General features: G+C 37.6%; 5 protein-coding genes and 1 long non-coding RNA gene across 14 annotated transcripts; 1 reads left to right on the top strand and 5 right to left on the bottom strand.

The window, feature by feature from the left end:
- Positions 1–23,679: 23,679 nt before the first annotated feature.
- On the bottom strand, positions 23,680–24,764 carry mRpL16 (mitochondrial ribosomal protein L16). 2 transcript variants are annotated; one of them, XM_075299940.1, is made up of 3 exons: positions 24,613–24,764; positions 24,492–24,554; positions 23,680–24,434 (listed from the first exon to the last, which is right to left on the bottom strand). In XM_075299940.1, the coding sequence occupies exons 1-3, from the start codon at positions 24,647–24,649 to the stop codon at positions 23,815–23,817; spliced, it is 720 nt and encodes a 239-aa protein (XP_075156055.1). In that variant the 5' UTR covers positions 24,650–24,764; the 3' UTR covers positions 23,680–23,814. The 2 variants fall into 2 exon arrangements, with proteins under 2 accessions (XP_075156055.1, XP_075156054.1); XM_075299939.1 differs by having other exon boundaries at positions 24,607–24,737.
- Positions 24,765–31,442: 6,678 nt separating this feature from the next.
- LOC142232227 (uncharacterized) lies at positions 31,443–32,029 on the bottom strand. Its single transcript, XR_012721064.1, has 2 exons — positions 31,695–32,029; positions 31,443–31,627 (listed from the first exon to the last, which is right to left on the bottom strand). It is a non-coding gene; the product is annotated as an uncharacterized LOC142232227 (long non-coding RNA).
- Positions 32,030–37,825: 5,796 nt separating this feature from the next.
- On the top strand, positions 37,826–46,988 carry LOC142228736 (uncharacterized). Of its 8 annotated transcripts, XR_012720255.1 has the most exons (4): positions 42,186–42,325; positions 42,394–43,524; positions 46,559–46,718; positions 46,776–46,988. XR_012720255.1 is itself a non-coding variant. In XM_075299236.1 (3 exons), the coding sequence occupies exons 1-3, from the start codon at positions 43,772–43,774 to the stop codon at positions 46,886–46,888; spliced, it is 351 nt and encodes a 116-aa protein (XP_075155351.1). In that variant the 5' UTR covers positions 43,708–43,771; the 3' UTR covers positions 46,889–46,988. The 8 variants fall into 8 exon arrangements, 1 of the variants encoding a protein (XP_075155351.1); XR_012720258.1 differs by lacking the exons at positions 42,186–42,325; positions 42,394–43,524 and adding an exon at positions 37,826–37,909; XR_012720254.1 differs by lacking the exons at positions 42,186–42,325; positions 42,394–43,524 and adding an exon at positions 40,200–40,350.
- On the bottom strand, positions 40,972–43,118 carry LOC142228735 (uncharacterized). The gene is made up of 4 exons (XM_075299234.1): positions 43,042–43,118; positions 41,943–42,980; positions 41,702–41,875; positions 40,972–41,649 (listed from the first exon to the last, which is right to left on the bottom strand). The coding sequence occupies exons 1-2, from the start codon at positions 43,106–43,108 to the stop codon at positions 42,181–42,183; spliced, it is 867 nt and encodes a 288-aa protein (XP_075155349.1). The 5' UTR covers positions 43,109–43,118; the 3' UTR covers positions 40,972–41,649; positions 41,702–41,875; positions 41,943–42,180.
- A 244-nt stretch (positions 46,989–47,232) lies between the features above and the next one.
- Positions 47,233–55,348, bottom strand: LOC142228734 (uncharacterized). The gene is made up of 2 exons (XM_075299233.1): positions 55,055–55,348; positions 47,233–48,578 (listed from the first exon to the last, which is right to left on the bottom strand). Exon 2 carries the CDS (start codon positions 48,572–48,574, stop codon positions 47,579–47,581), a length of 996 nt encoding a protein of 331 aa, XP_075155348.1. The 5' UTR covers positions 48,575–48,578; positions 55,055–55,348; the 3' UTR covers positions 47,233–47,578.
- On the bottom strand, positions 48,637–53,880 carry LOC142230908 (uncharacterized). Its single transcript, XM_075301525.1, has one exon. The coding sequence runs from the start codon at positions 53,878–53,880 to the stop codon at positions 48,637–48,639; it is 5,244 nt and encodes a 1,747-aa protein (XP_075157640.1).
- Positions 55,349–72,089: the final 16,741 nt, after the last annotated feature.

Below are 72,089 nucleotides of genomic sequence, written 5' to 3'. Positions count from 1 at the left end.
AAACTCTTCGATTTTGTTAAATAAGCTTTGGGCATTTATATGGCACATGTTTAGCCCATCTCTCTGTCTCGATAAAATACGTACCAGATTACTTACTCCGTCATTGGAACTTGATTCATTATTATGTAATATCATTGAGTACAATGCAAGGCAACGCAACTGATAATTGTGAGATTGAAAATATACGATCAAAATGATGATATTTAATTTTACTAAAAACAAAATTAAAAATAAAAATGAAAAAGAAAACTGAATATTTAATTAGTATTATTTGCGGAGCGAAAAAATGTCTGCAGAAACTGAATATTTTCTACTAGAATGGGTTCATCATTTTTGTTCACTTTAATATGAATTAATCCACGGTACGAAAAAACGGAAGAAATTACGTTACTCTTCTTCAACTTAATTGCTTGCTGCAGTATTTTGCAGTATTTTTTAATGCTGTAAGGTTTTCATTCACATAAATGGGCTTATTTGAATCGAAACCAATATTATGAAGACATAACGGGCCTTTATAGCGCTTTCTAAACTCTGCTACAGATTTAAGAAAGTTGCCCTTTAGGAGTAAGCAATTGTACAAGTATTGTTAAATCGATTGAAGCCTTGTTTTATATTCGATAAATAGCTTTGTAGGGTGGTATTGATATTTGAAGCGCGTTACATATGTCTCCAAATATCTGGTTCAAATCTTCCGATTTTTCATAGGGAATTCCATTTACCCTCATATCACATGCTACTGCTGAGTTTTCTTGCCTACGTAGTTGGGCCTTAAGTATTGCAATATCACTTTTCATATTAGGTATATCGGAGCACCCTGTTTCAAGAGAATCAACTCGAAGAGTAAGATCTTTAATAGTATCATATACTTTAGCCAATTGTTGATGTAGCATATTGGAGAGTTTCTTTTCCATTTCCTTTATACTGTTTCGAATCAATTCATACATCCGCTCTTCGCTTTTCTTTATGTGTGTGTTTGTTCTCTCTTCACTCTCTATGATTATTTTTTCTATTTGTTTGAGAAGAGTGTCAGTGGTAGTGTCAGATTGGCAGCCAGCAACGAGACGAGGTAGCTTAGAGACATTATGTGTTGTTGTCAATTCTTCCCTATCTCTTTTCGTTACAGCCGTTAACTTCTCAACAAGCTCTTCATGTAACTTGTTGTTAGTATACATTATTTCAGACAGTATTTCTTTCTCATTGTACTCACATTTATTATTTGACATTTTATATTGTACTTCTATTGTCTTCTTAAAGAGGAGTTTGTGTTAATTGTTGTTGTAGATATGAGTTTTATTATGTCCAGCACAATACAACCAAATAGAAATTGCTAAACTTTTTATATTTCAAGTTTAAATCAATACAAAATCAGCATTAATATGTCAATGTGAACAGTAATCGAAAATTCTCCAATATTTCAGCAAACAGTAAGCAAAATTGTATGTGTTATTAATGTAAACAATACAAATTTCTCAGAGCAACCAAATACACGTCTTATCACAACAGCAACGCAAACGTTTTTTTTTTTAATAAATTTTTTTATTATTATTGTACTAAACTACATGTTATAATACTGTTATTTTTAAGAATAAAATGAAATATTATGAAATTCTGAACGTAAAAAAAATATTAAACATGTGTTAAGTTGTTTTAAAAAGGGTTGAAATGTAACAGCCGTTAAAAAGTAGGCTAAATCAATTTTGGAATATTTCCATACATTTAAAGGCAACGGAAATATCAAGGATGACAGAAATGTCATATGGGGTGGGCTTGCCTATGAGACTGAACACCAAGTCTCCAATAGGAATCCCAAAATGTCTATTGAATTTTAAATATATTTATCCTTTAGCAAAACAACATAAAAAACATGCCCGTTTCACTCGAACTACAATAGCCCAGATTAGTGATTTGCGACTTCCCATCCCTGAATCAACTGGTTGAGAGAGTCACCATTTCATTCATTGAGAGAGAATGCCAAAAATACATCAGAGCTGTATACGCGTAATTGCTGTTTTACACTGTTTACACACTCCCAGCTCTGATTCAGGGAAACAAACTGGTACTTTAAATATTTTAAATGTACAACCCTAAAAAGCGAAAAGAACCACCCCATCCGGCGAGCTAGGCGGCAGCATAACACCACTACGTAGCAGGTCCGCTTTAATAAGGGGGTTGTCACTAGAGGTGTGCGCGTGAGTGAAATTTCACTCACACTCACGCACATTCACGAAGTCAAGTATTTATTCACGCACGCTCACGCACGATAAGTGTCGTAGCCACTCCCAGTCACGCACATTCACAAAATGAAAATCAGTAATCACGCACGCTCACGCACGAAGTACTTTTACAGATTCACGGTCACGCACGATTCACGACAATTCACGTGACTCACGACAAATTCACGAGACTCATGACATTTTCCCATCGGGAATGACATTTTCCCATCGACTCATGACATTTTCCCAGCGGATAAAATCATCGTAATAAGTACCTACTACGAATTTCAAGTGTGGTGGGATATTAGACCACCATGCAGAGAAATTCAAAGACATCCACTGGGTTGCTAACTTCAGGGCCCAGTGGACGGGTATCGACTGGAGTTATAAATTTGGGCAATGACCAAGAGTTAGGCCCAATTAGTCGACCTGTAGACGGGTCGACAGGTGGCGACAATTTGACAAGTCGGACCTTTTCCAAGGTAACGGCATCAAAAGGAGGTAATCCCTCACGAAAGAGATTCAAAGAACGCAGAAATGCTTTGTTTATCCTAAAGAAATTAGGATCAGTCGACCCAAGCACGTTGTCGGCTAAACAAAGCGATTCCTTAAAATGGGCTCAAGGAATTCTTGAGGCTGGAAAAAGGGAACGATCACCGGATGAGCTGCCATCCTCCAAAAGGGATCAACGATCGTTTGCCTCAGTTGCTAAAGACAGCCTTGTGATGGCTATCATAAATAAAGGAGCATTGGACGGTATGGTTCCAAAGCAAAAATGGGGGGAAATTGAGAATGCTTTGTCTGGCGTCTACTCACAGGTGCTGGAAAAGTTTCCCGGCCCAGATCCTCGACACCAAGAGGCTGGTTGGTATCAAGGACGATTTAAGCTAGTCGCATTTGAGGACCAGAGGTCTATAGAATGTTTTAAAGCTGCTCTGATACTAATTGGTGAAGTTTGGGAAGGAGCTGCTCTAGAGTTAGTCGAGAAGAAAGACATACCGGCTAGATCAAGAGCACATGCGTGGATACCTGCAAACCCTCCTGACCCTGAATCTATTTTAAATAGACTGAAACAATGCAATCCAGATCTTCCAACAGCTGATTGGAAGGTTGGCCGTTTGGATGAAGTGGATGGGCCAAGACGGCATGCAGTGTTTATATTGAACACTCAGTCTTTGCCACATCTAGCAAAGTCCCAGGGCCGTGTATGTTATGGCTTTCATTATATCCAAATGAAGGTGTATAAAAACGATCAGCTAAAGGATTCAGAAATGGACAAGCCTCTGTCTGAATCAGAAGTAAGCGGATCCTCTTGCGAAGTCGAGGGGGATACCAAGACATTTGAAGATATGGATAGATACCGTATGCGTGAGGAGGCTTCTACTGCCTCAGAACTCACCAAAGTTTAACCTATGGTTATTGCGAGAGTCACCGATATCTCTGAAGAGGACATTCTTGATGACTCGGTTGAAACGGCTGATGTGACGGTTGTTGAAAATCTCGATGGTCCTACGGATCCTCCAGATAAATCTTCATCATTGTAAGGCTGCATGTGCTGCCTTAAAAGTTCTCCTGATGAAAGGGGACATAGACATAGTTCTTATTCAAGAACCATATGTTTATAGAAACAAAATATGTGAATTAAGTACTCCGGGGTTCAAACTATTGCAGTATACTGGTAATGATGTAAATCGAGCCTGTATAATTGCTAAAAACGAGCTCAACTTGTTTCTGCTTCCTTCAATGTGCAATACAGACACTGTCGTTGCAAGTTTAGAAATAGCCAAATGCAAATATTGGGTATCTTCGGTCTACATGGGACATGACAGGGAGATGGCCTCCATATGCCGTTAAGACCTTAGTGGAGGAGTCACTGAAAACAAAGACGAAACTCATTATGGGATGCGATGCGAATGCACATCATAGTATATGGGGAAGTAGTGATACTAATGCAAGGGGAGAGTCGCTAATAGAGTTTATTTTGCGTACTAATCTGGTAGTTTGCAACAAGGGAGATGTCCCAACCTTTGTCACTAAAAACAGGCAAGAGGTTTTGGACATCACCTTGGCCTCGCAAGAACTGAATGAAATGATATCTGAGTGGCAGGTTTTAAGTGAACACAGCTTCTCAGATCATCGCTACATCAGTTTCAAATTTGATGTTCATATCACCAAGATCATATTTCCGCCAAATGTTAGGAAAGCTGACTGGAATAGGTATAGGGAATCGTTCAATATGATGATACCGGAAATAACAGAGACAAATATGAGAAATGTGCAAGATATCGAACACGCAGTGGAGCGGATTACTAAGGCCTTCAACATCTCACTGAAAGCTGCATGCCCTAGAGGAAAGCCAAGGGGGAAACGTCGACCACCATGGTGGTCTACGGAAATAAGTAATATGAGGAAATCCTGCAGGAAGCTCTTTAACAAGGCAAAGTCCACCAGAGCCCCTGAGGACTGGGACGCTTACAAGAAGAATCTGAGAGGATACAAGCGAGAACTGAGAAAGGCTCAGCATAACTCTTGGAATGCTTACTGCAGCAGTATTGAGAATACGTTCGAGGCTTCCAGACTACGGAAGGTTCTAGCATCCACCAACTCCGCTCCAGGTTTCATTAAAACATCGGAGGGCAATTGGACAACGTCCAGTGAGGAGACGCTGGAGGTACTATTGGACACACATTTTCCTGGAAATCAGACGGTTGAACCATGTACTGGCGGTGCCACAGTTGCTCAGCGGTCGTTTCCTGTCGAGGACATTGTATCGGAAACTAGAATAAGATGGGCGCTAAATAGCTTTGGACCATTCAAATCCCCTGGACCTGATGGAATTACTCCGGCGGAGTTACAAGCTGTAACTGACAAAATTATCCCCTGGTTGTCGGTGATATATAAAGGATGTATCAACTTATCATATATCCCAGGAAAGTGGAGGGAAACAAAAGTCGTTTTCATACCTAAAGCGGGAAAAGCCTCTCACTCGAGGGCGAAGGATTTCCGACCAATCAGTTTATCCTCATTCCTACTTAAGACTCTGGAGAGGATGATAGATATTTATCTTAGAACTAGCATCGATTCAAGTTTGTTCTCGAAACGACAGCATGCATACTCGAAGGGCAGGTCTACAGAGACCGCACTACATGAACTAGTCAGCTTTATTGAAAGCTCACTATCTGTCAAAGAATACACAATCGTGGCGTTTCTAGACATCGAAGGGGCGTTCAATAATGTCCATCCGAGCTCGATATTAAATGGACTGACAACTCTGAATGTTGATCCATGTATACTCAGGCTGTTAGACGAACTGCTAATGAAGAGACGTATTTCAGCCACACTAGGACAAGCAAACATACAAAAGTATGTGAACAGAGGCACTCCCCAAGGAGGAGTTCTATCACCTCTTCTTTGGAATGTTGCTATAAATAGCCTTCTGGTTACTCTAGAAAAAGAAAGGATAAAAGTGGTGGCATACGCAGATGATGTAGCTCTGGCAGTCAGGGGAAAATTCCCATCCACAATCAGAGATATTATTCAGAGGGCCCTCCGGATGACTGAACAATGGGCGAAAGACAATGATCTTGGGGTAAATCCTGCAAAGACAGAATTAGTCATGTACTGAAAAGATCGCAAAACTCCCACGGTTAGGCCTATTTCCTTATGGGGTATTGAAATTCCCTTTGGTGATTGTGCAAAATACCTTGGCGTTATTTTGGACAGGAAGCTGAACTTTAAGCTTAATATTGAAGAAAGGGCGAGGAAGGCAACTGTAGCTTTGTACTCGTGCAAAAAGGCAATAGGAAAAAAGTGGGGACTAAAACCAAAAATTGTGCATTGGCTATACACGGCAGTGGTTAGACCTATAATGCTATATGGTGTTGTAGTCTGGTGGCCGGCACTTCAGAAACCGACTGGTTTAGATAAAGTTCAGCGTATAGCGTGTTTGTGTATTTCAGGCGCATTCAGCAAGACAGGAACAAATTCCCTTAATGTCATGATGCATCTATTGCCTGTAGACATTTTGGCCAAACAGTCAGCTGCAACAACGGCTGTGCGGTTGCGCGAACTATCGCTGTGGTCGGAAAATGGTTACGGTCACAGTTCTGTCCTCAAAATAATGTCAGATGTGCCTAACGTAGTGGATTACACTTTGGCGAGTCCACTTTTCGACAAAAAGTTTGAGACTCTAATCCCCAACAGTGAGGCGTGGTGCACACATACCCCGGGGAATAAAGAATATATAGATTTCTACACTGATGGCTCCAAATTGGATGGACAAGTGGGTTTCGGAGTATATTCTAATGATCTGGAACTTCAAATAGCGAAAAGATTACCTAATCACTGTAGTGTTTTTCAGGCTGAAATATTAGCAATAAGAGAGGTGGCGAATTGGCTGAGAAGTAATGTTCCAAAAATGTGGGCATTAATATATACTCAGACAGTCAACCTGCAATAAAATCCTTGGACTCTGTGTTCCTCAACTCGAAAACGGCCATCGATTGCCGCAAATCTCTCAATGAGATGGCTGAGCAGTACAATATTCACCTAATATGGGTGCCTGGCCATAGGAACATTCCGGGGAACTGCGAAGCGGATGAGTTGGCAAGGCTAGGGACTACCTTACATATTCCAGGGGAACTAGAATTTGTTGGTATGCCCCTAGCTACCTGCAAGCTCATGCTGCGTGAGAAGGCTGTTATGATGGCAAATGTTCGATGGAAGAATTGCAAGGGTTGTAACGACACCAAGCAAATATGGCCCCATTTCAACTTAAACCGCACACTAGATATGCTAATGTTCTCGAGACGTCAGGTATCACTCCTGATATCTGCTATAACGGGTCGCTGCCTGATAGGAGATTTTGCAAAAACTATTGGCGCGAAGTATAATGACTATTGTATGAGCTGTCATGATGCGGAGGAAAAAGAATCAATTAAACACCTCTTGTGTGAGTGTCCTGCATTTTGTGTAAAGCGCAAGCAACTTTTAGGAGCATATAGCTTCAGATTACTGGCGGATCTGGAAAACGTTAACTTAAGCAGTCTGCTAATATTTTTGGAACAATCTGGTTGGTTCAACAAAGAAAAATAATCAAGAAGGTTCAGCGGTTAAAACTAGAAGTGCCCATATGTAATAGGTACTTTTAGTTAATGTGGTATCACAATGGACTGAATAGTCTAAGTGAGCCTGAATCTTAATCGGGCTGCCACTTTAACCTAACCTAACCTAAGGGTAATAAAATTCATAAATAAAATATAGTTCGACAACTAAATCAATTTCAGTTAACATACGAGTAAGAATTAAATCTTGATTTTTTTTCGTGAGCGTGATTTTGCAGAAATTTTATTCACGCACATTCACGAACCGATTTTATTACTCACGCACACTCACGCACGACATATTTGTTTTAGTCCCATTCACGCACATTCACGAGTGTTGCTACAGATTGTATTCACGACTCACGTGATTCACGCGTGAATCACGCGTGTCACGATGATTTCGTGTTACGCGCACACCTCTAGTTGTCACAAATTGTGGAGCTAACCATAAGCATAGTGAGACCTACAGCATGGGAATCAACAAATGGTCATTATAATCAAAAGTTGAGTATACTAAAAGAATTTTAGTTCAATCATGGGACGCACGTAAGGTAGTTGTTGCAACAAATAAATAGTAATATCAACATTGACCATTTAGATGGTATGACGCTACAAAATTTGCAAAACGGGGAAGAGCGTCACTAAATTTACATACTAATAGAGCGCAATAAATTGAATAAAATTTTTCGCATTAGCAAGTGTAGACTAAAATTTGGCGTAAGGTACATACAAATTTTGTTACTCATAATACCAAAAATGTTTGCTAAAATAGCAGATTTTGTTTGCTGAAAAAGAGACAACAGAAGCATGTAGTTGTTTCAGCAAACATTCGGTAGTTGAAACAGCAAACATTTTTTACAGCTAAAATAGCTAACAAATGCTGCTGGATTAGCAAACGTGTTTGGTAAAAGTTTTTGACAAACATCGCTGCTGAAATATCAAACTGCGTTAGTTGAAATAGCTAACATTTTTACTGCTTAACTACTACAAATGTTTGTTGTCCCAGCAACAAAATTGCTTTTATATATGAATGTATAATAGTAATTTTCCAATCTAAACATTATTATTAACAAAAAGACTATAAAATAAATGGCAAATTTCTTAAATGACAAATACAATACTTACCAAATATAACCTCCGTAATAAAAGAAATTTTGGAAAATATATTCCAAAACAACAAGTTTAAAAGTGATGCTCTGATGGCGTTGGCATTTGACATATCGACGTTGACATTTATCAAAACTGAATTCACCAACAATAGGTCTGTTCGCGTACTTTTCTAGCAATAATTATCCAGTAAAAGCTGACAAGAGAGTAAAAGTGAATTTTACTCTCTTAAGGTGAGTATTAAATTCGAGTTTAGCCGCTAAAATCGTCATTTTTTCACTAAAGTGAAAACTAAATTACAATTATACATATTTGTCGCAGATTTCATTATAACATGATGGGGAATAGCCCAAAGCAAATTTTCACAATTTTTCCATAAAATGGATTATTAAAGAAAAGTAATCGTGAAAAAATGAAGATACCCACCTTTTGCTGAAATTGCTGAAAAGTACCCGAATGCAATCCAGTAACTAGAGAAATGTAATCGTGAAAAATGACTATTTTAGCGGCTAAACCGAACTTAATACCTACCATAAGATGTAAATTACTAAAAAGGGTTGCTTGTTCACAAATGCATAATCAAATTGTTTTTAACATTTGAAGTTTTATAATGCATACCATTTTACTATTTTCCATTTGACTGGAGAGACTTTATAATTTTATTCGTATCAGAAGAAAATTTCAGCAAACTACTGGCTTTTCTGCAGTATGTCTGCTGTTCCAAAATAACAGATTGTTTACTGTTTTAGCAGCATTCTGCTTGCTGAAAAATAACAGACAGCGTTTGCTATTAACTACAGACTTTTTCTATGAGTGTAAGCATGGTACCGATTTAGTAAAAACAGAATATTATAAAAGTCTCCATAAAATTTCCAGGCTTCATACACCAACAAACACAAATATTTTTACAGCAAGCGAGCTTTTTTATTGTATTAAGCACATAAAATTCTAGAACGAGTCAACGGCGGTTCTAAGTCGATCTGTATTTATATATAGAGGCTTAGGGAGGAAATCTCTGGTAAGTATATATTGAATTAATAACCATCTGCCATTGGTGTACAAAAATACTCCTATAAAAATAGACAAACATTATTTCATAGACATTATTTCATATAGTTCAAAAACCTTTGTTGTTAGCACCTAATCTTTTTTATATTTATTTTCATAATTTATTATGATAAATAAATAAAATCTCAATATAATCTGCGCTTTTCATTTACTATTGGAATTTGGTAAGTATATCTAACAATTTGTTAGGGTAATAATAAATAATATCGAGGGCGGTTGCACCAACAAACCAAACAATTAATATGAGATTGCGACAACCAATGCAAAGTTGGTCCAATATACTACCATGCAGTTACAATTGTCAAATGTTAGTTGTGCTGACAGATATCATTGATAGTTGATGTTGTTGTTGTAACAGTTTATTGTGATTTCATCCATTTTTATGTTATACGCTTTGGTACTTCAGCTTGTGGCCAGATCGAGGAACTCTGCGACTAAGGTGGGGTGCGTCCAGAGTGACCAAGAGAAAGGATGAGGCGTGTCGTGTGGTCCTTGGCTGCAAATTGGACATACGCCAGCTACGCTGCTATCAATAACTGATAAATAGAATTTAGGCGGTTGCACTTGCCTGATCTTAACTGGTCTAAAACTACCCTAGTCTGCCGTGGGAGGTCTCTTTCCTCCGGTGCTATGGGCGGTGGACGGACTCCGAGAACAGGATTAACCTTGTAGCTTCTCACCGCTTCAGCTACAGTATCCTCATGAATCCTGTTCAAACCTGCCTGGTACGCTGCTTGATCTAGAGGTTCTCTTTTGTAGCGCTGGATCTCGCGCTCTACATTATGTAGATCAACCCTTACGTTCCTGGGTGGTGGTTGTGCATCCATGAGATGGTGGTTTGGATGATTACTGCGATAACAACCCAGGAGATACTGCTTTGACAAGTTGTGTCTTCGCACGGGGATGATCTTTCTCTCCACATAAAGGTGATCCAGGGGTGTGCTGCGGAGACACCCAGTCGCAGTTCTAAGGGCAGCGTTCTGACAGGTTTGAATGTTATTCCACTGCGTATCACTAGTCTGCGGTGTCCACACTGGCGCAGCATAGTTTACCACTGACCGGCCAATTGCCTTATAGGTAGTTAACAAAGTTTCTTTGTCCGCACCCCAAGTACTGCCGGCAAGTGACTTGAGGACCTTGTTTCTGCCACGGAGCTTATTACCAATTGCAGTGGCATGGGCAGACGACATGAAAAGGCTGTCGAATGTGACCCCAAGAATCTTGGGGTAATTTGTGGTCGGAATTATTTCGCCATCGACACTAATATTCAACTGCCTGCGCACTTCTGCCGTCCATGTAGTGAATAGTGTGGCTGAGGATTTGGTGGGGGATATCCTCAAGTTTCTCGCAGTGAAATAACTGGTAAGATTAGCTATGTAGACATTTAAACGATCGCAGATGTCATCAACATTGGGCCCAGACGCCAAGATTTTACAGTCATCAGCATATGATACAATCTCGACGCCGTCAGGTGGGCGTGGAATCGAGGACAGGTTTAGGTTAAACAGTGCCGGAGATATCACCCCACCCTGGGGAACTCCCTGTTTAACTCTAAGGGTTTTAACTTTTTGTCCCTGGATTCCACGTACGACTGGCGTCCATACATATAATTCAGCACCCAACGTTTCACTACTGCCGGTAGGGACGTATTCTCGATGTCCTCAAATAATGTGACATGGTTGACCGTATCGAATGCTTTCGATAGGTCAAGCGCCACGAGGACCGTCCTATGACGGGACTTAATCCTGGGCTGATTAAGTCCCTTATTGATATGTGTCGAAATGGCATGTAAGGCTGTCGTCGTACTGTGTACCTTACGGAATCCATGTTGATGGTGGGCAGCTGGAAAATTTTACACAAGGCTAGGGTGGAGTAGTGCCTCAAGTGTCTTGGCTACTGGCGAGAGAAGGGATATCGGTCTGTACGATTTACCTTTACTCGAATCTTTGCCTGGTTTCAGTAGTGGAATCACCCTTCCCATCTTCCAGACATCGGGTATAATGAGTGATTCTAAGGACAAATTGAGGAGTCTGGTCAGGTACTCAACTCCCAGTATTCCCAAATGCGTCAACATTAGCATTGAAATTCCGTCGGGGCCCAGCGCCTTAGATGGTTTCGCGCTGTTGATGACACAGGTAACTTCGGCTGCAGTAAATTGTGGTGTGTCGTCGGCTCGGAGACCACGTATGCGACGTGTGGCTCTCCTTTTCGTGATAGAGAGAAAAGGGATGCTCGACAAACTCTCGGGATGTTGGACAAACTGTCGGTTGAAGTATTTGGCGCATCTCTTCGGATCAGTCATAGTCACGTTGCCAAAGGTGACTGAAATCCCATCATCCCTTGTATCGGGGTTCGAGGGGGCTCTAACTGTTGACCACAATTTACCAGTCCCTGTGCCTAAGTTACATTGCTTCAGGTGCTCTAACCAAGTGTTCCGCTTGTGCTCGTCGACTATCTTACTAATCTCTAGATTTAGTTCTCTGATTCTAGGATCAGCAGGGTTAGCACGACGGCGTTCATCATGCTCGCCTGCGAGTCCCGCCGCTTCGGCTGGGAAGTTGGGCCTCACTTGGGCAATTCGACCAGCGGGTACGAAGCGAGCGGCTGTTGCGTTGATGATATCCCGGAACGCCCTCTGGGCAACATAAACATGAGAGGGGACGGGAGCTCACTGAAGCGGCGATCGGTGTATTCTCTGAAGCCTTCCCAGTTGGCTTTCTTTAGATTAATAAACGTCCGGCGTTCAGAGGTTATGAAATCGGAGGGTCGGTTGATGGTGAGAATTATGGGGAGGTGGTCTGATCCCAATGAAATGACGGGTTGCCAGGACACGTCATTTATCAGACCAGGCGACGCTAAAGATAAATCTGGTGAACTGCTGCAATCACCCATAATCCTCGTGGGGGCCTCTTCGTTCACCGTGCAAAATGTGGAGTCATCTATCTGCTCTGCAAAAGCTATGACTCTCAGCTCATTACCTAGGAGAGAATGCCAAAGTTCATGGTGGGCATTAAAGTCTTCTAGAACCAATCGGTTATGCCCGCACAACATCCACTCAATGTTTGGGCTATAACCTGGAGTACAGCTACCAACCGGCGGTATATACACATTGTATAGCTCTATCTCGGCAGACCCAGACTTGACTGCTACCCCCATACATTCCATATGCGGGTCACTAGTGTCTGGCATACTTCTCGTGCGATCCTTTCGAAGCACATTGCATCCATCACAATGGCGTAGGCTGCAGGTGGAATTCAGCTTATAGCGATTTCGATTGGGAAAAAAGGTGCAACATTCTCGAAATTGATAGCAAAATATGAAGGACACTGTGATAGATTTTGGATCCTGTATCTCTCACAATATTAGGAATTAACAATAACTTTGGAATGACGCTATCATTTGGTCGAAAATGCAATGAGGAAAAAAGTAGGGTAAAACCAAGGCAATATATTTTTGCGAATCGAAAACGCCATTAGTTTCCTGGATCGCCGCGACCCTTATCCTTTTCCGATTCATAAAGTCCACGATGATGCACTATCCGGAACTGGAACAACAATATTGGGTGTGAGATGCTGCGGCGGAGTATATTGTTGTACGGGAGATATCGGGGGAGTCGCATAGTCAGACGACCCGCTGCTGCTATCGCTGGCACGGCATCCTGCCACGTAGTCAGTATGACTATACTCCCGCAGCGATGTTAAGCCGGAGCAGTTCCGGAAGTGCACCCACTCCAAGCACCGGTTACACCTGACCGAAACCGAACGGTGGTGGATCTGGTTTCGGCAGACTGAACAATACCATGGTCCGGGGTTCTCCTCTATCCCGGCTCGGACCAATAGCAAACGGAGAAGGCTCCCCGGGATGCACCTTCTCCAACACGGACGAAACAACACGTACACTGATGCGGCAGCCGCTGGCCAATGGATGGGGTCCATCGGGTCGATCCGGTACACAGAAGCCTCCGCCGTTGGATCGAATTGATAGTTGATGGAACCACCCGCTTTCGGTTGAGGCAAAGAATTTGTTTTCTGGGTGCGACTAAAATGCATTTTATATAGAAAATGAAATTACGCGTCGTCATTTTTACGAAGGATGACTTTCTAGGGTTAAGCATGTCTTATTAATAAACCGAAATTGAGAATAGAAATCTTTGAAACATCCGTTTGATTAATCAGAAATGGAGTGAGACCTTATTGAAAATACTGGTTAATACACAACTTTGTTCTTTCTTAATTTAAATTATATAAGTAGACTTTATTTTTATAGTATATTAATTTTTCTTGATATACACGATTTTAAAGTTGAATCCTATTGACAAGGGAAGAGTTCATGTATATAGAAACGATCAAGAGGGGGAGGTTTGTGATGATGTTTCTATTCAAATGAATACTCAGAATCAAGTCATTTATGAGCCCCATTTGGAAGTAGACAATACAAATGAAAATTTAGGTGAAGAAGAAAACCAAGAAATAGCCGAAGTGTCTCCGATTGAAGAACAAGTCTCAGTTGGACTGAGACGCAGCCAAAGAACACCTAAACCTAAAACCAACTTATCAGATTTTTATTTGAATATTTTCGAAGCAGTCACAACGGAAACTTTTATACCAGAAACCAGGGATCCGGAGCGGAGCGGAGCGGAGCAAGCCCTTTTTTTGCCGGAGCGGGAGCGGAGCGGGAGCGGCATTTCTAAAATCCGGAGCGGAGCGGAAGCGGAGCGGTTTCCAAATGAAAAACCGCTCCGCTCCGATTAAAATATTACTTGAATGAAATGTGTAACTTTGAAATTACACTGTGTAGGTAATTTCAAATATAGCTAGTACTTAGCGTAGTGTGAGTAAACGTTTAAAATGTACGATATGCATTTTTGTACGTACGTACATTGGGGAAAACACAACGTGTTTTTTAGTAATTGTTTTCAAAAACGGCAAATGTCAAAATATATCTCTAGTATGTGTTGTAAAAGTAACAACAGTACTTTCGATCAATTTCATCCCGTATTACTACAAAGATGTTTGTAATGAACGTCAAATAAATGCAATTAAATGATCTGTTTTTATATTTAATTTTTAGTTTTCTACACTGAAAAAAATATTGTCGTGAAGTCAAAGATTTCATGTCCTTAGAATAAGAATGCAAATTTTGCTTAACATGGAAGACGCATTTCTCTAAACTTTTGAATGAAGTTGTAATGTCCTTATAATTAAGTGATTTTACTTAAAAGTGTGTATCATAACATGAAAGATAAAATTTTTGAGGTAAGGTCAACGTGACTTTAATAATTAAGAAAAATTATTTTTTTCAGTGTAAGGACATTCATATTTGCTTTACTATTGTACTATATCCTAGCATTCTCTTATTTCTGATATTGGTTCTCGAAAATTTAATTAAAATTATGGATAGTTTCAATTTTGGTTGAAAAATGTGCGCATATACATTTATTTTAATTTTTTTCTCAGATTGACTTGATTTGTATTATTGCATGTTATCTACTTTTTTGAGGACGAACATTTCTTAAAAACGCTGTTCGAAAATGTATTTTTGCAATAAAAGGGAAAAAAGCGAAATTAGGTAACACTAGATCTGAGTAAGAATATTCGTAGGTATACCACGGACTGATTTCGATGGAGGTTGTTGCAAACATAAACATACACACACACATTACAAATATAACAAAACCTCTTCTCTACGTCTGTTGCAAAACAAAAAAAAAACTTTCGGAGAGTAGTTACTTCTACTCTGTGTATAGACTTTCAATTCCAATCAGCGTTGCCGCTTTGGTCCGATCGGACCAAAATTGGTCCAAAAAATTTCTAATTTTTAAATTTGGTCCGATGGTCGGACCAAACAGCATTTGGTCCATTTTCATAAATTTGGTTTCTATCACATATTAAGTAGTAGATGGTGCACCGCAAAGAATATTGTCGAGAGGCCAAATATTTCACATGCGTAAAATATGAATACTAATTTTGCTTAGAATAGAAAACGTATTTCTCTGAAATAAAGTTTTTTCCTTGTCTAAAAGTCTCTAAACTTTTCAATGAAGTCTGTTTGTCCTTACAGCTAAGTGATTCGACATAAAAATGTGTATCCTAACATGAATGAAAATTTCGTTTTAATGAAGTCAAAATGGATTTAATATTTCTGAAAAAATCTTCAAAATTAATAAAATGTTTCAACACATTGTTTTAAAGTCATTATACCCTAAACAACATAGTGGTTAGGGTATAATAAGTTTGATCTGCCAAAAAATGTGCCTACCAGAAATATTGATTTTAGTCCCAATAAAGTATATACCGATCGACTCAGAATCACCTCCTGAGTCGATCTAGCGCTTGGTGTCCGTCCGTCCGTCTGTCCATGTATTTGTTGTTCACAGGATTCCGGTCGCAATTATTAACCGATTTTGATGAAGTTTGGTACAGGGAGTTTTTTTGGGCACAAGGACGAACGCTATTGAATTTGGAATAAATCGGATCAAATTTAGATATAGCTCCCATATATATGTATTGCTCGATTTCGACAAATGGGGTCACGTTGCACTTTTTTACTAACCGATCGTCGTCAAATTTAGCACAAAATAATCTTTTGTATCACCCTTTAAGTCTGAAAATGTCATCGAAATCGGTTCAGATTTAGATATAGGTCCCATATATATGTATCGCCCGATTTTTCTAAATAAAACAAGTAAGGAAAGTCTAAAGTCGGGCGGGGCCGACTATATTATACCCTGCACCACTTTGTAGATCTAAATTTTCGATACCATATCACATCTGTCAAATGTGTTGGGGGCTATATATAAAGGTTTGTCCCAAATATATACATTTAAATATCACTCGATCTGGACAGAATTTGATAGACTTCTACAAAATCTATAGACTCAAAATTTAAGTCGGCTAATGCTCTAGGGTGGAGCACAATGTTAGTAAAAAAAAATATGGGAAACATTTAAATCTGAAGCAATTTTAAGGAAACTTCGCAAACGTTTATTAATGATTTATCGCTCGATATATATGTATTAGAAGTTTAGGAAAATTAGAGTAATTTTTACAACTTTTCGACTAAGCAGTGGCGATTTTACAAGGAAAATGTTGGTATTTTGACCATTTTTGTCGAAATCAGAAAAACATATATATGAGAGCTGTATCTAAATCTGAACCGATTTAAACCAAATTTGGCACGCAGAGCTACAATGCTAATTCTACTCCATGTGCAAAATTTCAACTAAATCGGAGTTAAAAATTGGCCTCTGTGGTCATATGAGTGTAAATCGGGCGAAAGCTATATATGGGAGAAATATCTAAATCTGAACCGATTTCAACCAAATTTGACAGGCATAGCTACAATGCTAATTCTACTCCCTGTGGAAAATTTCAACTAAATCGGAGTTAAAAATTGGCCTTTGTGGTCATATGAGTGTTAATCGGCCGAAAGCTATATGTGGGAGCTATATCTAAATCTGAACCGATTTCAATAAAATTTGGCATACTTGACTACACTACTAATTGTACCCCTAGTGCAAAATTTCAACCTAATTGGGATAAAACTCTAGCTTCTGGGACCGTATTGGTCCATATCGGGCGAAAGATATATATGGGAGCTATATCTAAATCTGAACCGATTTCAATAAAATTTGGCACACTTGACTAATTGTTCTTCTTCTGCAAAATTTTAAGCAAATTAGGGTAAAACTCTGGCTTCTGGGGCCATATAAGTCCATATCGGGCGAAATATATATATGGGAGCTATATCTAAATCTGAACCGATTTCTTCCAAAATCAATAGGGTTCTATTCTGAGCCAAAGCACATACTTGTGTCAAATTTGAAGTCGATTGGACTAAAACTGCGACCTAGACTTTGATTACAAAAATGTGTTCACGGACAGACGGACATCACTATATCGACTCAAGAGCCCACCCTGAGCATTTTTGCCAAAGACACCATGTGTCTATCTCGTCTCCTTCTGGGTGTTGCAAACATATGCACTAACTTATAATACCCTGTTCCACAGTGTGGAGCAGCGTATAATAAAACTCAATTGAACAAATAATACAATATTTGTACTATAATTTTCTCGAAGAGGAGCGGAGCGGAGCGGAGCGAATTTTTTTTCTCGGAGCGGAGCGTGGAGCGGAGCGGTTTTTTTTTCTCCGGAGCGGGAGCGGAGCGGAGCGAAAAAAATGGACCGCTCCGGATCCCTGCCAGAAACATATGCAGATATTGATAAATGTTCTCATAGATCAAAATGGTTAGCTGCTGTAAATGAGGAATTACAGTCTATGAAAAAGAATGATGTCTGGAAACCGGTCAAGTGTCCACTTGATGTTAAACCATTGGAATGTAAATGGTTTAAAGAAAGATGAAAACGGGAAACCAAAACGCTACAAAGCTCGAATTGTTGCAAAGGGGTACCTTCAAAAATTTGGAAAAGACTATGAAGAAATATACTCTCCAGTAGCTAGATTGTCAACAATCAGAAACGTGCTTGCAGTGGGCGTACACAAAGGGTTACATTTTCAACAGCTCGATATTAAAACCGCATTCCTACATGGAAGTCTTAATGAGAATATTTTCATGTATTATCCTGAAGGAATGGAGCAAATTCCGGGTACGATTTTAAAGCTTCAGAGGGCGCTATATGGGTTAAAACAAGCACCCAGATGTTGGAATGAAACAGTCAATAATAATCTAAGAGATTTGGGTTTTGACCCTTCCCAACATGATTACTGTCTATACACTCGTTACAAAGATAATTCAGTATTGTTTATTCTATTATATGTAGATGATCTTTTAATAATTGGAAGCAGTATAAAAGAAATGGAAGAAATCAGATTGAAATTGTCCAAAAACTTTGAAATATCTGAGTATGGAAAGTTACATCATTATCTGGGTACAAAATTTGAATACGACGAAAAGGCTAGAAAACTGAAAATGTCTCAGGAATCAATTATAAATAGCGTTATTGAAAGATTTGGAATGGCAGAGTGTTCCACTATAAAAACGCCTATGGAAAAAGGTCTGCATTGCCATCTCAAGTTAATGATATATGTTCAAAACCTTACCGCGAGTTATTAGGCTCTCTGATGTGTATAATGCTGAGTGTGCGACCAGATTTATGCTACTCTGTTGGATATATGGGAGGGTTTCAACAAAACGCTGGAGAAATACATTGGAAAACTTTAAAAAGAATACTTCAATATGTAAAAACTACGAAAGATATGTCTCTAGTGTACCAGCATAATAAAACTGATGAAATTCTTAATATTATATACTTGAACAATCATTTGAAATATCTACAAAATATCTCAGTGCCACAACAAACTTTACGTCAATTCGACCCGCAGAAAGGCTGGTTTAACTCATCTATTAAAACACTAATTGCGAAACGGGATGAGGCATATAAACGTTGGAAACGATTCAAAACATCTCAACTTAAAGAAGAGTTTCGAGCTTTGAGAGTTGATGTGAATAAAGCTATCAAAACATGTAAAAAATTATACTACAAACAACGATTTGCATCTGCTCTAGACTCGCGCAAGAAATGGAAAACTATTCGAGAGATAGGAATCGGTACAACTAGACAATTACAGATTGATGCAGATCCTAATGAACTAAATGAAAAATTTCTGAACTTGAATCCCCACATCTGTGAATAGACGTGTTTTCCCACGATACTCGAATTTTGAGTATGCTTGTATCCGACCATCTAACGTATTCTCTAGTTGTATTTCAGTAAAATCAGAAGCCGTTGATATAAATTGTTGTCATCCGAAATTAATTAAAATATGTTTACCGTTTCTACTAAACCATATAACTCACATATTCAACACCGTAATAACAACTAGCGAGTTTCCGAACTGCTGGAAACACGCTAAGATTCTACCTATACCAAAGAATGTAGATGGTACAGAATATCGTCCTATATCTATTCTGCCTTATCTTTCTAAAGCATTTGAAAGAATTATTCACAACCAAACATCAGAGTATATTAAAACCCATAATCTACTGCACGACAAACAATCGGGTTTCAGGCCAAAACATAGTTGTATCACAGCATTGATCGACTTTGCGGATGACATTTGTTCATCAATAGATGACGGCCTCGTCACCTGTCTCACGTTATTGGATCACTCCAAAGCATTCGACTGTGTGAGTCATGAAATCCTCTGCATGAAACTAAAGTACTTCTTTAATTTTTCAACATCTGCGGTCTCTCTTATATCATCCTACTTGGGACAACGAACACAAGCTGTGGAAATTGGTGGCTTAACTTCTAGGCCTTTAAATCTCGCTAAGGGTCGATCGATTTTGGGTCCCCTCTTATTTTGCCTTTACATAAATGATCTGCCAAGCTGTCTGACGTTTTCGAAAATACATATTTATGCTGACGACGTGCAAATCTACCTAAGTTGTAAAAAATCTCAACTGACAGATGGAATTAACAAATTAAATTTGGATCTTCTTAATATACATGAATGGGCCACAAAAAACAGTTTACATATAAACCCAAATAAATCTAAATTAATAATAGTCAGCAATCGTACCCAAGTTGTTTCGACTGATCTGTCTATACAAATTGGTAATGATTCTATAGAGAGAGTCTATAAATCTAAGAACTTGGGAATTATTTTTAATTCATCAATAACCTGGAAGGACCATGTTTGTTCAACCGCTGGTAAAATCTTTGGAATGCTACGCACCCTTTATCAAACCCAATCTTTCACACCACTGCACATCCGCATACTGCTGGCAAAAACTTACTTAATTCCTATAGTCCTTTATGGCTGTGAATTGTTTAGTAAAGCCGATGCGTATAGTAAACGTCGACTTGAAACAGCATACAATGCAATCGTTAGATATGTTTACGGTATCAAACGCTTTGATAGTTGTGCTGCGTACACTAAATATCTTTATGGTGTAGAATTTGCGCAACTGTTAAATATCAGAGCGTTAATTTTGCTGCAAAAAATTATCTACACCAAAGAACCAACATATCTTTATGACAAACTACGTTTTGGGAGATCAAACAGAAGAATTTTAATAATTCCAAAACAACACCAGCTCCTGATATCTGAATGGCACTTTTTTTCAACGCCGTTCGCCTGTGGAACTCTTTACCTGCGACTATTCAATTCATTGGCAATGCTACTACATTAAAAAATGCTTTATTCGAACACTTCTCCGCTTATATATATATATATATATATATATATATATATATATATATATATATATATATATATATATATATATATATATATATATATATATATATATATATATATAAGCGGAGAAATGTTCGAATAAAGCATTTTTTAATGTAGTAGCATTGCCAATGAATATATATATATATATATATATATATATATATATATATATATATATATATATATATATATATATATATATATATATATATATATATATTTATACACTATTACAAATTCATTCTCTATTGCTACATTTCTGGCTTTTAAAATTTCCTTCTTATTGTTAGAATTTTGTTGCTTGTTATAAAATTATTATCAATTACAATTCATAAATCAAGTCCCAGATTGCATTTACTATCTTACAACATTAATCACATACTGTAATTTAAAAGATCTTTGTATATCTTGTAGTGTGTGAATGAATAAATAAATAAATAAATAAAAAATAATTATGCAGATGCTGATTGGGCGTCAAATTCAGACGACAGAAAATCTACTAGTGGATTTGTCTTCTTTGTGTTTGGAAATCCGGTCTCTTTGTCAAGTAAGAAACAAGCTACAGTAGCCTTGTCATCACTAGATGACAGGGCTACTGTAGCTTGGGCAGAGTACACCCAAAGAAATTTGTTAGTAGGTACAGCAGAAAAGTCTGCTAAAACAGCAGAAAGTCTGCTGAAAAAGGGACAGCAGTCACTGTTTGCTGAAGTAGCAAACATTTCTGCTATATTTTAAGCTCGATTGCAGTAAAACATGTTTTATTTTGGCTGAAACAAATAAAAATGTCAACTGACATATATTGTTTTAACATAATTAAAACAATATCTATAGTATTTGACCAAAAAACTGAATATTTATCGAATTGAGGCATAACAGCAAACAAAATGTTTGCTGATCGTATTTAGGAGCTTGTAAGTATATTACAGTACAAAAATATACCAAAAACTACTTTTGGTTCTTAAATATGCTTTGAGGAAAAATGTATAACCTAAAAATTTTCTAATTTGTTGTTCATTAGGTCCTGAAGTACAAAAATATAACAGCAGACATCGACTGCTGCTTTTAGCAGACTTTTTTCTATGAGTGTATGTTGCACTAAGCCAAGCTGCATCTGAAGGATTGTGGATTCGTGGAATACTTCAAGATCTAAAGGTTGTTGGAGAAGATTATCCAATTACTATATATGAGTACAACGGTGGGTGTATTGCAATGGCAAAGAATATAGAATGCAAAAGATCTAAGCACATTGATATATGCCACCATTTTTTAAGGGATCATATAATGAAGAAAAATCTTAACATAAAGCCTGTATCAACCAAAGAACAACTTGCTGACATATTTACAAAACCATTGGATGTTAATACCTTTGTTACAATTCGAAATTTATTAAAATTATCCAATTGAGAGGGGTATTGAAAATACTGGTTAATACACAACTTTGTTCTTTCTTAATTTAAATTATATAAGTAGGCTTTATTTTCAATACATATAGTATATTAATTTTTCTTGATATACACAATTTTTATTTCTGTGAAAAACCTTAGAACGAAACAATAATAAATTATTTTCTTCAATACAAAACTGACTTTGAATTACAAGAGACCTAGATAGATCGAATTCGGGGTCACAAAATACGGTCTATAAGAGGTTTCACAGAATTGTGATCATGGTTCAGTGGGCATTTTAACAAGCTAGATTTACACCTGGGAGCTAATCACGGCATTCGATATGGAGAACTTTTGAGCGAAATCTAAATTTTTCGGATCACGATATCGAGTTTTTGTGATCGACAATTTTTCGATTGGTAAATTACAATCGTAAAACATTTTTCACTCGTTTTTTACATTGTTTTCGCTATATAAGAATAGTAAATATATTAATTTTTGTTCGAATTGGTAGTAAATTTACATATAATGAACATATTTTGAATATTTAGGACTAATGCAACACCAATAAACGTTAAACAAAAAGTGGTCATATTCGAGTTCGCGAGCGAGCATCCTAACTTGGCAAAGAACCATATATAAAATGCACGTGCTAGATCGATATCCAAGAGATTATGATCAACCAATTGCCGTACCATTCCGTGACAACATAACGCTTCTGGACCACCTTGTAAGCAGTCTGCTAATGTTTTCGGAACAATCTGGTTGGTTCAACAAAGAAAAATAATCATGAAGGTTCAGCGGTTAAAACTAGAAGTGCCCATATGTAATAGGTACTTTTAGTTAATTTGGTATCACAATGGACTGAATAGTCTAAGTGAGCCTGAATCTTAATCGGGCTGCCACTTTAACCTAACCTAACCTAAGACGGCAGACAATTGCAAAGCGATAGAATGTCACCAAAAATTATTTTCCATTTGAACGCCTCCTTCGTCAGCCGAAATCGTCCATTGAGCCTCCAAAGGTGACTTTCTAACAGTGCACACCATTTCAAACCCATGTACTTACACCAATAACAATGTGCACTTTTATTCCTTATTTGTCGCCGAATTATTTTATATTCATCTCATCCTCCAATTAGGAAGGAAGTTGGAGGAATGTAAAAAGAAAGAGATATGGGTCCATAAGATATAATGCAATACAATTTACTTTTTATTTTGAAATCTTCAAAAACATGTGTTTTTCTATTTTGTGCCGCTAACTTAATTTTGTCATTTCATTTTGTTCTGCTTCGTGTTTTGCTGTTTGCAATGCTAGAGAAATTGCATCAAATTTCGATCGAATGACGTGTTCCAAACTTTTAATCGTATCGAAAATTTTTTCGATACGATTATGAATTCGAAATCGAATGCCGTGATTAGCATCCTGTTCGAACAACATTTGTTTATTTAAAATGCATGCGAAATATAAAATTAGTAATGTGGCAAAATGGGTATGGAGTCGGTGAAGTATTGGACACCCCCAAAATTTACCATATTCTTTAATCTTTATACAGTCCAGCCAGAACATCCACTACAGAATAAAATCAAAATAAACCAATTTCATATTACATTTACATATATTCAGTTCATAATATCTTCAAATTTCCCCAGGAAAATATTCATAAAATTCTCCGCAATCTAATGATACAGCCAATTTTAAAGATCTTCAACAATCAAAGTAGAAATAAATTATTCATATGTATTTTCCAAAATACTTGTGATCTATAGGTGAAGACAACCATCTATGGCAACCGCTCAAATTATTTTGGATAACATATTTCATATTGTAGGGATTCTGGTTTGTTTTATTTAAATAGTCCTCGATCAGTTTCCGTTTGCTAATTATTTCTTGCGATACCACTTCGGCTTCAAAAGGCAGTATATTGCAAACCAATTGTAAAAACGGTTTCACTTCGTCGAATTCACATTTGCCAGATATTTCTAATATTACCCTTCCGGACCTTACTGGAGTTACATAATGATCTATCGCCCCTTTTCCTCCTCCCATGCGTTGACCCTGCCCTTTCTTGGTGACAGGTTGCCAGGGCGCAGGTACCCTCCAAATCGCAAACATTCTGTTTACGTCCATTTTACGACCAATTGTTAGACGCATCATTTCAAAATGGCCCCAACGTAAACGACCTCCACCTGTGGCAATAATACCATATTGCTTATGCAAAAGTGAGTTGTGTGTCAATTCAGGTCCACGCATAAACTTCAATTTTTTCTGCATTTTTGGAGGGCGAAGATTTGGTGGGTATTGAGGCATTCTTTCCATAACCCTTAATTTGGGTCTTGCAACTTGCTCATATTCTAGGAAAAATATCAATTTAACAAATTATGCATAATACTCTTATAAACTGATTGTACCATTATACTTGACTGGGACAGCAAAGAACTTTAAACCAGCCGAAAATGGTTTACTGAGACCACCTATAATTTTAAATACATATTAATAATGTAAGCATATTAATTTGATGTTTACACAAACTTCTGGCAGCACATAATAACCGGCTATTACTCAACATATCGAAAACAATTACACTCTACCAAAAACTTGCTGTGACATTAACCATAACCTGCGTGAAGATAGCACAGTCGCTAACTTTCCATAACAGAGTTATAGAAAAATTTACAGGGTGACACAGCTACATTAAAAAAAAACTGAATTAAAATAACCCAAAAACATAAACGTTAACTTTTTCAAAGGATTGGGGTAATATTCAAGTTGAGAAATTGTTGAGAAAATCGAGTTCTCAACAAAAAACAGACATTACCCAAGAAACACAGGATGAGCGTTTTTCAAATGCAACAACTTTTCAGTTTGAGGGTAAATATAATTTTCAACATAAATTCAACTTGACTTGAAATAGCTCATCTTCAATACATCTTCAAATTGTTTGCGAATTACTTCCAATTTGCCAAAATGTTGACGAAATCTTTGAAAAGGTGTTGAAGATAATATGAGAAATCTTTGACAAAACACTACCCTAAAATGCAACGAAAAAACCATGTGGTTTTCAATACTTATTTGTGCAACGAAGTTCGTGGTCAATTGCAAGAAATTAAAAAATGGAAAATTTTAGACAAATAACCAAATAGTTTATAAAAATAGGTAAGTGAAAATAAAAAATTAAATAAAACTTTAAGGAAGTCACTAAATGTATATCTCTTTGCAGAAAACTAAAATTATGGATTCTACGTTCTTGAAAACAGTAAAAAGCTGACTGATGAAAAAATGGTGGACAATTAACTGGAACTGCTTCAAATAGTTTATAATAATTGGTACGTCAATATGAAAAATTAAATAAACACTTTAGAGAAGTCACTAAATTTAAATCTCTTTGCAGAAAACTAAAATCTTTGGATGCTACATTCTTGCAAACATTAAGAAGCTGACCAATGAAAAATGAGTGGCTTATCGACAAGAAAAAGTTTCCAGAAACATTACAAGTGCAACCAATTAAAATTGTTAAAAACAACAAATTGTTGAAATCAACAACTTCTGGATGAAAATGTGCATCACATTAATTCATATGCTATTATCAGTTTAGAATGGATATTTTGTGAATTCCTTCTGCTGGAAATCAATTCTAACACGCGGTCCAAATTTCAAATTGCCCGCATGTTAATATATTTTAATGCTGTTTTATGACACCAAAAGGAAGGAAGTCGAATTATCAATGCAAAAGTGTTTACTAATAATGTTTAAGATATTTAAAGTTTTGTTGTTTGTTTTTTTTTTTTGTTCTTAAATGTTGATATGTTTAATAAGATTATTATTTATCAATTGGTATTGTAGTGTATTATGTAGTGTATTATTATATATTTTATTTTGATGAAAATTAATAAGTTATACAAAATGCATAGAATTTTGGCTTTGACTTTCAATTTGAAGTGAGTATATCATTCATACAAATTTAGGTTGAAAAGTATTTGCAACGATGTTAATTTTGAATTTGACTCGCATCGAAAATTGTTTGACAAATTATTGAGTAGCGATGCATTTCAATTTGAGGATAACACTTGAGATATTATTGCTAATGTGTTGAATTTCACTGTTGAGGGTAATGTCTGTTTTTTGTTGAGAACGCGATTTTCTCAACAATTTCTCAACTTGAATATTACCCTAATCCTTTGAAAAAATGTTTGAAAAATTGTTGAAATTTAGCATTTTTCAAACGTTTGTGTTTATTGGGTACCTTCAAAGTAGAATTCACATGAGCAATAAGCTTTCAAATTTTATCCTCAAATTGAAAAGCATCGCTACTCAATAATTTGTCAAACAATTTTCAATGTGAGGCAAATTAAAAAGTGACATTATTGCGAGTATTTTTCAACCAAAATTTGTATAAATGCTAACCCCACTTCTAAGTGATAATCAAAACCAAAATTATATGGATTTTGTATAATTTATTAATTTCCCAATAAACACAGGATGAGCGTTTTTCAAATGCAACAACTTTTCAGTTTGAGGGTAAATATAATTTTCAACATAAATTCAACATGACTTGAAATACCTCATCTTCAATACATCTTCAAATTGTTTGCGAATTACTTCCAATTTGCCAAAATGTTGACGAAATCTTTGAAAAGGTGTTGAAGATAATATGAGAAAACTTTGACAAAACACTACCCTAAAATGCAACGAAAAAACCATGTGGTTTTCAATACTTATTTGTGCAACGAAGTTCGTGGTCAATTGCAAGAAATAAAAAAAATGGAAAATTTTAGACAAATAACCAAATAGTTTATAAAAATAGGTAAGTGATAATCAAAAATGAAATAAAACTTTAAGAAGTCACGAAATGTATATCTCTTTGCAGAAAAGTGAAATTATGCATTCTACGTTCTTGAAAACATTAAAAAGCTGGCCGATGAAAAAATTGTGGACAATTAACTGGAACTGCTTCAAATAGTTTATAATAATTAGTACGTCAATATGAAAAATTAAATCAACACTTTAGAGAAGTCACTAAATTTAAATCTCTTTGCAGAAAACTAAAATCTTTGGATGCTACATTCTTACAAACATTAAGAAGCTGACCAATGAAAAATGAGTGGCTTATCGACAAGAAAAAGTTTCCAGACAAGAAAAAGTTTCCAGAAACATTACAAGTGCAAGCTAGTAAAATTGTTAAAAGCAACAAATTGTTGAAATCAACAACTTCTGGATGTAAATGTGCATCACATCGTCAGTTTAATTCATATTTTTTTTTTTTTTTTTTTATTTATTTATTTATAATAAAATTCATTACAATATACACAACCCCGCGAAGCCGCAAAGGCTTGTCTGCAGGAAAAAGTACATATGATCCTTATAGCTATTAATTCATTAATACAATTTATTCTATATAAATATTTTTTTTCTCCATTTTCAAAAAATTTCAAAACAACCTTGTCTCTATGGAATTAAGCAAAATTTTACATTTTATGCCTCTTATTTATCACATATTTTATATGTTGTTCGATTATTGATTATCTAATAAGTATTGTTTAAGTACATTTTTTAATAAGAATTTATTTTGTATATTCATTATTTCAATAGGATATTTATTAAATATTGTTGGAATTTGAACAGCTATTGATTTTTTCCCATAATTATTGTTGTATGCTGGTACCTTGTAGCGCCCCTCTACTTTTCTACGTGTATTTTGATTGTGGTCTATTCGCTGTAAGTATTTTCTTTCTGCCATAAATTCAGTACTTAGAACTAATTCATATAAACTATTGATGTTCATCAGCTTCTCTTTTGCCATAAATGTTTTGAGTTTGGTTTTGTCTACATGTTCGGTTCGATCATTTGGGATTGAGTTTGTATCGTATGTTATGTTTCGGTTTGATTCATTAGACTTGGTTCCAATTATTATCTTCATAATTCTGTTTTGTGTGTTTTGCAGAGATTTGCAATGCGTAGAGTTTCCCCATGATGTTATGCCATATCTCAAACGAGATTCGCACAGTGATAAATATGCTTGTTTTACAACATTCATGGGTGCGCAATTGCGTAAGTGGTACAGCACATATGTTGTTTTTTGTAATTTTCTGTGTATATCATCAATATGAGCCTTCCACTTGAATTTGTGGTCAACTGTTATACCGAGATATTTATAAGTTTCCACCTTCTCTATTTCCGTTTGACATGTATCTATTTTATTCCCATCATCAACATTCTGTTCATGTAAACTCTCATTATTATGAAAAAGAAGTTTTATGTTTGATGAGCTCATTTGAGGCGATCTGATGTGCATCATTTTGGTTTTGCTAGCATTTATAATAAGCCCGTTGTCGTGACACCATTTTGTTACATTGTTAAATTCGTTTTGCATGATTTTATGGGCTTCGTTTATATTTTTATGCGTAACAACTATAGCAGTGTCGTCGACATATGCATAAGCAGTGCTATTCTGTAAAGTAAGAAGCATGTCATTAGCGAATATTATGTAGAGTAATGGGCCTAGTTTTGATCCTTGAGGAACACCATATTCTGCAACCATGCTCTTGCTAATATTATTTCCAATTTTCACTTTATATGAGCGATATTGTAAATAGTTTTTGAACCATGAGAGAATATTTCCCCTAATTCCTTTTCTTTCCAAACATTCTATGAGCTTTGTATGTGAGAGCGTATCAAATGCTTTGCTGAAATCTATAAACATCACTATAGTATGTAAATTTTTATTTAAAGGTGAGTACTATGTTCGGTTTTCGAGTTGAAAAACACTTTATTTTCGCGATTACTTTTCCTGAAATAATCAAAATTATAAATGAAAACAAACATATTCCCGTAATGTCTGCCGAAATTTAGAGGAACAAGAAAATGTGCAGCAATTGAGTTAATTTATCTGCTTTATATTGAACTGTTTTAATAAAGTAACCGCGAAAATTTCAACTCGAAAAGCGAACATAGTACTTACCTTAAGGCTTGATTTATTTGGTTTGCAAAGTTTCCCAGAAGTTTATTAATTGATTTTCCTTTCTGGAAGCCATATTGATTTGGATTTATGAGTTCAAATTTGTCGACAAAGTCATTTAGCCTTGTTGAGATTATCTCCTCCAATATTTTTTCTATAATGGGCAATATTGATATTGGTCGATAATTGTTGAAATCGTGTGATGTCCCACCTTTGTATATTGGACGAACTATTGCAGTTTTCAACAGGTTTGGAATTTCTCCTTCGTTCATACTCATGTTTATTAGTGTTGTTATTATTGGAGTAAGTATAATTGAATGGTTTTTTATATCTTTCACACGAATATTGTCGACCCCAGGACTTTTTCTGATATTTAATCTATTAATAATGTTGAATACTTCCATTTCATCGGTGTGATGGATATAAATAGATTGTATTGCATACTCTATTGCCACTATTATTACACGTTTTTATTTTACAATCGTGGACGATTTGTAAGACGTTCTCGCTAAATCATATCTCAACTCTTCCAGATCTGATTTTGAGCATGATTGTGATTCTTTGTATCGTTTGTTGATTTGTTTTGAATTGTCATCTTCTTCTCGTTGTTGCTTATTGGAGTTTTGTTGAAAATTAGGCTCATTGCTTTCTTGTTGTTGTTGATTGGTGTTTGTATTCACCTGTGTGGAGTTTTCGTTGAAGACGAAAGCTTTGTATATGTTGTTGGGTGATTTGTTTCGCGGCTTGCATTGGTGACATTTCCACTCTGCCTTTTTTGTTGGTCCCATTGCATTGTATGTACTTTCAGAAAGCACAGTACGTGGGTTAAAATGAAAACTTTTGTTGCAGTTTTGACAAAGTACAAAATTTGTTGTTTTTATGGGATTCATGCAATGATTGCACATTGTTTGTGGCACAGTTAGGAATGACATTTTACTCTCAATTGAGAAAAAAAACCGAAGAAATCAAGAGAAATAGAGAAGAATCAAACAATGTTATCCGCTGCGTTGATATAGACGACCGTTCGCTTTGAGTGCTACAGGCAGACTATATGCTATTATCAGTTTAAAATGGATATTTTGTGAATTCCTTCTGCTGGAAATCAATTCTAACACGCGGTCCAGTACGTTCCTAATTTCAAATTGCCCGCATGTTAATAAATGTTAATGCTGTTTTATGACACCAAAAGGAAGGAAATCGAATTATCAATGCAAAAGTGTTTACTAATAATGTTTAAGATATTTAAAGTTTTGTTATTTGTTTTTTTTTTGTTCTTATTTGTTTATATGTTTAATAAGATTATTATTTATCAATTGGTATTGTAGTGTATTGTGTAGTGTAGTGTATTATTATATATTTTATTTTGATGAAAATTAATAAATTATACAAAATTCATAGAATTTTGGCTTTGACTTTCAATTTGAAGTGGGGATATCATTCATACAAATTTAGGTTGAAAAGTATTTGCAACGATGTTAATTTGAATTTGACTCGCATCGAAAATTGTTTGACAAATTATTGAGTAGCGATGCATTTCAATTTGAGGATAACACTTGAGATATTATTGCTAAAGGCCGGTATGCACCTCTAGCGAAATTTTCGGTAGCAAAAATTTATTTAAGTCTACAACAAAAAAGCAGGCCTGTGTACACAAATTTTAAACCAGCTAATCGCTTTTGAAAATTGTTAATATATGTTCCAAATATTCCTCAAATAAATTGTTTATTATTTACAGACCTTTTAAAACTTTTACGCACACAATGATTATAATAAATTAAATGTTTGCTGCCAAAATATGCTTTTGACAACCCTGTTATTTTCATTAGAGGTGCGTACCAGCTTACGAAATTGAACGCTACCGAAAATTTCGTTAGCATAAATAGCAATGCATTTCTTATGGGAATGAAATTTTTCGCTAGAGGTGCATACCGGCCTTAATGTGTTGAATTTCACTGTTGAGGGTAATGTCTGTTTTTTGTTGAGAACGCGATTTTCTCAACAAATTCTCAACTTGAATATTACCCTAATCCTTTGAAAAAATGTTTGAAAAATTGTTGAAATTTAGCATTTTTCAAACGTTTGTGTTTATTGGGTTTCGACAAAAATTAAATATATTATAATATCGAAACTAACCCTGCCAACATTTTTTGAATTTGGGGGCGCTTCTGAGAATCCCCAGTACGTTGAAAACAATCATATACGATATCAAAAACTCGTCGGAAAAGCGCCGTCACTATTGAGAAGTTGTACCACGCCAAGTTACTACAAAAAGGTTCCGCATGAGTGCAATTATTAGGTGCCTTTATAGATCAATTTAGAACGACGCCAATAAGAGACCCTCCAAACAATCAGAAAAAGCACATTTTAAGATAGTGGTAAAAGAATCATTGTGGTCGAGTAAAACACGTTTGTTTAGATATTTAATAATTTGATTAATTATTTACAAATTCTTAAAAATATAACATTTATACCACTATCACATCACATTTAACATAATTTTTTGCATTAATGATGAGGTAGAGTTACAAGTAGCGAGTTACATGTTGCAGCGTCTATCAGCCAGTTTGTTTATTTTCGATGGAGACAGCGTGCCTGGAAAAATATTTGAAAAACGATCACTTTATTCTATTTGGAAAGTCGAAAATTGTTCACCATATACCTTTCACAATTTTAAGCGTAATATCTATGTTTTCAGAAGTTTATTTTCGTTTTTATTTAAATAAAATATAACAAGCTGGTTGCGCTTGGCGTTTCACAAAAAATAAAATGGCTTTTGTAAAAGTAGTGATGGCAAAATAGATGTATGAAGTACATTTTGTACTTTATGATATGCTGCCCCCCATCACAGTAGGATGGTTGTAGTGACATTTACGAGTCTGTGGTAACGATGAAGATTAAATGGAACTTTGAAATGCTGGCAGGGAAGTGAAATCTATCATACACTACGATACTAATATATAATAATTAATTTATTAAAAATATTGTTTTTATATTGATGCGTGTTTAATAACCCGATAATTGAAACACAGTTATTTCCAAATAACCACCATCTACAATTTATTTACTATGACTTTACACTCATTAACTTTACATTTCGTTCACACTGATGTTATTCGTTTGACGCTTTAATTAAGACTGACTCGTTAGCAGCATGTGAGCGCTTTTATATATGATGGTTTGGCAATGCAAGAATATTCTGGCAGCACTACAATATTCTGGTAACGCCAGAACATTCTTTGACAACGCTAGAAGAATCTACGACCATTAAGTTATTCATCTGATTACTGCCAAACACATGTACACTCACATAGATATATGCTCGCATTACTACACAACAATAACAATAACAATGACAATAGACAATGAGATGAAATGAGAATGCAAATAACAAAGCAAAGGGGTTATTATACTATGAGAGAATAAGAACTAACATTTCGATATGAAAATAAGCAAACAAAAGAACATAAAAGAAATTTAGGAAAGAACCAGAAAATGAATAGATGATTCCAACAAGTGATAACGAAATTTTATCGTTACAATTTGAAATTTTAAATTCACGGAAACTAATTTAAATAAACTTAAATCTATAATTATCAAATTCGTAACACTGCCTCCCGCTTAATGCGCTTTACAGACTATAATATATTCCGGACGACAGTGCTCGTGTTGAACATATCCCATATATTGTGCACATTATAAGTAAAGTCCGAAGGCATAATCGATACTGCTGTATGTTTATGGGATCGATAACACATTTACCGATTATTTATTCATCGTCGACAAGTCGTATCGATCCGACACACTGCACGATTCTTTACAAACACCGACATTCCGTCCGGAATAACTGATAGTCTGTAAATCGCATAAGCCTGTTCGTCCCGAACAGACACAGAACCTGTTCCATAAAGAGTTAATCGTTCCGGATGTACAACTTTCATCTTTGATTTAGGGCTGTCTTACTTCTGGATCCGGTATACGACATCATTGATCTTCTTGATGACTTTGTATGGGCCTTCCCACTGTGTTTGCAGTTTAAGACATAATCCTTTCTTTCGTTGCTGGTTAAATGACGTAGAATCATGTATGGCTGATCTATACGACAGCAAAAACTTTGGTATATGATCGTCCCAGTCTCGTTGGCCGTTATCCATCACCTTTCGAAGATGTTCTTCCAGAGTGCGATTAAACCTTTCTACCATGCCATCAGACTGTGGATGCAATGGCGTAGTCCTTATTTTCTTGATATCAAAGTAGTCACACATCTCTTGGAATATGGCCGATTCAATATTTCTTCCTTGGTCTGAGTGTATTTCGGACGGCACACCGTAGCGACATATCCAGTTCTTGGAATGGCATAAACTTCTGGCCACTTGCTGAAATAATCCATGACCACAAGAACATATCGGTTCCAGAATCACTTACTGGGAAAGGCCCTGCAACGTCCATTGCTATTCTTTCAAATGGCGCTCCTGGACTATACTCTTGCATAAGACCTCCACTTTTTCGTCTTGGTCCTTTCGCCTTTATGCACTTCTCGCAATTTGCCACCCATTCAGCAATTGATTTCTGGCATCCAACCCAGTAGAATCGTTGCTTCACTTTCTCGGCTGTTTTGGTTATTCCCAAGTGACCTCCACTACGTCCATTGTGGAATTCCGTCAAAACATCGCTTATTTTAGAATCCGGTACGATTATTAAATTTCGGCTGCTCTTACCATCTTCGCTTTCCCATTTACGTTGAAGTGTTCCATTGACCAGACATAGACTGTCCCATTGAACCCAGTATGATTTCATAAGTGGGCTTTCGGCTGCGATGTCTTTCTTGCTGGGTTTCTTATCTCCTTCCTTCGCCGAAATAATTTTGCTCAAAATGGGATCTTTACGCTGTTCTGCTGGCCAGTCCACTCCAGATTCGATGTGCAACAGCCTGATATCCACGATTTCTTCATTATGTTCAGCTTTTGAGCAGTGTTTGCACTCGACATTACAAGGTCGACGAGACAAGGCGTCCGCGTTGCCGTGTTTGCCACCTTTTCTATGCTCGATACTGAAATCATAGCTTTGGAGTCTTTCTATCCAACGTGCCAGCTGAGCTTCCGGATTCTTGAATTGAAGCAACCATCGTAGAGCTGAATGATCAGTTCTTAACAAGAAATTCTGTCCATACAAGTATTTGTGGTAATGCTTTACGCTTTCTATGACTGCAAGCAACTCCCTTCTCGTTCCGCAATGGTTCTTTTCGGGCTTGGATAACGTTCGGCTAAAATATCCGCTGACCTTCTCTTTACCATCTATCTGTTGGGACAACACACCTCCAATTACGTATCCAAAACACATTTTTCACCAGGAATAGGATATGCCAGGGCAGGAACAGAACATAAAAGTTCTTTTAGATGATGGAATGACTCCTCCTGTTCCTTGTTCCACTGGAACTTCGTACCTTTTTGGGTTAATTTATGGAGGCTTGCGGCGATGCTGGCGAAGTTTGGTACGAAACGCCTGTAGTATGTGCATAACCCAAAGGAAGCTGCGCAACTCGTGGAGATTCCGTGGACGTGGCCAATCTTTTACTGCTTGAATTTTGTCTTCATTGGTGGATATGCCCTCTGCCGTAACATGATGACCCAGGTACTTAACTTCTCGCTGGAAAAGCGAGCACTTCTTAGCGTTAAGTCGTAGACCAGCGGCTGGCAGTTGGTGAATAACATCCTTCAAGTTCTTAAGGTGCTCGTCAAATGTCTTGCCCATAACTATGATATCGTCTAGGTATATCAAGCAGGACTTCCAATGCAACCCCTTTTAGCACCCGCTCCATCAATCGCTCGAACGTAGTCGGAGCATTGCAGATCCCGAATGGCATTACATTGAATTGCCAAAGACCGCCATTAACGCCAAAAGCTGTCTTTTCTTTGTCTTTCTCGGCGATCTCTACTTGCCAATATCCACAAATAACCTGCAAATCAAGCGTGGAAAACCATGTTGTTCCGGCTAATGTGTCCAACGTGTCATCAATGCGTGGAACCGGATAACTGTCCTTTTTGGTAACATCATTCAATTTTCTGTAGTCCACGCAAAATCGTGTACTTCCATCTTTCTTTTTGACTAGCACAACTGGCGAGCATCAAAGACTTGATGATGGTTCGATCACACCACTTTCCGCCATTTCCTTTACGAGCTTTTGAACCTCATCTCGTTTTGCTAGAGGGACACTTCGTGGTGCCTGTTTTATGGGTCTTTCTTCTGTGGTATTTATTTAAGACTGACTCGTTAGCAGCATGCGAGCGCTTTCATATATGACGGTCTGGCAATACGATAACATTCTGGCAGCACTACAATATTCTGGCAACGCCAGAACATTCTTTGACAACGCTAGAAGTTATTCATCTGGTGGCTGCCAAACACATATACACTCACATAGATATATGCTTGCATTACTACAACAACAATGAGAATAGACAATGAGATGAAATGAGAATGCAAAATAACAAAGCAAAGGGGTTGTTATTCTATGAGAGAGTAAGAACTAACATTTCGATATGAAAATAAGCATAAAAGAAATTAAGGAAAGTACTAGAAAATGAATAGATGATTCCAACAAGTGATAGCGAAATTTTATCGTTACAATTTGAAATTTTAAATTAACGGAAACTATTTTAAATAAACATAAATCTATAATTATCAAATTCGTAACACTGCCTCCCGCTTAAGCCTGTTCGTCCCGTACAGGCACAGAACCTGTTCCGTCAGGAGCCAGTCGTTTCAGATGTACAACTTTCATCTTTGATCTAGGGCTGTCGTCCTTCTGAATCCGGTATACAACATCATTGATCTTCTTGATGACTTTGTATGGGCCTTCCCACTGTGTTTGCAGTTTAGGACACAATTCTTTCTTTCGTTGCGGGTTAAATAGCAGAACCAATTCTTCTTCTTACAGCACGATCGTATCTCGCCTTCATTCTGTTGCTGACCATTTTTATTTTCTTGCGCACTGATTCGTGAACTTCTCCGAAAGTGTTTGGGATGTCGTTTCTGTTTTCTTCCATGGCGAGCTCATTAGGTTTAGCGCCGAATATCAGATCTCCAGGCTACTTTAACTCAGTTCCGAATAGAATATTGGCCGGTGTTCGATAGGTGGAATCATGAATGGCAGATCTATAGGACAGCAAAAACTTTGGTATATGCTCGTCCCAGTCCCTCTGGCCGTTGTCCACCACTTTTCGAAGATGTTCCTCCAGGGTGCGATTAAACCTTTGTACCATGCCATCGGATTGTGGATGTAATGGCGTAGTCCTCATTTTCTTGATACCAAGGGATTCACACATCTCTTTGAATATGGCCGATTCAAAAGTTCGATCACACCACTTTCCGCCATTTCCTTTACGAGCTTTTGAACCTCATCTCGTTTTGCTAGAGGGACACTTCGTGGTGCCTGTTTTATGGGTCTTTCTTCTGTGGTATTTATTTCATGCTTCACCACAGATGTTCTCCCTTGTTTTTTTTTTCTCAATGGCAAAGGCGGAGGAATTTTTCCATAACAATTTCTTGGCTTTATTTTTCTCGGACGGTGATAGATGACGTGTGCAAGTTTCGACATAACCTTCCAGATGTTTCATCACTTCATTATGCTTCTGTGGCGATTTGCTTTCCAAGTTGAATATTGCTTCGGCAGGAGTATATTTGCCAATGTCTGAAAATTTTCCAATTTGCTCTTGATGGTCAGATAAATTCAAAACTCGAACTGGTATAAGTCCCTCTTCATTTGTTGTTACCAGGGCATTTGCTACCAAGATGTTGTTGTTTTTATTTTCTGCTGGTTCAACAACCCACAATTTGCCGACTTCATCATCTCCATTCATAGAAACCCATATAATTTTTTCGGCATTTGGTGGTATTGACTCTGGCTGGCTCATTTTCAAACATCGGACAGGTGTATTCTCATTGTAGCTCACTTTTACCGTTATTTCGATATCGCATCAGGTCATTACACGACGCTTCATATCCAAGTTGAGACCAAAAGCAATCATAAAATCCGCTCCAATTATAACTTCGTCCACTATATCCGCCACAATGAATTCATAATTAACGGATTTGTTTGCAATGGTTAACTTTACAGGAACCTTTCCATATACAGTTGCGGGTTCACCTGTAGCCGTGCGTAGTCTGACTCCAATTAGTGGTGTAACTTTTCTTCTTACTAAATCGGATCTAATTATAGATTTCCATGTACCAGCATCCAACGTCAAAGTTCGCTTGTATCCATTATACCACCCACAATAGTCAAATTGTTATTTTTCTGTTGAACTATTGCTATAGAGATTGTGGGGCCATCACATGTGGGAGCCAGCTCTTGCCCCGCTGAACTATCTCGATTTAGTTTAAATGTGAATCACTCGACTGTGGGTTCACCCACATATGGCTATTATTTGGTGGTGAAGGCGATTTCGATCTTGATCGCTTACGACGTGCTTTACATTCATGAGCAACATGCCCAGGATTATCACAGTTATAGCACTTTATTCTGGATTTAGTTGTCTCCTGCTTTATTTCTTGCATTGCCTCCTTAATGTCTTCTTTCACTGAGTCAATCACGGAATTTGATTCATCCCCTGCCAGCATTTCAAGGTTTGTTTTCATCGCTATCCTTCTCACGGACGCCCAACAGAAACGTTTGTCAAGATAATTCGCGATAATTCGAAAATTACAAAAACAAAATGTTTACAATCGTAATGGCGACTCATGTATGTATGTTTTCAGCACTGTCATTCCAGTAACTGTTATGTTCCCATTAATGTAATAAGGTATTTGGTTAGTGTTTCAATTTCATAGTGCACGATTTCTTTTATAAACGATTTCTTTTATAAACCAAAACCAACTGTAAGTATATTGTGAATATTGAAGTGTTTATTTTATACAAGTATAAGCAAAGAAAGCAATCTGGTGATATTTTAAACTAAAATTACAAAATTTGTGGTGTGCGTGTTCCAAAGAATAAAATTAAAAGAAATATCTTCCAGATGGAATTTACCTTTTCACCGTATTGTGTTCAAAGGTATTTTATTAAGTGCCAATTGTTCATGGAAACAAAAGTTATAAAAAGTAAAAGACTAAAAATACAGCTTATAACATGAACTGATACACATCCAATACTTTCCCTTGTTTTATAAGTTAAGGCCGGTATGCACCTCTAGCGAAAAATTTCATTCCCATAAGAAATGCATTGCTATTTATGCTAACGAAATTTTCGGTAGCGTTCAATTTCGTAAGTTGGTACGCACCTCTAATGAAAATAACAGGGTTGTCAAAAGCATATTTTGGCAGCAAACATTTAATTTATTACAATCATTGTGTGCGTAAAAGTTTTAAAAGGTCTGTAAATAATAAACAATTTATTTGAGGAATATTTGGAACATATATTAACAATTTTTAAAAGCGATTAGCTGGTTTACAATTTGTGTACACATCCCTGTTTTTTGTTGTAGACTTAAATAAATTGTTGCTACCGAAAATTTCGCTAGAGGTGCATACCGGCCTTTAACACAAATTAAAAAGTTTGCATATTTCTTGTTGTTGTTATTTCATCAATTTCATGTAATACGCTTTGGTACATCAGCTTGTAACCAGATCAAGGAACTCGGTGACTAAGGTGGGTGTGTCCAGAGCGATCTGGCGGTAAGTCGGGTTGGTTTAGCAGGACAAGAGAAAAGAAAACCTGCCAGCGTTCTGGCAGGTTTTTATGTTATTCCACTGCGTATCACTAGTTTGCGGTGTCCACACTGGCGCTGTATAGTTTACCACTGACCGGCCAATTGCCTTATAGGTAGCATAGTAAATTCAGTCTCTCTTTTGTTGGAGGTTTGGTCAATGGTGTGGCAGTAAGGACCTAAGGTTAATTTCATTTACATTTGACTTGACCCATAACAAGTTGTAGTAATCACACTTAATACTAGCCATGATAACATTTAAAAGATATCAGTTTATCATAACATACCTGATCCCTCACCAACCTTTTTTAATAGTCCCATAGAAAAGGACCTATAACCTAAAATTTTGTAAATTAATAGTAATTTTGTTTTACTTAGAGCATGTGTTAAACCCTTTTCGTTTTAAGGCTTTCGTTGTTGTTAATAAAGTCAATAGATGGACAAAATTTCTAGTTTTTAAAATGTTTAAAAACCTAAAAACTAACTATATTGCAGTTCTCTAATAAAGGGTGATTCTTTTGAGGTTAGGATTTTCATGCATTAGTATTTGACAGATCACGTGGGATTTCAGACATGGTGTCAAAGAGAAAGATGCTCAGTATGCTTTGACATTTCATCATGAATAGACTTACTAACGAGCAACGCTTGCAAATCATTGAATTTTATTACCAAAATCAGTGTTCGGTTCGAAATGTGTTTCGCGCTTTACGTCCGATTTATGGTCTACATAATCGACCAAGTGAGCAAACAATTAATGCGATTGTGACCAAGTTTCGCACTCAGTTTACTTTATTGGACATTAAACCAACCACACGAATGCGTACAGTGCGTACAGAAGAGAATATTGCGTCTGTTTCTGAGAGTGTTGCTGAAGACCGTGAAATGTCGAAAGATGCTGTTGGACGCAACGTTACGGTGAATGGCGATCGCTATCGTTCGATGCTAACAAACTTTTTGTTGCCAAAAATGGAAGAACTGAACTTGGTTGACATGTGGTTTCAACAAGATGGCGCTACATGCCACACAGCTCGCGATTCTATGGCCATTTTGAGGGAAAACTTCGGAGAACAATTCATCTCAAGAAATGGACCGGTAAGTTGGCCACCAAGATCATGCGATTTGACGCCTTTAGACTATTTTTTGTGGGGCTACGTCAAGTCTAAAGTCTACAGAAATAAGCCAGCAACTATTCCAGCTTTGGAAGACAACATTTCCGAAGAAATTCGGGCTATTCCGGCCGAAATGCTCGAAAAAGTTGCCCAAAATTGGACTTTCCGAATGGACCACCTAAGACGCAGCCGCGGTCAACATTTAAATGAAATTATCTTCAAAAAGTAAATGTCATGGACCAATCTAACGTTTCAAATAAAGAACCGATGAGATTTTGCAAATTTTATGCGTTTTTTTTAAAAAAAAAGTTATCAAGCTCTTAACAAATCACCCTTTATAATTAAAATACTCTGAATGCGACTAGCCAACAAAATGTTTGCAAAAATTTTGCTTGCTGTTATAACTTAATTTGAGAAAGTTTTTAACAAATTGTTTTCTTATATTACTTGTTGTCATAACTTTATTAAAATATTAAATTCGAAAGCCGTTAATTTTACACAATTGGTAAGTACGATGTTTTTCATTTAGATTTTGTAAAGACTTAAGGTGTGTATTAAGGTCGAATTTAGCCGCTAAAAGCAAAAATAAATCTATAAAACAGAATAACATAACTTGTTTTTCAAATTTGATAATAACTTCAAGGTGAATGATATGAGGAAAAATTGATTTAGCGCGATAAAGCGAACTTAATACCTGCCTTTAAGTTGAACATGTTTGTATTCATGTATGTATGTATATATACATACCTATGAATATTGACAGTGGCAGCGAGAAGATATCAAATTTTTTTGCCCAAAATGCAAGAGTTTGGCAAGCATGGCATGTGGTTTAAACAAGACGTTATATATATAACAAGACGATATATATATCGTCTTGTTTAAACCACATGTCATGCTTGTTAAGCTCTTGCATTTTGGGTAAAAAAATTGGATATCTTCTCGCTGCCACTGCCAATATTCATAGGAATGTCCTGGCATTTGTAGCTTTTGCAATATGTCTGGTATTGTTTTCACTCCAAAATCGAAAATTTACATGTTCGTTGACGAAAAATGAGCTTTGTGCTGAACACAAATTTGAACTTCCTTACTTACTTTAATGAAGGTCGACATATAAAAAGTTAGTAAATTAATTTTCCATTTATACATATATATTAAAAAATGATAAGTTTCATAAAACACGTGAAATTTGTTATTTTGCAAGTTGCGATAGCTTGGATTACCAAATACTATTTACAAAGTAATACATTAAAGCATCAACATTGGGATTCGTATTTAGGTAAGGTGTGTGTGTGTAAAGTACATTATATATAATTTAACAGAGATATATCAACTTAAAAAGTATAGAAAATATTAAGTGTATAATTAAGGAAGCATTTCGATTAATAAACGAATAACTAAAATCTATATAATTTATTATTATTATTATTATGCATTAAAGTTCAAGTTTTCAATTCCGCCAAAATTAATCTATCAAAATAAGCAATGAAGCAAGAAACCAACATAAAACTATTCATTAGCCTGGTTGGATCTAATACGCCAATTATATTCGACCAATTATACAATTATATTGTGCCCTTATTTTACTAGGCTATGCCATCAAATGCATACTTGAACAAAGTAAATAAAAATAGGATTTGCGAAAGATTCGAGGCATCCAAAGAGTGAGAGTTACGATGTATGACCGTAGCCGCTGGGGGATTGTTTGTTGCAATTGTTGGCCACATTTGTTAGGCATAACATTCGATTGCTGTTGTATGTCATTAGCATAAATAGTGCGTAATGTAGAATCAATTGAAGTCGTGAACTGTTAAAAGCAAAAAAATTAGTTTATAAAATCAAAATATTTTTACATTTACTTTTCTAAAGATGGTCTTTCTTTTGCAGTTTTTATGCGTTGAGAACCGTAGCCCGCTTGCGGTGGCTGCTGGTGTTGGACTTTAGCTATAGATGATTCATCTTTATTTTCATTATGAATACGGTTGCGCTCATTGGGGGTGTTTTCCAAAATTTGACTGGGACAAGAGCCGGACCTGAAGATGTAACAAAAAGAAAAATTAAAGATTGTAATATTAACTTTATATGGGTAGAGAAAGTTACCTAACATGCACTGGAGTAATTGTTGATGTGAGTTGTTGTGTTCCGCTTTGTGATTGTTGGTGTTGCTGCTGCGTAGGTTTACTTGTGTTTGCTGTGGAATGCTGAAGCAGCCACTATTGCTGCCCCTGGCGAGTTTGATCTTGATTTTATGTGCGTTAAAAAGTTTTTTTCAATCCCGCCGAAGCGGATGATGTTGATGTCGATGATGATGATGAGGATGAAATACAACCTGTAGTTGTTAGCTTCTCTTTGAGGGCTTCTTTATCCGTGTTTCCTTTGAAGACAAATTTTGTTGTGGAATGTTTGAATTTCCAGTGCTTGCCCCCATATGATGTGGTGGTAGATCAGGCGGCAATGCTTGGGGAGGTGTTAAATTTGCCAAGGTCAGACGGGCGTTTATATTCTCCAAATCGTGACGCATTGAAGATGAATAATTTGATTGTTGTTGTAGTGTTGGATTACCGCTAAATGTGTGATTACTCATTTGCATATGGCTCGATATGGTGGCACAATTTGCAGGTGGAATTAACTTCCAACTATGCATTAGTTGCTGTTGATCCCTGGCTCTTAAGGGTGTCACATAGTTTCCCGGAAATATTCCACTCACATCTTTCCAATTCTTGCCTTTAAAGCAGCCATCCAAACATCTTTCAGTTACCATATAAACACAACCTTTTTTCAATTCCAATTCATCGTTCTTTCGTGGTTTGTATGGGTACAAAGCCAAATAGCCCCAAGGCAAAGAAGGTGGGATGTTCTGTTGCACACACAAAACATTATGGCGCGGTGTTGATGCCGCAGTGTTTGATGCCTGCTGAGATTGATTTTGTTGCGGCGAAGTGTTTTGACTAATGTTAGCAGCTGATAAATGATGTTGTTGCTCTTGGGCTGCTGTAGTTTGACCTGTAGCCATTGAAGTACTTGGTCCCATTTCGGGTTCAAAGTCATTTGGAACACTTAAGATTTCAGCTGAATGTCGATTTGTGCTTTGCATAATATTTAAGGCACTGCCATTATTTAATAAAGCATTTAGTGAACCTAATGAAAGAAATGGAAGCTTGTTAGATAAAATTTCTTCTAAGCCTTGGTGTCAACTTACCTGTACATAATTGATGGGAAAATTTCCTTCCACACCAACTTTCAATTGACCAACATTTTAACCGCATACATTGGGGAACAGACCTACTTATTAAATTTAACCATCGACAAATTTTCATAACTTTTGCTTCCTCCTTTCTTTCGTAAATATCATACCGAAATCCAAATAAATACTTTCATACATGTTTGAACCAAACATAATCAAAGAAGAAGACGTGAAATGGGCATGTTGTTATTCTTTTTTCTCAAGAACCAGAGATTAGCCCCATACATGTTCGATAAGTAGTTACAACTTTTTTTCGGTTTCTCTTTTAATTTTGCATTCGTAACAAAATCTAATTCGCTTATTTTAGCAATTTGTTTAACTTTTAAAAGAACCAAAACACTTTATGAAACATTTTATTAATAATTTAGTGCAATCAACACAGAAATTTTCGGGAACTTTCGAGAAAATAGCAAAATAAAAATTGTCTACATCAAACCAGTAAGTTCGAAGTGCTTCTCCTACAAGTATGGGGCTAATCTCTGGTTCTTGTCACTAACACTATCAAAGCCCAATTCATGTCTTCCTCTTTGATTGTCTTTGGTTTGAACATGAACTCATGCACCTATCGGCAAGAAAGAACAAGCGATATGTACTTCTTGGGAAATAGATAATCTTTGGGCAACACCGCCAGTGAAACAAAACACGAAACGGACGTCAGTTGTTTAAATCAACACAGATACTCCAAATGGGATTTGGAGTATGCCTATTTCCCTATAAACACGGGAATTCCAACTCCAAGGGGCTACAACAACAACACAGATGGGTAAAAATCACATTTTAAATAGAAACAGTCGTTTTCAACTGACATGTCCACAATTTATTTATTAACGGCAAGATTCTCATCCTCCGATTAATATTTAATCGGAAGATAGACCACTGGTTACTATTTTTTTTTTGTATGGGATTTTATCGACACGATAAATAATAATAAGACATTGAGAAACTGGACCTAAGTATTTATTATACCCTCCACCATAGGATGGGGGTACATTAACTTTGTCATTCCGTTTGTAACACATCGAAATATTGCTCTAAGACCTCATAAAGTATATATATTCTGGGTCGAGGTGAAATTCTGAGTCGATCTGATCATGTCCGTCCGTCTGTTGAAATCACGCTAACTTCCGAACGAAACAAGCTATCGACTTGAAACTTGGCACAAGTAGTTGTTATTGATGTAGGTCGGATGTTATTGAAAATGGGCCATAGCGCACCACGTTTACGTATAGCCCACATACAAACGGACCCCTAAATTTGGCTTTCGGAGCCTCTACGAGAAGCAAATTTCATCCGATCCGGCTGAAATTTGGTACTTTACTTTTAGTTAATTTTTTCTTCTATGAGAGGATGTAATTTCGTCAATTGCAGTTAAAAAGTACAACAGGCCATTAAAATTTCCTGGTTTTAACAACGCTTTGTGGAAATTTCAAAAAGTGGAGTAAAATTTAGTTCAATTTTCGTGCGAGGTAGTTCATTCTTCCTATAAAACAGCTCACTTTTTTTTTCTGTGCAGTAAATTTTGTCAATATGTTATTTCTAGCAAAATCGATTGTCCCGACCTGGGAGCTCGGATACCTCTCTCCTCCCGACACTTCCAATTTGTTCGTTAAACCTACTAAAAGAGTTCGATGACCAACTTCTCTTAGATGAGGACGTTAAGTAGTACCTTCAAAAAAATTTCAACGAATTAGATTTAACTTAAATTTAATTCATAAAATTGTTGATTTTAGTTACATTTCGCCAAATGAGGGAAAATTTTCCTTAATTGAATTGCATGAACTAAAAATCAGAAAAATTTCAATAAAAATTAAGTACTCAATTGCACTACATTTCACATTCGCACAAAGGAGTTCATACATTTTTGAAAATTATGGAATTTAATTTAAATTTTGCATTTTAAACTCCAATTTCTGCTTCGAAATATGACATTTTCTAAAACAAAAGAAAACACAGTGTTAAGGTGAGTATTAAGTTTGAGTTGAGCCACTGAAATCGGTTACTTTTCTCTAATATTACATTGTATTTACTGATTCGTTTTCGATTTTAGCGGCTAAACTCGAACTTAAACTCGAAAATGTTGGTATTTTGACCCTTTTTACCTAAATCAGAAAAACATATATGTACATGGAAGCTATATCTAAATCCAAACCGATTTCAGTCAAATTTGGCACACATAGTTACAAAGCTAATTCTACTCCCTGTGCAAAAATTCAAATTAATCGGAGAAAAAAAATTGTCTCTGTTGTCATATGACTGAAAATCGTGTGAAAGCTATATATGGGAGCTATATCTAAATCTGAACCGATTTCAATAAAATTTAGCACACTTGACTTAACTATTAATTGTACTCCTAGTGCAAAATTTCAACCAAATTGCGGTAAAACTCTGGCTTCTAGGTCCGTATAAATGCATATCGGGCGAAAGATATATATGGGAGCTATATCTAAATCTGAACCGATTTCAATCAAATTTTGCACTCGTGACTATACTACCAATTGTACTCCTGTGCAAATTTCAACCAAATTGGGGTAAAACACTGGCTTTAATGGCCGTATAAGTTCATATGGGACGAAAGATATATATGGGAGTTATATCTAACTCTGAACCGATTTCAAAAAAAATTGGCACACTAGACTATACTACCAATTGTACTCCTAGTGCAAAATTTCAACCAAATTGGGGTAAAACTCTGGCTTCTAAGCCGCATAAGTTCATATTGGACGAAATATATATATGGGAGTTATATCTAAATCTGAACCGATTTCAAAAAAAAATTGGCACACTAGACTATACTACCAATTGTACTCCTAGTGCAAAATTTCAACCAAATTGGGGTAAAACTCTGTCTTCTAAGCCGCATAAGTTCATATCGGACGAAATATATATATGAGAGCTATATCTAAATCTGAACCGATTTCAATAAAATTTTGCACATTTCACTATACTACCGATTGTACTCCTAGTGCAAAATTTCAACCAAATTGGGGTAAAACTCTGACTTCTAGGGCCGTATAAGTGCATATCGGGCGAAATATATATATGGGAGCTATATCTAAATCTGAACCGATTCCTTCCAAAATCAATAGGGTTCTATTCTGACCAAAAACACATACTTGTGCCAAATTTGAAGTCGATTGGGCTTAAACTGCGACCTAATCCTTTGATTACAAAAATGTGTTCACGGATAGACGGACATGGCTATATCGACTCAGAAGCCCACCCTAAGCATTTTTGTCAACGACGCCATGTGTCTATCTCGTCTCCTTCTGGGTGTTGCAAACATATGCACTAACTTATAATACCCTGTTCCACAGTGTGGCGCAGGGTATAAAAATTTAAATTTGTTTAATCATATCATGTGGAATTGCTAAAATATTTTAGTAAAACTTTTCTACTATAAACCTACATTCTCTTTTTAGGTGTAGTTTTTGTAGCGATAATATTAATTTATTTAATATTTATGCATTTTCAGAAAAATTTAATACAACGTGTTGGGGGAAGTGATATGCCTTCCTTTATGCGAGCCGCAATTAAATCTGTGATAAGCGACAAACTAGCAGTAAATCTAACATGGCGTGGAACGCCAACTAAACCAAGTATACAAAATTTCGTTTCATTCAAAATAATTAAAGGTTTGTTGATTACTCTTTTTACTTAAAAACGTACTAATGTTTTGCTTTCTTACTTAGATATCTGCAACTTAAAATATACACATTGTACAATCACGGACATCAACAGAGTATGTCAGCAGCATGTTTTTCATGCGAGAGATCGCTTAATTAGCCGTAAAAACAAAAATTAAAGCAAATTTTTCAAAACGTCGAATCATGGTCCATCAATACAACGATAAATTCGTTTTTAAAAATTATATACATTTCAATAAAAATCTCATTATCATATTATATGCTACAGCCTTAACGTGAGTATTAAGTTCGAGTTTAGCCGTTCTGCCATTAGCCATTTTGTCAAATGACTTTTCTTTAATAACCAATTTTAAAGAATATAAACTTTACGAAAAGTTGTTTTGGACTGTTCCCCATCAAGTTATAATAAGATTTGCATCTGATGAACTCTTCACTCTCGAGTGGTAGTTCATGAAAATTGGAGCTAGAAGCCGATTGGAATAAAAGACGAAAACCTCAAATATTTCGTTTTTAACAGTACACGGCTTCAACCGACTTTATTGTGAGTTATTGAGCAACTAACTTAAAAACTAAAGAGGCACCAGGCCATAATATGAATTCAATTCAATTGTAGGAAAAAGGACAGAAATATTATCAAAAAGTTTACGGCGAAATTAAATTAAAGTTTATGGATACTTCACAGGGTATGAAAATTCACATCTTATGAAATGTAGATAAATTCAGGGAAAATGATCAAACTTATATATATATAAAAATTGATGAGTAATTCAATAATAAAAAATAATAATAGAAAATAAATGGAATGATCTCACGGCTTGTTGAATGTTGGATTCAACATATTCCCCGCCTCAATGTTGACGCGAATCGCAGATGCACCCTTCGATGACAACACCAAACTCTGTGTTTTGGACCTTTACGTTTGGATAGTAGTCCAAAGGCGCTCTTAAGCCTTTAAGCACCTTCGAGTAGAGATCACGGCCGATAACTCCATGGATTACTCCAAAATCGTGGGGCATAGGGTGTGCCCACATACCACGGTGAACACCGTGAGATTCCAAAAGAAAAGGTAGTAGTTGATGATCGACTGGGCTGGGAGTGGACATCTGGATCTTGTCCACGATCGCCAGATCCTGTAGCCAAGATTTGCCATGTTTCGTCTTAATCTGGAAGACCCCATATGATACGTTCTTTACCCATTTAGCACGGTAGGGTAGGTCTTCGACAACGTCGTAGCGGATGTGGGAGATTTTTACTCTGGGGTTGAGAACCAACGTCACTGTTAGAGCTTTCTTCTTGGCTTGTATGTCGCACAGAATGACAGGAGCGATGGCCACGCAGTTTTCTCCATGTGGTTTTATTGCTGGACGGTACTCCGTAATTCGCCGTAGTAAATAGGATGTTTGAGTGGCAACCCCTTGTACTCTCTCCACCTGAGCACGGGCTTCCTCCGATCTAGGAGTTGACCCCACATTAGCAGTCTGTCGGTAGGCTTGGGCGACTTCATGGAAGCTTATAACACCCTGGGCAGAGTGTTTGGTAATGGCCTCTATTGTATACCCTTTAAGGTCTTGCGCTGTGGGATTCTGTGGGAGCTCTTCTAGGGTGGATGAACTGGCGTTAATTTCGTCCCGATGAATCATAGTATGGTGACGACGACCACACACACTGCACCGATTCTCAGATGTGCACTCAGCTCGTTTATGCCAATCGGTGAAACAATTGAGGCAGACTTGCGACTTCTTGGCAGCCTCTCGTCGTTCTTCTGGGAGCATCCACCGGAATTCTGGGCACCTCTTGAAAAGGTGATTCTGTTGACACAATTGGCATCTTCCACGTCGTTCCATTATTCTAGTGAGAAATAGAGAAAAGAAGAAAAGAGAAAGAAACAAGTATATGCAATAAGTAATTAAATTTCTAAGTTGTGATCAGAGACAAGAGGGGATTTATCAGTTTTTACATCGGATTGAGGATTTACATTAGTATGTTGTGACGGTAATACGCAAAGCTTTACGATCGGACGCGTGATTATCCCGTTTTGAGTCTTAATCTCGGCAACCCGAACATTATTATCCTTGCCGTAGAAGACTTTGGTGATACGACCTAAACGCCATTCAGTTGCTGGTAAATGGTCGTCTTTCACAATGACGAATTCATTTTCTTTTAAGTTATTTCTCGTAGACTTCCACTTGTACCTGCGTTGAAGTTCAGTTATGTATTCTGACTTCCATCTCTGGCTGAATATATGTTGTATTGCTTGCAATCTTCTCCATCTGGACAAGTAGGACAAATTCTCGGTTGGAGGTTGCTCTGGTGCATCAGGACTAGCAGTTATCGGTGCGCCACGTAAAAAATGACCAGGCGTCAAAGGAAGCAGCTCGGATATGTTGTCAGATAATGCTGACAGTGGCCTTGAATTCATGATGGCTTCAATTCGTATTAAAAGCGTACTGAATTCTTCATATGTAAAATTAACATTTCCTGTCTGCTTCTTAAGGTGGGATTTCATAATCCTGACAGCTGACTCCCATAGCCCTCCCATGTGAGGCGCATATGGTGGTATAAACGACCAGGTGAAACCTCGAATACCAAATTTGTTGATTAGACACTTTTCAGCCGATTTCAAAAAACTATGATGGGCTTGTAGAAGCTTGTAACTGGCGCCAACAAAGTTCTTGCCATTGTCCGAAAACATCGTTTTCGGCAACCCTCTTCGTCCGGTAAAACGGGTAAACGCTGCTAAGAAGGCATCTGTCGAAAGGTCCGAACACACTTCTAAATGAACCGCTTTTGTTGAAAAGCACACAAAGACCGCGGCATATCCTTTTACTATTTTAGCGTTTCTCATTGTCGAAGTTTTAATGTTGAATGGACCTGCGAAGTCCACTCCAGTATACGTGAATGGTAACGAGAATGTTGCTCGTTCCGGCGGCAGCGATGCCATCATCTGATGTTGAAATTTTCGTTTGAAGATTGTACATGGTTTGCACGCCCTTATGCATTTTCTAATCCCATTCTTGAGTCTGGTTATATAAAACCCTTGTCGAATTGCACGCAGCATTACATTGTACTCTGCGTGGCATAGTAGCTGATGTGTGTAGTTGATGAGAAGACTTGCGAAATGTGATTTTTCTGGAACTATAACTGGATGTCTTTCATCATAACTCAATCCAGAATTTTCTAGACGACCACGGACTCGCATAACTCCATTTTTGTCAATAAAAGGAGCTAAAGCACTAATGTTGCTCTTGCTATTAACGTGTTGGTTTTTGAAAAGACAATCATATTCTTTGGGGTAGTACGATTTTTGGGCGATTATCAAAAGACAATTTTTAGTTTTCTCAAGTTCTACGGTAGAAATGTCAAAATTCTTAGGGCGGGAACAAGGCTTCTGAAGCACACGTAGAACATAACTTATTACACGTAAAGCGCGAGAGTATGAAGAAAATCTTGTAATCAGGCATTCACTTGCAGTTATATGGAAGTTAGAGGATTTTTTTGTTTCAAGATCCGTTGGCGCAAAAGATCTGGGCTCAGGCCACTCATTTTCTGGAGTTCGTATCCATAAAGGTCCAGTCCACCATAGACTATTTTGAATCAAATCTTGTGGTAAACTGCCACGAGTACCTAAGTCCGCTGGGTTATCTTCTGTCTTAACGTGTTTCCAATTTGTTACTTTTGTAAAAGTTTGAATGTGCGATACTCGGTTGGCAACAAATGTTTTAAGGGTTTGCGGAGATTTTTGGAGCCATCCTAGCACTATCGACGAATCAGTCCACAAATGTAACTCAAATTCGCAAGTCAAGGATTCAATTACCACTTTCACTAAGTTGGTGAGTAACACAGCTCCACAAAGCTCAAGTTTCGGTATTGTTGTCTTTTTAATAGGGGAAACTCTTGTTTTGGCGACCAGTAAGTTGCTGAAAAAATTGCCAGAATTTTCAACTCTAAGGTACACTGCCCCGCAATACGCTCGCTCAGAGGCATCGCAGAAGCCATGAATTTGAACTCGCGATACCGGTGAGAAGTCAACCCATCTTGGAATTTTAAGGCTTAAAAGGTTCTGCAAATTCTTCCTAAATGATTTCCACTTTTCCAATAAATGCGGTGGGACAGCCTCATCCCAGTCAGTATTTGTTTCCCAAAGCTGCTGCATAATTAACTTAGCTATAATCACGATTGGACCCAGCCAACCTAAAGGATCGAAAAGACGAGCGACCACTGACAGTATTTGTCGTTTGGTAACAATCGCAGAATCATCAATAGGGCCAACAACGTAGTAAAAATGATCATATTTCGCGTTCCAGCGAATGCCCAAAGTTTTTACCATACTTGAATCATCCAAATTCAAAAAGTCTTCGTCAAGAAGATCCTCCCGGGCTACATCTTGTAAAAGGAATTTGTGGTTCGCAGTGATCTTTTTAAATGGAAATGACGCTGATGCTAAAGTTTGCATAAGTTGTGCCAGTTTCTCTTTAGCCTCTTCCAAACTATATCCTCCTGAAAGAACGTCGTCGACGTAAATTTCATGCTTCAAGATATCTGCTGCTTTTGGACTTGACATTTCACAATCACTGGCTAGTTGCTTCAACGTTCTTATGGCGAGAAACGGCGCGCAATTAATTCCAAATGTGACTGTTTTCAACTCAAACGTCTTAATTGCCTCATTAGAATTAGGACGAAAGAGGATCCTCTGATAAGCTCTATCAGGTTTCCGCACAATGATCTGGCGATACATTTTTTCTATGTCACCAGTGAACACAAACTGATAACATCGCCAGCGTAATATGATTCTTACGATATCTGTCTGAAGTATTGGGCCGGGGTATAAAACATTGTTTAGAGAAAAACCACTACCGCTCTTTTTGGACCCGTTAAAAACAACTCTTACTTTCGTGGTTTTACTCTCTGGCTTGACAACCGCATGGTGGGGTAGGTAAAAAGAGTTTTGTTTATCTCCATGATTCTCGAAGCATCTTACCTCTTCCATGTGGTCAAGAGTAATATATTCCTGTAAAACACGCTCATATTGATTCTTCAAATCTGGTGTTTTGTTTAAAGTTTTCTCCATACGATGATATTGCGCTAGGGCCATATTTCTGGATGGTCCTAGGAACACTGCTTCAGGAAATTCTTTGCGGAAGGGTAACCGCACAACATATCGTCCATCTGGTTGTCGATAGGTTGTCTGACAATAGAACTCCTCGCAATAGTCATCCTCCGCGGAGATTGGTTTCAGGTGTTCAACTTCTTCGATTTCCCAAAATCGCTTAAGTTGAGCTGTCAGTGCGGTATCAGCTGACTCTTTGACTACAGTCGAAAATGTATTTATGGTATTGCTTGGTAGGGGGCCAGACAAGTACCAGCCGAAGTGCGACTCTCTGGCCTCTAATCCATTTCCCCGATATGATAGAACACCATTCAAATTAATAAGCGGTAAGTAGTCGCTACCTATAATCATATCAATCGCAGCTGGTGTGAAAAAGTTCGGATCTGCTAACTTTATATTTTTGAGATCTGGTAAGTTTTCAACTCTTATTTTTCTTGAGGGTAAAAAATGGGAAAGCTTGGGGACTACGATCGCTCGAATTCGAATCCTGAAGGAAGAATTAGTGGATTCTACGTTGATACAACACTGTTGACTCGAATTTCCTACAACAGTCCCTCCTAGCCCCGAAATTTGTATATGATGACAGTCCGTTGGTAAAGATAGCAATTGTTGAATACGTTTCGTCACAAAACTTTTCTCGGATCCAGCATCTAGTAGAGCTCTAATTGCAAATTTATCCCCTGCGTGGTGAATATTTACGATCGCTGTTGGCAAAATTGTAGTTCCTTCATGTTGAGAAAAATGCGTTTGAACAGGAGTAGATGTATGATTATTTGATTCATTTGTTGCATGATGCACATTAGTCGATGTCGACGGTTGTTCGATTAGCGATTGAACCCCGCTTGCTTGAATCACATGAGAGGAACTTTTTTCTTTGGACTCCAAATGCAGCAAAGTATGGTGCTTTTTATTGCATTGGAAACATGCTACTTTACTTTGACATTTTGATTTAAAATGATTAGGGGATAAGCAATTTACGCACATCTTGTTATTGTAAACGAACTTAACTCTTTCTTTTACTGTCATCGATTTAAATTTATCGCAATAGCTCAAGTTGTGATCACCATTACATTTTTTGCATTTCAAGCTTGTCTTAGTTGATTCCGTCTTAGTATGGAACGTTTGTGATTTATTAAAGACACTGTGACTCGGCTTTCTCATATCCGAGATTGTCTCCAACATTTCAATTCTTTTTGAAAGGAATTCATCCATTTGCTCCCATGTTGGGAGTTTCTTGTGGTCGGATAGCGAATCCTCCCACGCTCGAAGTGTATCCTCAGGTATCTTTGAAGCACAATGATGAACCAGGATAGGGTCCCAATTTTCTGTTTTTATTTTATAGGATCTGAAAATCGATAAGCTGTCATTGATTCCTCTTTGAATCTGACGAACAGCCTTTGCCGTCTCAACTTGTGCAGCTTGAATACCAAATAAAACCTTCATTTGCTGGTGCACCAGTATTCTCGGATTCTCATATCTGTTTTTAAGTGCATCCCACGCTAATTCAAAATTTCCGTCCACCAAATCGAATTTCTTCACTATTTGGTGAGCTTCACCTCGGGTCTTGTTCCGTAGGTGGTACAACTTTTGAGCCGATGATATTTCCGCATGAGTACCAAAAACTCCCCAAAATATGTCTCGGAAAGCCGGCCACTTGGAATATCCCCCTTCAAATGGTTGCGTATCACATGGTGGCAGTTTTAAAGATGAAAACCCCGGAGCCGTGAATGTCGTATCTCGCCTCATACTTTCATCCAGTTGGGACTGCTTTTGTGGCTTTGCTTTTGTTAACCTTACGAGACAACGTCTATATTTATCGTAAGCTTCCTTAAATTTGTCCTTTGCCAAATCTAAGACATCCTGCTTTTGTTCACTTTCATCTGCAGTCATCAACTCTTCATAATACTCAGACAATTTCTTCCACCTTTTCTCCAACTCATGCTCATCAACATCAATAGAAGCAGCATCATTTGTTGGATTACAATTATCGCAAAACGAAATAACCTGATCAACGTGGAACAAAAGCTTACGACGAGCTGCCATTTTTGATCAAAATCTTCTTATATCAAGGTTAGAAAGACCGAAGCAACAGTAGAATTGACATAAACGAGTTCCCTTTCGCTTTTATGTTAAACGATCCAAAAATATTCGCTTAGTTGTGAATTTTTTATTATTGCTACAACCACCTTTCTGTGAATATTGTTTACGTTATATTTCGATGGGTACGATTTTTACATTAAAAAATGAGTTTCGTTTAATAATTTAGTCGATAACCAAAAATAATTTCAAAAAATATAGATTTGAGAAAGTTGCCTATCCCAAACGCAACTGTTCAATTCGATTCTACGCTCTGTTAAACTGTCAATGATAATCAATAATTCACCATAAATTGATTTGTTTATGAACGTATTGCTTATATTGATTTTTTTTTTTTTTTTTTTTTTACCGACGATTTTTCTTTCCGGTTATATTTCCGAAATTTAATTCGTTAAATTTTTCCCGATTCTTGTTTAAATGTATTATATAAATGTTTAGAAATACTGAGTAAAATTAAAAATCTGTTAAATTTTAATTGTGGATTTTTCCTCACGACGAACTTTTCGTATGGTGTGACATTTTTGGCTTGAAAGTTTTTTTCCAATTAATTTATTCTAAACACGATATCTGAATTTTATTTATAAAGCAAAATTACGTTGACCTTTTTCGAAAACAAAATTAATATCCAGCTGCAACACACAATTAAAATCATTTAACATTAAAATTTATGTAATTTTCGTTGATTCAGTGAAAATTCAGGTAATGTTCCTCTTTGTATTGAATAATGAATTTTTACAGTGTAGGCAACATCAATTTTACATATTCGCAGCACTATTAAAAATGTCCCTATGTTGGGTATTTTTTTTTTTTTATTGAATTCCGTCAAAAAAAAAATATCTCGATCAGCATACCCTATTTTTCCTCAAGGTATGCAATCCCTACTTTATGAGTATGACGTCACACCCTATGCCTGCATCAACTGCTTGCAAATAAACGATGACAAAAATACTCTAACAAGCCGTATGTTGTTGTTGTAGTTACTATTGGGCACTGCAAATTCTTTCAGTATTGTTGTTGTTGCGATGTACGGTATTTTTTGAAACTTGTTACAGGCTTTGTATGTTCCTTTGCAAATATTTATTAAGAACCAAAATAAGAAAATTATTTCAAAAAGACTCACCCCTCAATTTTCAGCTTAGTTGTTGAGCTTTAAATTTAAATTATTTTACACAATGGTGGTGCTTTACAGGCAACAGTCTTTTGCTTTTCAGTCTTTTTGCTTTTGTGTTTCTGGTAAATTTTCTTGATTATTCACAAATATTTTCATAAGATAATATTAGCAAAAATTTTGTACACTATTTTGGTCCAATTTATAACACACTTCTTAAATATTTTTCCAACTTTTAGCACTCACAAACTATTTAGTTTATTTTCACCGCAAATCGATCAATTTTGTGTTCTTCTTCTTGCCACTTGTCTGCTCAAATCATGAGAGCGAGAGAATGACAGCTTATGTATGAGCTTCGTTTTGTTGGAATGTAGCTAATTTCGCGTTTTTTACTGTCGGATTCTATGTCCTCTTCACTTACTATATAAGAGATTATTATTAATTGAACACAACTTCAAGTATATTTTTCTCTTTAAGGCGAAATGACACAAAAAACAAATGCAATATTCCCGACGGATATGTTGGTGTTGTTGATGTAAATCACTTCAACGTTTGTACAATTTTACTTTTTATCAATTTTTTCTTGTGAATAGAAATCTCTTATTCTCTTTTTTTTTTCGTAATGTTCACAGTCAATTTTATAACGGATTTACTAATTTTTTTCCGATTTTAATGTTTCTTGTTTTTCACATTCGCGGTACCGTTTGAAAAATTCTTTTTCAAATTAAATTTCTTGCTTTTTTCTTAACTTTTGTTGTTGCTTTAACTTGCACCGATCACACTATTAGAAATCAATTACTACCACACATACTTGCCCTTGTCCCCTTACTCTTCTCGAGCCTTGGACACACTTGGAACCTTGATGTTTTGGTTTTGTCTTCTTTCTGGAACTCCTCCACCGGTAGGATGCCCGCTGCTTGTAGACGACGAAAGTTGATGCAAGTTGTAGATAATGAAAAAACAACTTTTTCTGTTTCGCAACTCAATTTGCGCATTGAATACTCGCTTGTATTCACATCTATGTAGACACTTTTTCTACAAAAAACTTCGATGATGGAATATACAGTCTTTTTGAAAATTGACAGATTTCAAAATGACACTGGAACATTTCTAGTCCTAAACTTATTTTAGGACGTTTTCGAAGGACCATATGATGAACTCTTCACTCTCGAGTGGTAGTTCATGAAAATTGGAGCTAGAAGCCGATTGGAATAAAAGACGAAAACCTCAAATATTTCGTTTTTAACAGTACACGGCTTCAACCGACTTTATTGTGAGTTATTGAGCAACTAACTTAAAAACTAAAGAGGCACCAGGCCATAATATGAATTCAATTCAATTGTAGGAAAAAGGACAGAAATATTATCAAAAAGTTTACGGCGAAATTAAATTAAAGTTTATGGATACTTCACAGGGTATGAAAATTCACATCTTATGAAATGTAGATAAATTCAGGGAAAATGATCAAACTTATATATATATAAAAATTGATGAGTAATTCAATAATAAAAAATAATAATAGAAAATAAATGGAATGATCTCACGGCTTGTTGAATGTTGGATTCAACAGCATCTAATAGTTATAACTTTATTATTTTTTACTGATTTGCTTTTGATTTTAGCGGCTAAACTTGAACTTAATACCCATATTTAGAAGAAATCTAAAAGTACAAATAATATTTAATTTAAGTACTGGTACACCGTTATGTTCAATGTGAGTTTATTCGTATAAATTGCAATAAATCTATTTTTATTCAAATTAATAAAAATCAAAACAATCGTTTTACTTGACCATAACGACTCCTTTTCAATTCCCCTAAAATTCACTTTTTAGACCCTTTTTAAACTCACCTAAACGATCCTTTCTAGCGGACCTTGTCTAACACTTTGAAGGGACTCCTGTTGGCGTCGTTATAAATTGATTAAAAAAGACACCTAATAATTGCACTCATGCGAAACCTTTTTGTAGTAACTTTTACGTGGAACAACTTCTCAATAGTGACGGCGCTTTTCCGACGAGTTTTTGATATCGTATACGATTGTTTTCGACGTGGTGGAGATTCCCAGAAGTGTCGTCAAATTCCATTACTACACAACAATAACAATAACAATGACAATAGACAATGAGATGAAATGAGAATGCAAATAACAAAGCAAAGGGGTTATTATACTATGAGAGAATAAGAACTAACATTTCGATATGAAAATAAGCAAACAAAAGAACATAAAAGAAATTTAGGAAAGAACCAGAAAATGAATAGATGATTCCAACAAGTGATAACGAAATTTTATCGTTACAATTTGAAATTTTAAATTCACGGAAACTAATTTAAATAAACTTAAATCTATAATTATCAAATTCGTAACACTGCCTCCCGCTTAATGCGCTTTACAGACTATAATATATTCCGGACGACAGTGCTCGTGTTGAACATATCCCATATATTGTGCACATTATAAGTAAAGTCCGAAGGCATAATCGATACTGCTGTATGTTTATGGGATCGATAACACATTTACCGATTATTTATTCATCGTCGACAAGTCGTATCGATCCGACACACTGCACGATTCTTTACAAACACCGACATTCCGTCCGGAATAACTGATAGTCTGTAAATCGCATAAGCTTGTTCGTCCCGAACAGGCACAGAACCTGTTCCATAAAGAGTTAATCGTTCCGGATGTACAACTTTCATCTTTGATTTAGGGCTGTCTTACTTCTGGATCCGGTATACGACATCATTGATCTTCTTGATGACTTTGTATGGGCCTTCCCACTGTGTTTGCAGTTTAAGACATAATCCTTTCTTTCGTTGCTGGTTAAATGACGTAGAATCATGTATGGCTGATCTATACGACAGCAAAAACTTTGGTATATGATCGTCCCAGTCTCGTTGGCCGTTATCCATCACCTTTCGAAGATGTTCTTCCAGAGTGCGATTAAACCTTTCTACCATGCCATCAGACTGTGGATGCAATGGCGTAGTCCTTATTTTCTTGATATCAAAGTAGTCACACATCTCTTGGAATATGGCCGATTCAATATTTCTTCCTTGGTCTGAGTGTATTTCGGACGGCACACCGTAGCGACATATCCAGTTCTTGGAATGGCATAAACTTCTGGCCACTTGCTGAAATAATCCATGACCACAAGAACATATCGGTTCCAGAATCACTTACTGGGAAAGGCCCTGCAACGTCCATTGCTATTCTTTCAAATGGCGCTCCTGGACTATACTCTTGCATAAGACCTCCACTTTTTCGTCTTGGTCCTTTCGCCTTTATGCACTTCTCGCAATTTGCCACCCATTCAGCAATTGATTTCTGGCATCCAACCCAGTAGAATCGTTGCTTCACTTTCTCGGCTGTTTTGGTTATTCCCAAGTGACCTCCACTACGTCCATTGTGGAATTCCGTCAAAACATCGCTTATTTTAGAATCCGGTACGATTATTAAATTTCGGCTGCTCTTACCATCTTCGCTTTCCCATTTACGTTGAAGTGTTCCATTGACCAGACATAGACTGTCCCATTGAACCCAGTATGATTTCATAAGTGGGCTTTCGGCTGCGATGTCTTTCTTGCTGGGTTTCTTATCTCCTTCCTTCGCCGAAATAATTTTGCTCAAAATGGGATCTTTACGCTGTTCTGCTGGCCAGTCCACTCCAGATTCGATGTGCAACAGCCTGATATCCACGATTTCTTCATTATGTTCAGCTTTTGAGCAGTGTTTGCACTCGACATTACAAGGTCGACGAGACAAGGCGTCCGCGTTGCCGTGTTTGCCACCTTTTCTATGCTCGATACTGAAATCATAGCTTTGGAGTCTTTCTATCCAACGTGCCAGCTGAGCTTCCGGATTCTTGAATTGAAGCAACCATCGTAGAGCTGAATGATCAGTTCTTAACAAGAAATTCTGTCCATACAAGTATTTGTGGTAATGCTTTACGCTTTCTATGACTGCAAGCAACTCCCTTCTCGTTCCGCAATGGTTCTTTTCGGGCTTGGATAACGTTCGGCTAAAATATCCGCTGACCTTCTCTTTACCATCTATCTGTTGGGACAACACACCTCCAATTACGTATCCAAAACACATTTTTCACCAGGAATAGGATATGCCAGGGCAGGAACAGAACATAAAAGTTCTTTTAGATGATGGAATGACTCCTCCTGTTCCTTGTTCCACTGGAACTTCGTACCTTTTTGGGTTAATTTATGGAGGCTTGCGGCGATGCTGGCGAAGTTTGGTACGAAACGCCTGTAGTATGTGCATAACCCAAAGGAAGCTGCGCAACTCGTGGAGATTCCGTGGACGTGGCCAATCTTTTACTGCTTGAATTTTGTCTTCATTGGTGGATATGCCCTCTGCCGTAACATGATGACCCAGGTACTTAACTTCTCGCTGGAAAAGCGAGCACTTCTTAGCGTTAAGTCGTAGACCAGCGGCTGGCAGTTGGTGAATAACATCCTTCAAGTTCTTAAGGTGCTCGTCAAATGTCTTGCCCATAACTATGATATCGTCTAGGTATATCAAGCAGGACTTCCAATGCAACCCCTTTTAGCACCCGCTCCATCAATCGCTCGAACGTAGTCGGAGCATTGCAGATCCCGAATGGCATTACATTGAATTGCCAAAGACCGCCATTAACGCCAAAAGCTGTCTTTTCTTTGTCTTTCTCGGCGATCTCTACTTGCCAATATCCACAAATAACCTGCAAATCAAGCGTGGAAAACCATGTTGTTCCGGCTAATGTGTCCAACGTGTCATCAATGCGTGGAACCGGATAACTGTCCTTTTTGGTAACATCATTCAATTTTCTGTAGTCCACGCAAAATCGTGTACTTCCATCTTTCTTTTTGACTAGCACAACTGGCGAGCATCAAAGACTTGATGATGGTTCGATCACACCACTTTCCGCCATTTCCTTTACGAGCTTTTGAACCTCATCTCGTTTTGCTAGAGGGACACTTCGTGGTGCCTGTTTTATGGGTCTTTCTTCTGTGGTATTTATTTAAGACTGACTCGTTAGCAGCATGCGAGCGCTTTCATATATGACGGTCTGGCAATACGATAACATTCTGGCAGCACTACAATATTCTGGCAACGCCAGAACATTCTTTGACAACGCTAGAAGTTATTCATCTGGTGGCTGCCAAACACATATACACTCACATAGATATATGCTTGCATTACTACAACAACAATGAGAATAGACAATGAGATGAAATGAGAATGCAAAATAACAAAGCAAAGGGGTTGTTATTCTATGAGAGAGTAAGAACTAACATTTCGATATGAAAATAAGCATAAAAGAAATTAAGGAAAGTACTAGAAAATGAATAGATGATTCCAACAAGTGATAGCGAAATTTTATCGTTACAATTTGAAATTTTAAATTAACGGAAGCTATTTTAAATAAACATAAATCTATAATTATCAAATTCGTAACACTGCCTCCCGCTTAAGCCTGTTCGTCCCGTACAGGCACAGAACCTGTTCCGTCAGGAGCCAGTCGTTTCAGATGTACAACTTTCATCTTTGATCTAGGGCTGTCGTCCTTCTGAATCCGGTATACAACATCATTGATCTTCTTGATGACTTTGTATGGGCCTTCCCACTGTGTTTGCAGTTTAGGACACAATTCTTTCTTTCGTTGCGGGTTAAATAGCAGAACCAATTCTTCTTCTTACAGCACGATCGTATCTCGCCTTCATTCTGTTGCTGACCATTTTTATTTTCTTGCGCACTGATTCGTGAACTTCTCCGAAAGTGTTTGGGATGTCGTTTCTGTTTTCTTCCATGGCGAGCTCATTAGGTTTAGCGCCGAATATCAGATCTCCAGGCTACTTTAACTCAGTTCCGAATAGAATATTGGCCGGTGTTCGATAGGTGGAATCATGAATGGCAGATATATAGGACAGCAAAAACTTTGGTATATGCTCGTCCCAGTCCCTCTGGCCGTTGTCCACCACTTTTCGAAGATGTTCCTCCAGGGTGCGATTAAACCTTTGTACCATGCCATCGGATTGTGGATGTAATGGCGTAGTCCTCATTTTCTTGATACCAAGGGATTCACACATCTCTTTGAATATGGCCGATTCAAAATTTCTTCCCTGGTCTGAGTGAATCTCGGACGGCACACCGTAGCGACATATCCAGTTTTTGTTGACCACATCCACAACCGTTTTTGCCTCTTGGTTTGGAATTGCATACACCTCTGGCCATTTGCTGAAGTAGTCCATGACCACAGGGACATAACGGTTTCCAGAATCACTTACTGGGAAAGGGCCTGCCACGTCCATTGCTATTCTTTCAAACGGGGCTCCTGGTCTATACTCTTGCATAGGACCTCGACCTCCAGGGTGCGATTAAACCTTTGTACCATGCCATCGGATTGTGGATGTAATGGCGTAGTCCTCATTTTCTTGATACCAAGGGATTCACACATCTCTTTGAATATGGCAAGGTTAGGTTAGGTTAGGTTAGGTTAAAGTGGCAGCCCGATTAAATTTCAGGCTCACTTAGACTATTCAGTCCATTGTGATACCACATTTAACTAAAAGTACTTATTACATATGGGCACTTCTAGTCTTAAACCACTGAACCTTCTCTATTATTTACTTTTGTGGAACCAACCAGATTGCTCCAAAAACATTAACAAACTGGTTAAGTTAACGTTTTCCAGGTCAGCCAGTAATCTAAAGCTATATGCTCCTAAAATTCGCTTACGCCTTACACAAAAAGCAGGACACTCACACAAGAGGTGTTTAATTGATTCCTTTTCCTCCACGTCATGACAGCTTATACAATAGTCATTATACTTCGCACCTATAGTTTTTGCAAATTCGCCTATCAGGCAGCGACCCGTTATAGCAGATATTAGCAGTGCTATCTGACGCCTTGACAACACTAGCATATATAGTGTGCGGTTTAAGTTTAAATGGGGCCATATTTGCTTGGTGTCGTTACAACACTTGCAATTTTCCCATCGAATATTGGCCATCATAACAGCCTTCTCACGCAGTAAGAGCTTGCAGGTGGCCAGAGGCATACCAACAGATTCTAGTTCCCCTGGAATATGTAAGGTAGTTCCTAGCCTTGCTAACACATCTGCTTCACAGTTCCCCGGTATGTTCCTATGACCAGGCACCCATATTAGGTGAATATTGTACTGCTCAGCCATCTCGTTGAGAGATTTGCGGCAGTCTATGGCCGTTTTTGAGTTAAGGAACACAGAGTCCAAGGATTTTATTGCAGGTTGACTGTCTGAGTATATATTAATGCCAATATTTGTTGGAACATTACTTCTCAGCCAATTCACCACCTCTCTTATTGCCAATATTTCAGCCTGAAAAACACTACAGTGATTAGGTAATCTTTTCGCTATTCGAATTTCCAGATCTTTAGAATATACCCCGGGGTCTGTGTACACCACGCCTCACTGTTGGGAATTAGAGTTTCAAACTTTTTGTCGAAAAGTGGTTTTGCCAGGGTGTAATCCACTACGTTAGGCACATCTGGCATTACTTTGAGGACCGAACTATGACCGTACATTTTTTCCGACCACAGCGATAGCTCGCGCAACCGCACAGCCGTTGTTGCAGCTGACTGTTTGGCCAAAATGTCTAAAGGCAATAGATGTAGCATGACATTAAGGGAGTCTGTTCCTGTCTTACTAAATGCGCCTGAGATACATAAGCTCGACATACGCTGAACTTTATCTAAACAAGTCGGTTTCTGAAGTGCCGGCCACCAGACTACAACACCATATAGCATTATAGGTCTAACCACTGCCGTGTATAGCCAATGCACAATTTTTGGTCTTAGTCCCCACTTTTCCCCTATTGCCTTTTTGCTCGAGTACAAAGCTACCGTGGCTTTTCTCGCCCTCTCTTCAATATTAAGCCTAAAATTCAGCTTCCTGTCCAAAATAACGCCAAGGTATTTTGCACACTCACCAAAGGGAATTTCAGTACCCCCTAAGGAAATGGGCCTAACCGTGGGAGTTTTGCGATCTTTGCAGTACATGACTATTTCTGTCTTTGCTGGATTTACACCAAGACCATTATCTTTCACCCATTTCTCAGTCATCCGGAGAGCTCTCTGTATAATATCTCTGATTGTGGATGGGAATTTTCCCCTGACTGCTAGCGCCACATCATCTGCGTATGCCACTACTTTTATCCTTTCTTTTTCTAGAGAAACCAAAAGGTTGTTTATAGCAACATTCCAAAGAAGAGGTGATAGAACTCCTCCTTGGGGAGTGCCTCTGTTCACATACCTTTGTATGTTTGCTTGCCCTAGTGTGGCTGAAATACGTCTCTTCATTAGAAGTTCGTCTAACAGCCTAAGTATACCTGGATCAACATTCAGAGTTGTCAGTCCATTTAATATCGAGCTCGGATGGACATTATTGAACGCCCCTTCGATGTCTAGAAACGCCACGATTGTGTATTCTTTGACAGATAGTGAGCTTTCAATAAAGCTGACCAGTTCATGCAATGCGGTCTCAGTAGACCTGCCCTTCGAGTATGCATGCTGTCGTTTCGAGAGCAAACCTGAATCCACGCTAGTTCTAAGATACATGTCTATCATCCTCTCCAGAGTCTTAAGTAGGAATGAGGATAAGCTGATTGGTCGGAAATCCTTCGCACTCGAGTGAGAGGCTTTTCCTGCTTTAGGTATGAAGACGACTTTTGTTTCCCTCCACTTTTCTGGAATATATGCTAAGTTTACACATTGTTTATATATCACCGTCAACCAGGGGATAATTCTTTCAGCCACTGCCTGTAACTCCGCCGGAGTAATTCCATCAGGTCCGGGGGATTTGAATGGTCCAAAGCAATTTAAAGCCCATTTTATTCTAGATTCCGACACAATTTCCTCGATAGGAAATGATCGCTGAGCCTCTGTTACACCGCCGGAACATGGTTCAACCGTCTGATTTCCAGGGAAGTGTGTGTCCAAAAGTACCTCCAACGTCTCCTCACTGGACGTTGTCCAATTTCCCTCCGATGTTTTAATGAAACCTGGAGCGGTGTTAGTGGATGCTAGTACTTTCCGTAGTCTGGAAGCCTCTGACGTATTCTCAATACTGCTACAGTAATCATCCCAAGAGTTTTGTTGAGACCTTCTCAGTTCTCGTTTATATTCTCTCAGATTCATCTTGTAAGTGTCCCAATCCTCCGGAGCTCTTGGGGACTTTGCTTTGTTAAAGAGCTTCCTGCAGGATTTCCTCATATTACTTAACTCCGTAGTCCACCATGGCGGCCGATTTTTTCCCCTTGGCTTTCCTCTAGGACATGCAGCTTTCAATGAAATGTTGAAGGCCTTAGTAATCCGCTCCACTGCGTGTTCGATATCTTGCACAGTGCTCATATTTGTCTCCGGCACTTCCGGTATCATCAAATTGAACGATTCCCTATACCTATTCCAATCAGCTTTCCTAACATTTGGCGGAAATATGGTCTTTGAAGTACGAACAGCCAATCTGAAACTGATGTAGCGATGATCTGAGAAGCTATGTTCCCTCAAAACTTGCCACTCAGATATCTTATCATTCAGTTCCGGAGAGGTCAACGTTACGTCCAAAACCTCTTGTCTGTTCCTGGTGACGAAGGTTGGTGCATCTCCCTTATTGCAAACTACCAGGTTAGTACGCAAAATAAACTCTATTAGCGACTCTCCCCTTGCATTAGTATCACTACTTCCCCAAATACTATGATTTGCATTTGCATCGCATCCCATAATGAGTTTTGTCTTTGCTTTTAGTGACTCCTCAACTAAGGTCTTAACGGCACAGGGTGGCATATCCCTATCATGTCCCATGTAGACCGAAGATACCCAATATTTGCATGTGGATATCTCTAGACTGGCTACGACAGTGTCTGCATTGCTCAATGAAGGAAGCAGAAACAAGTTTAGTTCATTTTTAGCAATTATACATGCTCGATTTATATCGTTACCGGTATTATGCAAAAGTTTGAAACCCGGAGTGCTTAATTCACAGATCTTGTTCTTATATATGTATGGTTCTTGAATAAGAACTAGATATAGTTCTTATAGCTGCCTTAAAAGTTCTCCTTTCATCAGGAGAACTTTTAAGGCAGCACAAGCGGCCTTACAATGGTGAAGATTTATCTGGAGGAACCGTAGAACCATCCAAATTTTCAACCACCGTCACATCAGCCGCTTCAATTGAGTCATCAAGGGCTTCCTCTTCACAGATCTCGGTAACTCTCGCAACAATCCGCGGTTCAGCTTTGGTGAGGCTTGAGCCTGTAGATACTTCCCGCATATGATTTTCGCCATAGTCTGCAGGTTTTATGTCTCCTTCGGCTTCGCTAGGAGATTTTTTCACTGCTGACTCTACCGGAGGCTTGTCCGTTTCGGTATCCTTTGGCTGATCGCTTTTGTATACCTTCATATGGATATCATGAAAGCCATAACTTACGCGTCCTTGGGCCTGGGCTAGATGTTGCAGCGACTCTATGTTTAATATAAACACCGCATGTCGTCTTGGTCCATCCACCTCATCCAAACGACCAACCTTCCAATCGGCGGTTGGAAGATCTGGGTTACATTCTTTTAGTCTCTCTAGTATTGACTCAGGATCAGGAGGGTTTGCCGGTATCCATGCATGTGCTCTAGGTTTAGCCGGTATGTCTTTTTTATCGACTAACTCCAAAGCGGCTCCTTCCCAAACTTCACCAATTAGCATCAATGCAGCTTTAAAGCAATCCATAGACCTCTGGTCTGCAAAAGCTATTAACTTATATCGTCCTTGATACTGTGCGTTGTTTTATATTTTTAAGAAAATTAAACAAAGGCACATTTAAAAATTAATGAACAAATTCTTTTATTCTCCTCTCCCTTTCTTTTTTAAAAAAAACAATACACAAATTTCAAAGACTAACTGATGAATAATTTTACAAGTACAAAATATTAAAGTGTGTCCCTACACTACCCCCTTCCTAGTGAAAACGATACTGATTTCTCTTTCGGTTTGATAGGGACAATCTGTTGACTGATATCCATTTCTAATAATTCAACTTCTGTAAATGCTGGTTTTAATCGATCAATTGTGATATTTTCTGTTTTGCTTCCGATTTGAAGGGTAAAATATTTTGGAAATCTTTTGATCACTCTGTATGGTCCATTAAATTTTGGCTCAAGAGGTTTTAGTACATGATCACTTCTTATCCACACATGAGAGCATATATTCAAATCTTTGTTGATAAAAGTTTTTGGACTATTTTTACTTGAAGTTGTTGCGGGTTTAATACTTGACATTAATGTTTGAAGATGCAATATAAAATCGTCTGAATCTATAACGGTATTAGTTTCGCTAAAAATTTGACCAGGAACATGAAGTGTTTCGCCGTACACAATTTCGGCTGGAGAGCAATATATCCCATCTTTTACTGAAACTCTTAATCCAAGCAAAACTAAAGGTAAAGACCTAGTCCATTGATTTTTGTTGTGGCATATCAATGCGGACTTAAGTGTTCTATGAAAACGCTCGACTAATCCATTCGATTGTGGATGATAAGATGTCGAGTGTTTTAATCTTGTTCCCAAAATTTTTAATAAATTACGAAAAGTGTTCGATGTGAACTGACGTCCTCTGTCTGTGTGAACAATATCCGGTGAACCAAAACGAGACACCCAGCCATTTAAAAAACTTAAAGACACAGTTTCAGCTGTAATATTCTGCATTGGTATTGCTTCCATCCATCGGGTAAATCGATCTATGCATGTAAGGATATATCGATGTCCATCTGATAACGGGAATGGTCCAACTATATCTATGTGCACTTCCGCAAAACGTCGCGAGGATAGTGGAAATGTTCCAATAGGGCTTTTTGTATGTCGAGTTATTTTTGATCGTTGACAATCCTGACAAGATTTCGTCCACTGTGCACAATCTCTCTTCATAAAAGGCCAACAATAACGTTCTGTGACAAGTTTTACGGAAGCTTTTGTACCAGGATGAGATAAATTGTGTAAACCATAAAATATTGGTTTCCGCAATTTAAGTGGAACATATGGTCTAGGACTATTTTTTTGAGAGACATCACAGAATATTTTTGTATTTGAGGCAGGAATTGTAATGAGTTGCAAATTCAAAGATGTTTCAGATTTCAAAATATCTTGAAGTTCTTCATCACTTTGTTGAAGTTTTGAAAGTTCTTCAAAATCCAATAATGACAACGATTCTATACGTGAGAATGTATCTGCCACGATGTTTTCATTACCCTTAATGTATCTCAAATCTGTTGAAAATTGGCCAATAAAATTCAATTGTCGTTGTTGACGAGGACTTGCTTTTTCTGGCTTTTGAGAAAAGGCGTATATTAATGGTTTGTGGTCAGTATAAATAGAAAACGAATGTCCTTCTAGATAGTCCCGAAAATATTTTACAGCTTCATAAATTGCTAGGAGTTCTCGATCGTAAGTACTATAGCGTTGTTGAGTTGTGCTTAGTTTCTTAGTAAAGAAAGATAATGGTTGGAATTCCTTATTAATTCGCTGTTCCAAAACAGCTCCCAATGCAAAGTCAGATGCGTCGACTTTAATAGATAATTCGGCACCACTAACGGGATGGAATAATGACACTGCATTTGATAAGCTTGACTTACATTGCAAAAATGATTTCTCAGCTTCCTCAGTCCAAATTACAGGTCGTTTATCATTTTTCACCACATTCTTGAGAAGTCGATTTAATGGAGCCTGTTCCGTCGCTGCATTAGGTAAAAAGCGCCTATAAAAGTTTACCATTCCGAGAAAGCGTCGTAAGTCCTTGATAGTAGAAGGCTTAGGGATACTTTCAATTTCATCTACTTTCCTTCGAATGGGTTGCATTCCAGTTGATGATATTCGAAAACCAAGGAAATCGATCTCAGTATTACCGAAGGAACATTTTCCTTGGTTGACGACAATACCAAATTTCTGAAACCTCTCAAAAACGATCTTGAGATGCTCTAAGTGTTCAGCGGCAGATTTTGAGAAAATAAGGACATCATCAATGTAGACAAATGTAAAAGGTAAGCCACGTAGTACTTCGTCCATAACTCGTTGGAAGGTTTGAGCAGCATTTCGCAAACCAAATGGCATTTTGACAAATTCATATAACCCAAACGGAGTAACGACAGCAGTTTTTGGGACGTCGTCGGGAAATACAGGAATTTGGTAAAATGCTCGTACTAAATCCAACTTTGAAAATATGCAGCTACCAGCTAAGTTAATATTGGCATCAGTAATAAAAGGAATTGGATAACGGTCAGGCTCCGTAATTTTATTTAAAAATCGGTAATCTCCAACACATCTCCACTCACCGTTTTTTTTGGGAACCATATGAAGAGGGTTCGACCAATTACTCCTAGATGGTCTAATAATACCGAGTTCAAGCATATACTCAAAGTCTTTTTTGGCAATTTGAAAACGTTTTTGATCTAAACGTCGTAGTTTCGCAAAAACGGGTGGTCCTGACGTTTCAATATGATGGTATATTCCATGTTCCGACTTTATTCCAAGGAGGTTGGAAACCTTATAGACATCTGGATATTTCATTAACAATTTGTTATATACAGAGTCATCTTTGACCAGCGTTGTTATGCCAAGTGACGGACATTTCGAAATTTTTGCTGTAACTTGAAGATTGGTTTTGCCATCAATTAATGCTTTACGTTTTAGATCAGGCAGAAGATGGAAATGTTTTAAAAAATCAGATCCAATAATTGGTTTGGTAACGTCTGCTATAATGAAAGTCCATGAAAATTTTCTGCGTAATCCAAAATCTAAATGCATAATTTTCTGACCGAAGGTTCGAATCGGAGAACCGTTTGCAGCAAAAATTTTGATACCGCATTCATAATTGTTCGCATTTTTAAAACTTGGAGGAATTACAGATAAATCGGCCCCGGTGTGAATTAAAAATTGTCTTTTAGAAAGCTTATCCTCAACAAAAAGGCGACACGAGATACCATTATCATCCGGAATTGTCGCAACTTCCGAATGTTCCTCTAGTTTTTTGAGAATGAGCATGGGGAAATGCATTTTGTTGCCTTTTCGGCAAACCGATTATGGTACCAACACCAATCCCTGCGTCGTGACTTACTTCTGTCTCGTAATTTGGAATCGGTTCCGGCACGATTTTGGCTGCGGTTTCTAGAAAAATTGTTGAATTTTTTCTCTAAAGCTTCAATTTGCTGGGATATTTTTGTCAGATCAATATTTCCAGATGTAGCAGTTACTTCAAAAAGTTGTGGCGAACGTAGACCCATAATTTTGTCAGCTTGCAAAGCTAAAGAAGACACGTCACTTACTTGGCTTATTGTTAATATGGACCGAACATCTTCTGGAAGTTGTTCCAAAAAGAGAGTCTTGAGGACAGCGTCATTTAATTGGCCAGAAGCAAGATTTTTCATGACCTGAAGCAAATGCGATGGTTTTTGATCTCCTAATTCTTGATTTTTTAGCAATCTGCGGAGTTTTGATTCCTGAGATTCGGAAAAAGTTTCAATTAGGCGATTCTTAACGGCGACAAATTTACTTCCATCAGCAGGAGGGGATTCCAAAATATCACAAATATGAGGAAGAAAGTTTGAATCAATATTTGCTATGACGTATTGGAATTTGGTCTCATCTCGGGTGATTCCAGAAATTCCAAAAATGGCTTCAACCTGCATAAACCAGAGTTTTGGATTTTCTTTCCAGAAAGGAGGCAGCTTGTGTACACTGGAAGCAGCGACGTTCCGGGATTGAGAATTTTCGTTCCGTCCATCTCCTGCTGGATCCAAATTTTCCGCTGTATTAGGCATTGTTGCAGATACGCGCAAGATACAATTTAAACGACTTAAAACGCGGGGTCACCAATTATGTGCGTTGTTTTATATTTTTAAGAAAATTAAACAAAGGCACATTTAAAAATTAATGAACAAATTCTTTTATTCTCCTCTCCCTTTCTTTTTTAAAAAAAACAATACACAAATTTCAAAGACTAACTGATGAATAATTTTACAAGTACAAAATATTAAAGTGTGTCCCTACAATACCATCCAGCATCTTGCCGTCGAGGACTTGGTCCGGGAAACTTTTTTCGCACCTCTGAGTAGACACCAGACATCGCGTTCTCAATTTCCCCCCATTTTTGCCTTGGAATCATACCGTCCAATGCTCCTTTATTAATAATAGCCATCACAAGGCTGTCTTTTGCAACTGAGGCAAACGATCTTTGATCCCGTTTAGAGGATGGTAGCTCATCCGGTGATCGTTCCCTTTTTCCAGCTTCAAGAATTCCTTGAGCCCATTTTAAGGAATCGCTTTGCTTAGCCGACAACGTGCTTGGGTCGACTGATCCTAATTTCTTTAGGATAAACAAAGCATTTCTTCGTTCCTTGAATCTCTTTCGAGAGGGATTGCCTCCTTTTGATGTCGTCTCCTTAGAAAAGGTTCGACTTGCCAAAGTGTCACCGCCAGTCGACCCGTCTACAGGTCGACTAATTGGACCTGACTCTTGGTCGCTGCCCAAATTTATAACTTCAGTCGTTACCGGTCCACTGGGCCCTGAAGTTAGCAACCCAGTGGATGACTTTGAATTTCGCTGCATGGTGGTGTATTATTTCCACCACACGTGAAATTCGTAATAAGTACTTATTACGAGGAAATACTCCGCTATTAGAAAACACGTCCGTTCAGTTCGACGGTTGAATAATAAAGTCAACACCAAGGACTTGATGACGGCTCGATCACACCACTCTCCGCCATTTCCTTTATGAGCTTTTGAACTTCGTCTCTTTTTGCCAGGGGAACACTTCGTGGTGCCTGTTTTATGGGCCTTTCTTCTGCGGTTTTAATTTCATGTTTCACTACAGATGTTCTTCCTTGATTTCCCTTTTCAGAAGCAAAAGCAGAGGCGTTTTCCACAACAATTGCTTGGCTTTATTTCTCTCTGACGGCGATAGATGACGTGTCCAAGCCTCGACATACGCTTCTAGATATTTTCTCACTGTTCCATGTGTCTTTGATAGGTTGCCTTCCAAATTGACTATTGCCTCGGCTGGTGTACATTTGCCAATGTCAGAAAATTTTACAATTTGCTCGTGATTGTCAGACAAGTTCAAGACACGAACTGGTCTCTCTTCGTTCGTTGTTACCAGGGCATTTGCTATCAAGATGTTGTTGCTTTTGTTTTCTGCTGGTTCAACAACCCACAATTGGCCGACTTCACAATCTCCATTCATAGAAACCCATATAATTGCTTCGGCATTCGGTGGTATAGTCTCTGACTGGCTCGTTGTCAAACGTCTGACAGGTGTATTCTCGTCGTATCCCACGTTTACCGTTATTTCGGCATCGCACCACGTCATTACACGACGCTTCATATCCAAATTGAGACCAAAAGCAATCATGAAATCCGCTCCAATTATAACTTCGTCTACTATATCGGCCACAATGAAATCATAAGTAACGGATTTGTTAGCAATAGTTAATTTTACGGCCACCTTTCCATATACGGTTGCGGGTTCCCCTGTAGCCGTGCGTAGCTTGACTCCAATCAGTGGTGTAACTTTTCCTTTTACTAAATCAGATCTAATGATAGACTTTGATGCACCAGTATCCAACGTCAAAGTACGCTTGTCGCCATTAATAACACCCCCAATAGTTAAATTGTTATTTTTCTGTTGAACTATTGCTATGGAGATGGTGGGGCCATCGTCTGTGGGAGCCAGCTCTTGCCCCGCTGAACTAGCTCGATTTAGTTTAAAGGTGACTCACTTGACTGTGGGGTCACCTTCTTATGGCTATTGTTTAATGGAGATGGTGATGTGGATCTTGACCGTTTGCGTCGTGCTTTGCATTCTCGAGCTAGATGTCCCGGCTTATCACAGTTATAGCATTTGATCCGGGATTTATTTGCCTCTTACTTCATTTCTTGCATTGCCTGCTTCATGGCCTCTTTCGTCGACTCAATAACGGACTTTGATTCGTCACACTCTGTCTCTACTTTACGTACCTTGTGAATTTGAGGCCGCGCTAGCAA

Source organism: Haematobia irritans, chromosome 3, assembly GCF_050003625.1.
Source record: "Haematobia irritans isolate KBUSLIRL chromosome 3, ASM5000362v1, whole genome shotgun sequence".
Taxonomy (NCBI): Eukaryota; Metazoa; Arthropoda; class Insecta; order Diptera; family Muscidae; genus Haematobia; species Haematobia irritans.
The sequence above is the reverse complement of the archived record's forward strand: the minus strand, read 5'-3'. Positions and strand labels throughout refer to the sequence as shown.

Coding starts and splice junctions, on each gene's coding strand:
- mRpL16 (XM_075299939.1), bottom strand. CDS start 24,649: ATGTTGAGTAATAGCCGGTTATTATGTGCTGCCAGAAGTTTGT. Junction 24,555..24,606: donor ATGTGCTGCCAGAAGTTTGT/GTAAACATCAAA, acceptor TTAAAATTATAG/GTGGTCTCAGTAAACCATTT. Junction 24,435..24,491: donor TGTCCCAGTCAAGTATAATG/GTACAATCAGTT, acceptor TATTTTTCCTAG/AATATGAGCAAGTTGCAAGA.
- LOC142228736 (XM_075299236.1), top strand. CDS start 43,772: ATGGGATTTGGAGTATGCCTATTTCCCTATAAACACGGGAATTCCAAC. Junction 43,850..46,558: donor TACAACAACAACACAGATGG/GTAAAAATCACA, acceptor ATGCATTTTCAG/AAAAATTTAATACAACGTGT. Junction 46,719..46,775: donor TTCATTCAAAATAATTAAAG/GTTTGTTGATTA, acceptor TTTCTTACTTAG/ATATCTGCAACTTAAAATAT.
- LOC142230908 (XM_075301525.1), bottom strand. CDS start 53,880: ATGGCAGCTCGTCGTAAGCTTTTGTTCCACGTTGATCAGGTTATTTCG.
- LOC142228734 (XM_075299233.1), bottom strand. CDS start 48,574: ATGGAACGACGTGGAAGATGCCAATTGTGTCAACAGAATCACCTTTTC.
- LOC142228735 (XM_075299234.1), bottom strand. CDS start 43,108: ATGCGGTTAAAATGTTGGTCAATTGAAAGTTGGTGTGGAAGGAAATTT. Junction 42,981..43,041: donor TTCCCATCAATTATGTACAG/GTAAGTTGACAC, acceptor TTCTTTCATTAG/GTTCACTAAATGCTTTATTA.